The following is a 72089-nucleotide window of genomic DNA, read 5'->3' on the forward strand; positions in this document are numbered from 1 at the left end:
TTTTAGATATAGACATTAAGGTTCTTCATTATAGTCTGTGCAATTCATAATGTATAATCTATATATATATCGACCGATTGACAAACTGTACCTCGAATCAATGGGTGATTTTTCTACGATTTGGTCGTATGTACTAACCATGCCAACTCTAGACAGGGCCAATTTCATATACACAATCGGTGAGTACAGAAATCAAATAGAAAGATTATTTGCTATAACTTAATTGGAGTTGCTAATTGTTGAATATTCCCGAGGATATCATTTCGTCATGTAAATATTGCCTCGTTACTAGTTTGCTTGGACCATTGTGGTTGTTGTTTGCTAGTTTGTTATATTTTTCTTCTTCTAAAAAACGACATGAGTGTATCTTTATAAGGTTATTTTTGCAGAAAATATTGATGAGTTTTTGGACATTGGCATCTATTTATGATTTATAACTGATCTATCACGGCATATTAACTTACCATCTTTATAATATAACTAACCGCACATTAAATTTCTTATACATGCCATACTTATTACAGAAATGACATGTATAGTATTAAAACCTCTTTACCTGATGTCCTACAATTTTTTGGGATAAAAACAATATGAAAATTACTAGTAACACCACCTTTTGATATCAATTTCTTAAACCACACAAAATTAATGCTCAGTTTTGAAAGAATCAACCTCAACGACTGAGAAGTAAATTAATAGAACATTTAAGCAACAGGTTTAATTGCAGACTGAACAATATATATACACTTATCTTGTTTAGAAAAAAAAAGTGAATTATTATCTAAATTTCTACTCGCCCGCACTATATATATATATAAACAATCCTCTGTAGCTTGTCGTATCGTTTCTTAAGATGAACTTGATATTTTCCATTTATGTCCAATCATATGCGTTATTTTTGTTTGTTCCGGCAAAATATAAAAAAGAAGATGGGGTATGATTGCCAATGAGACAACTGTTCACAAGAGACCAAAATGACACAGAAATTAACAACTTTAGGTCACCGTATGGCATTCAACAATGAGCAAAGCTCATACCGTATAGTCAGCTATAAAAAGTGCTGCAAATATCTTTTCATCAGTAAAGTCAGATTCAGCAATGGGAACAGTATAAGAAAAACTCAAACCACAACATTCACCGCATCCTACCGACCATTTTGTCTACAGACACATCATTTGGTGTTGCAGTTTTGCTTACATTTGCATCTTACAATGTTAAAACTTTTATCAGTTGCAGGAGGAAGTTCAATCAAAATTGGACGAAGTTTTCCACGTGAAATTTACTAACCATTGTCTGCATGGTCTGTAGGATCCATGTCAACTTCTTCTTACATCCATTTTTGGCACCGATAATACATTCGAAGACTATGAAATTGCCCTGAATCAGATGCTTCTTCTCCTGCTTTGATGATATCTGCTTTAATAAAGCATTATTCATTAAAACTTGACCTGCGTTTTCAGATATCCTTGGTTAAGTGTTTTTAAAACATGTCTTTACTTACTTACTTAGTCCTTACTATACCTTACAGCACATAGGACAAGGACAAGTTTCCTCCACTCTTCTCGGTTGTTTGCTTTTCTTTCCACTGTGCCCCAGGTATATCCTCTTTCCTTTAGCTCATTTTCTATGGTGCGTCTTTATGTTGTTTGAGGTCGGGCTACCTTGGTCATGTCATCAGATGTTTTGCGTATAACATGACCAAGCCACCGCCAGCTTTTTTATATCAGCAAAGTCTCCATGTCCTGGGTGCTGGTCATCTCATGTAGGTCTTTGTTGGAGATTTTGTTTGGCCAGAATATTTTCATTATTTTCCTCAGACATTTGTTATAGTAGCTTCAGAACCTGTTGATATCTTTCTCAGTCATTCTCCGGTACTCTGACCCATATAGGAGTACATAAAGTACACAGCTGTTATAGAGCCTGAGCTTGGTCTTCTTTAAAAAGGCTGTTGTTTTCCAGATGTTGCCTAGTCTAATATATGCGGATCTAGCTTTTCCTATTCTGATCTTTATATCTCTTTCAGCACCACCTTCTGTGATTATACAACTGCCTAGATAATTAAATGAATCTACTGTTTCCAGCTGTTTTCCTTCTATAAATATGATAGGATGTCTTTCTGTATTGAGGTACATTAGCTTTGTCTTTTTGGCATTGATCTCAAGTCCAATCATTTTAGCTGTTTCTTCTAGCTTTTTGGTCTTCTCCTTCATATGATCTTTGGTATGGGAGAAAAGTGCTAAATCATCAGCATAGTCTGTGGTACAAAATGTCTATCTCAGTCCATTGTTACTTTCTGTTGGGGTTGTTCTCATTACCCAATCAATAGCAAATATGAACAGCACAGATGACATAACATATCCTTCTTGTCTTACTTGTCTTTTACAAGGAAACTAGTGTCAGCTTCAGAGTTGATGGTACTTGAGAAATTTGTATAGAACTACTTGATGAGATGCTCTATCTTACCTGGTATTCCATAGTTTCTAAGAACTACCCTAAAGACTTTCCAGGTGTAAGCTGTCAAATGCTTTCTCGAAGTGCACAAAATTTACTAGTAGATTCATCTGCCACTCATGACACTGTTCTAAGTTGTTACGTAGGACCAATATGTGGTCTATGCAGCCTCTACCTTTTCTAAAACCAGCTTGTTCTTGTCGTAGTTTCTTTTCAACAGCCTCTATAAGTCTTGATATTAAAATTATGCAGAAGACCTTACTTGGAATCGATAGTAAGGTGATTCCTCTCCAAATATTGCAGTAAGTTAAGTCTCCTTGTTTTGGTATTGTTATGATGTTGCCTTCAGACCAACTGTTAGGAATGACAGCTTGCTCTCATATTTTCAGGGAATACTGGGTGTACAGAATCCGCTGCTAGCACTGTATCTATCTTAAAAAGTTTTGTATTTAGTTGGTCTATGCCAGGTGACTTTTTGTTTTTCAAGCTTTTAATGGCTGCCTGTATTTTTTGTTTTGAAGGTGGATCTGTGTCTATTTCAAGGTCTAAGGGTGCCTAAGGAAAAATTGCTAGATGATCTGGTTCTTTTGTATTAAGATCCTCTTGAAAATGTTCCTTCCATCTCAAATATTGATCTCGTTCTGTTGTTAGCATATTGTCGTTTTTGTCTTTGATTGGCATATCAATTTTAGCTTTTTTATCACTTAGTTGTTTAGTTACTGTGAATTCATTTATTTTCGTGGATTGCCGAAAACTTGCATTTTCGTGGATATTTGATTTCATGGTTTTGCCGGTCTCTGTATACAAAGCCCATTGGCATTATGCTATTCGTTGAATATTTGAATTCGTGGTGCATATGTACCCACGAAACCCACGAAATTAGTTTTCAACGAATAATAATGAATCTACAGTACTTGATAAATCTGTCCAATTCTCTGATTCACCCATTCCTCTGCCCCTGGTTAGGCCTCCACAAGATTTGACACTTCTCATCAATATTTTTTCTATAGTCAAATCTGTTGAAAGACCACTCCAAAAAAGGTCTGTTGTATGTAGTATTGATGAAGAAAATAATCTATTATCCATTACTAAAAAGGAACTTTTCATGTCAAGCAGTCAAAACAAACAAGCTCGTTGGTTTTCCCGTTTGAATGGTTTAAAACTTAGTCTAGTAACTTTGGGGCCCTTTATAGCTTGTTGTTCGGTGTGAGCCAAGGCTCTGTGTTGAAGGCCGTACATTGACCTATAATGGTTTACGTTTATAAATTGTTATTTGGATGGAGAGTTGTCTCATTGGCACTCACACCAGTGACACCACATCTTCCTATATCTTATTAACGTGCTTTGTGACGATGTAAAAGATAATAACATTAGATGTAAGAATGCGACTGGTGATGCAGATTGTGCAAACAGCTTTGGATTGTGCTTTGTCTTTAGTAGTCATAGTAAATGGTGAAGATACGGATCTATTAGTGTTACTTATTCATCATGTTAATCAGCGGTGCAAACGGGTTATTTTTAAATCTGAATAAATGACAATCAACCAAAAAAATGAAAATATGGAACATAAAACAGTCTAAAGGATTTCCTGGGGATGATGTTTGTAATTTGTTGCTCTTTTTGCTTCTATGACAGGTTGTGACTCATCATCTAAGCTTTTTGGAATAAGCAAAGGATTTCCATTAAGATCAAGTTTTCATGAATAAGGCTTCATTAAAGCAGATATCATCAAAGCAGGAGAAGAAGTGCTCATATGTTTATATTGAGGACTTCCTCTAAAAGGACTTGACATTCTTCTCTGGAGAAAATTCAAATCTATAGTAATTACTGGAAACACATTGGTTCAGGTGAAAAGTTTTCCACCAACATCAGATTCAGGGCAATTTCATAGCCTTCAAGTGTATTATCAGAAGAAGTTGACATAGTTCCTACAGACCATGCAGACTATAGTTGGGAAATCAAACATGGAAAACTTTGTCCAATTTAATGGAACTTCCACCTGCTCCTGATAAGCTTCTTAACATTTAAATATTAGATGCAACTGTAAACAAACTGTGACACCAAATGATGTGTCTGTTGAAAAAATGGTTTCTGAAAAATATAAATAATTTTTTCCATATTTTTTCACCTAAAATCAGTTATTTTACTATTGTTTTACAATTAATTTTGTTTGATCTGATTATAATTATATTAAGATTTCCGTTTTTCTATTTTGGAGTGATTCAAAAACAGTTAAAACTCCAAATTGGTGTTTTTCCAGTTTTTAACGATTTTTGATTGATTTTACTATATTTTACCCAAAATCATCATTTACCCAATAAGGAATTGCTGTAAAGTTTATGAATGATTAAAATAAAGGTTTTTGTCGTTTTTAAAGAATAAAATGAACTTCTATTATCATTTTTTATATTTTCCTATCTGTTTTGGTGATCAATTCACACTATGTGAATCTCAAATTCCAACAAAAATTGGATGTTTTCACCTAAAATTTCATGTTTATAAAAAAAAATAACTATTTTGTTGTTATTTCATTTCATAAACACTGTATAAACTGTTGTAAAACTTTTGAATTGAAATAATTATCATCAAAAATGAATGTTTTACAAGCTTTTCCCAGTTTTTCGCTATTTTTGACAAATTTTGCTATTTTTCACCCAAAAAAATCCATGTTCCCACTCAGATATCTTGGTAGACTTTTGGTATGTTATAAAGAAAGTCATTTTGAATAGAAAAATACCAAAACAAATTCTGTTGCAATTTTTTTTTAGGTCAAATGCTATTTTGACTAGACTATTACATTATTTACAATGTGTATTGTTTGAAATTGATTGGGCTGTGCTATTCAAAATAGTCAATTATTGTAGCTTACAAGATGATCTTATTTGTACACTATATGATTTTAGATAACATGAAATATCAGCTTCATGATGTTAAGTTAACAATTATCAATCATTGAAACACTTGGTATACATATTTCATGTGGCTGGTGTTCCTATATATTGATATTAAAAGTAATGATTTCAAGGAAACAAAAAAGTAAGTTATGTCTTCATAGTTTTTTTTTATTAGAAAACCATCGAGTTATTGATATGTACAAACTCAATCAGAGGATCTAAGTACTCAATGTAACATAACAACATTAAACTGAATGGTTTTATTTGAACATTTTTACTCTCAATAACAAAATACAAAAGTTTATATTCCTATTGCAAAATAAATGAACCCAACCCTCATGTTTGTGACTTGTCAATTTTATCAAGAGCAAGTGATATTTTTATAATCCAAATTTGCTCAGCTGAAATATTAATTCATATATAGATATAAATATGTCTGAACAATTTTGTTTTCATGAACAATACATTATCTTTTTTAAAAATAAATTTTAGATGTCATTCGAGTTTTCACACAATAAGGATTAGGTTCAGACATTTTAACAGTACGTGTGTTGTCTTTATTTCTGTATAAAGGTCCCAAATGGTCAATGATAATGAATAATGAATTTTATAAAATGGGAAAACACATATTTGATTTATATTGACAAAGCAAGCACAGTTGTATATTAATAATATAACTTTAAAACAAATCATTATTAATCAAATCTGTCTTATATTTTTGTTAAGAGTTTCATGGTATGATTCGTTTGCCAAACAAATACTTTGTAGTGATCAATTTCATAGCAAGTAGTAACAAAATCTTTGAAAGATAATGAACATACTATTATTTATTAACCTTCTATATGCATATTCTTCGTTAGGTGCATATTTTTTTTCTAAATAAAAAATCAATTTCAGAGGTTTTTTTCTTACATACTTTGCAATTTTTTTAAAGCATGACTATGTGCTACATATTTACAATGTAAGCAATGACAAATGAAAGCTGGCATCTACATAAATTGTTAATATGTAAGCCTTTTAACATCCAAAATGACTAAAATTCTAGATCCTAAGTTCATGCTTCATTTAAAAAGGATTTGGCAAACCTGTTATTATTCTATTAATTGGGACTCTACAAGAGTCAAAAATAATCTAATCTGTAGAGAAGCAATGCACATTTGTTACTTATGGAAAAGCATTATGAAAATGAGTATGACATATAATGATTACCCGCCAGTATATGAAAACTCAAATTAAGTTCTACAAAAATAAACAAAATCCCTATAGTAAAACAGATTCTCTTGAAAAACTAAGACTGTTTTGTTTATTTGTTGTTTAATTTGCACCAAATTTAGAAAGTTCTTGTAAAAGCTACCGGTAAATTTTAAAGCAGAAAATTTTTATGATAACTTTGTTATTCTAAAATTACAAAAGTGAAAAAGAAATTTAATTTAGTTATTTGTTCAAACTACAGGAAATATAATTTCATATACTTGATGATGCATTAACCATATAAGCTTATTTATGAAAAATGTATAATCATAAAAGTTATAAACCTTCAACAAAAGGTATCTTGCACATTCCTAAAATGCCTTCACACTCGTATTATAAAAAGGAACTAAACTACATGTTTGGTGGATTTTACTTGTAATTATGAATGGGATGGTCATTTTAAAGTAATTTATTTTTGTGTGCGGTAGCTTGCAAATGATTTTTCTGAATTTTAAAAATTCTAAGCATTACTTTGTTCTATGCGCTAATTTATTTTTGAATTACCTACATTTTTCATTTTTCTAAAGAATTCAAGTATAACCTTGGATACAATTGCTTTTGTCTCTGCAATACAGCTTAAGTAAACTCACTTTTTTCTATAAAACTCATTGTAGAACAGAAAAATGGAAAACTAATGAATTTTACCCACAAAATAAACAATTCATGATGATCTTGCTTAGCAAGAAATTAAATTAATGAGCAAACAAAACATAATATAACACACATAAAAATCTAACACAATAACACAATAATTATTTTTGAAACTATATAAAATACTAATAAATTCATTTTTTCATATTTTATATAATGTATTTGATGGAAATAATGTCAACATTCATTCATTTGCACAACTCATACATATTTCAAATATCTATTACTCTATAAATCTGACCAGACTGGGTATGGCCTCAATAGCCTCCATTTATCAAAAGATAATTTTTTAAATCAACTATTCAATGTTTTTCTTGTTACAATACTGAGCATGCCAAGAAAGATATGTTTTTCTTTTAAATAGATAATTATAAATGCTGAGAAAAAAAATGTAAATCTGTTACCTTTTATTCTCGAAAAAAGTCCTGGTACAATTGGAAACACAATTGTATTTCAGTAACCATGTCCTAATTTCGGTGCCATACCCAATCAGATTAAATTCGTTAAGTAATAATCAATATCAGATACAGATTGTAATCAAGCACTAAGTATGTTTAGCCATATATATCAGTGCATTCACTAAAGTTCAGGATAACAAATTCATGGATTCAAATATCAAATCCTTTTAATTTATATATACAAGTTTATAGTGCTCTTCTTTCTCATATTTTGACAATAAAACTATTTTGAGTCGCTTACAATAGTAGTAGGGATGAAATAAAGTAATTTCATCCCAATGAATAAACAATACAAATAAACTCTACCATATCTTATGATCAGCCAAAACTGTTTTACCACTGCATTGAATGGGACAAAACCTGGATTTTAAACCACAGTGATTAAGCTACAGACTTTCCAGATCATCAGGAATTTGTTTTGAGGAAAATAACATAAATTTTCAAATGCCTTTTGGACAAAACTCTTCATAGAACCCAGATTCAAATTTTGTATGCCAGACCCGTTATCTCTTCTTAAGGACTTGTCCGTGATGATTGCATAATTTTGAAAATAAATAATAAGAGAAAGATGGCCAAATGTCCCTTTACCTGTTTGTTATCATGAATAAACAGAAATTAACAATTTTCCAGTAATTAGAAAAGATTGGGCCAAGTAGCCAAGGATTCGAAATGTTAGACTGGGTTACTTAAACTTAGCTGAAAATTCCGCAAGTTCTTTTTATTACTTTTTAATATTGTGACAGGTTTGGCCCTTTGATACTATAGCTAACTACTGTTGTTCAAACGAAGAGCCACTTATAAATAAGTCTTATGTAGGTAAAAAAACACTTTTTCAAAATTTCTTTATAGCTCAGTATCTATAATGAGTTCTAATAAATTGCGAAATTCTCTAATACAATGGCTAAATTAAGTAATTGCAAATTGTGTACCCAAAACTTTTCTCATCTTCAACAATCACCATTTCTAGGTTGTTTTATAAAATTATTTTGATATTATTTTTTACATAAGAAACTATAGCATGTCTGGTTTTAAGAAAAAAGTATAAACTATTAGACACTTGTAACTGAATATATAATATATGGAAAACACATAGTTACAACACATAATCACTTAGCGCTATCAAAATTACATATAAATACTTAATATTAAGATTCTTAATATCGTCCAAATACAAAATACTCTTTCAATAAATATTATGAATTAACAATTACACATTACCATTCATGCAATTCAACATGTTCTGACATTCATACACAAAAAGCACTTCACTTCCAAATAGACGATAGCACAGGGAACATTCATTGTAATAAACTAATATACAGTATAACACATAGTTCAATTTAACCGTGAATTTTGTTCAGCTTGATTGTGAAATGGCTTTCACATTTTTAAAATATCTTACATATTTATCATATTTAATGGTCAAACTATTCAATTTTACACAATATTTTTATCAAGAAAGTGACGCACTGATAACTGTTAATTCAGAATTATCTTAATATTTCAAAATGGTTAAAATGCGATAGTATTAGGCTTGCAATAATAAAAGCTTGCATTCATAACTTTGATAGAAATGTTCTTTCGTAAAAAAAAATCAATTCAACTAAGCAGATTTCAAATGTAAAAATGCATTGAAAAATGGAAAAATGTTGTATACGTATATCAGATATATAATTATAAATACATGTATGTTCTGACATGAAGTAATGTTTGCCTTATTTCAGTTTCTGTGAATGCCCATTGAATACAAGAATATATCATTTAATTTGTTTTTTAATTTTTAAGCAGGATTCCAGGGTTAAATTGACAGTTTAATACTGCTATGAAAGGCTATTTCTTGATTTCGTATCCTTTAAAAATAAAAGTTTTATGTTTAAATCAGTGTTCCAGCTAGGATTTGAAAATAGAGGGGCGCGTTTTTAAAAAGGGCACTTTAGCGCGTTCTCACTGAAAAAAAATCAAATACTTAATATTACCACATAGACATATTTCTTGATGCATGGTGGGTCTAAGATGAATTTGCAACGTGATGCGCTGCGTTGTTTTGTAGAATTATTTTTATTACACTTGTGAAATGAATTGTGCATGTCAGTTTAAAAACTTCACATAAATCTGCAATACAGTCAGGAACAATACTTAACATTTTCTCTGAAGGCCAGCCTGGATTCAAAAGTTTTTACAAGGGCCCTGTAGAATTTTTTTAGGCCTTACCAGGTTTGTTTTTACTGCAGGCACATACATACTAATAGTCTTGAATGTTCTTATATAAAAGCCAAAAATATATGTTTGAAATACCTTATACATGTAGCTTGTTTCTTATTATGATGGAAATAATAAAGGAATTAAATAAACATGAGTTTTTCAGAATTAAAATCCATTTAACCATGTATTTTCAGACTGGTGAACTTTATATATATTTGTAATATTATTGAAAAAAAAAACAAAAAAAAACAGCCCCCCTTTCCATACCCCTAGATGTAAATTATTTTAATAAAAAAAGTATTATCAGTTTCACCCCAAGAAATTATTATAATTTTTCATGAATAAATCTTAGAAGTTGTAATCAAAATGATTTCCAAAATGAAATTCCTACTGTCTATAAATAACAATGAAATGTAACTGTTTCCTGTTAATAAGGGGTTTCCCGAATTTTCCCGCCAAAAAGCACATGGCTTTGAACAATTGTAAACAAAGCATTCAATTTGTGATCATGGATTACAGTTTTAATTAATTTAATTTGGATATAGATATTCAACTTAAGGTACAGTCAAGCAATGTTTTTACTTTCTTCTGGATTAAAACTAGTTTGAAAGATCAGTTTCAACATTGTGAATATTCAGTGACCCATAAATTTTTTGAACTCTGCTACGGAGGTCAAAGTTACATCATGTTTCATGCATTTGCGTGTTGACCTATTGGAATGATTCTTTTTAAATGACATAATAAATAACAAATACAATAGAAATGAACACCGTTCACATTTATTTTATAAATTATATTTTGCATCGTCAGGTGTTAAAATAATCAATTTATTTAACTTCGATGTTTGGTGCTTCAGGGTAAAGGGATTAGACAGGGTCGTAAATTTCACCTGATTAAGTAATTGACTCTAATCAAATAGGTGATTATAATCAGGTAACAAGTGTCAACAATTTTAATCTGTTGTCTTAATGAAGTGTGTGTATAAAGAATTCAACAAAATGGCGACGATATGAGGAAAAAAGATCGTTTTTTAAACTTTTTTTCAAAAGGGCACAGAGGGGCGCTTAAAAAAGGCAGAGGGGCGCAAAATTTCGGGGGCGGGGCGCGGCGCCCCTCCATTTTATGCTAGCTGGAACACTGTAAATAATTGTTTGTTCAAAAACTTCCATAAAACTTGTTGCAAGCATGAATATTGAAATTTATTCTAACTCTTTTTAAACATTTTCCCCCCCTCCAAATGATGCTTAATAAAAATTCTGAAACTATTCAAAAGCATTATTCTTTTCTTTTTTTTTTAAAACATGAAATCAACAGTACAATAAAAAGTTTCAATACTTAATATTTATTATAAAATAATATCTACGAAAAATAAATTGAAACTAATTACCAATTATTTTGAATTTTTAACTTTTTTACGCTTGCTAGAAAAAGCACTAGATCTAACAAAATTTTACTTTGTAACAATCAAGGCTGATCATTAAACAACAAACGCTTCCAGTTGAACTGAATACATACACAGTACACACAAGGTGCTTTAGCCTAACATATTCTAGGTGATTTTTCACATTGAATGCTTGTGAAAGTCAGTGATTTACTCTAAAACATCTATTTGTACACTGTAAATCAAGTTATTGACACAGATATCTTTTTTTTTTGCATTTAGTCACTTCTAGGCCACTTTGCAGCAATTAAATTTCAAGATTATCAAATTCACTTGATGAATTTAGATAAGGAAGGATACAAGTTTTTTGTTTGCAACAAAATATTTCCGTGAAGTTTTTTTCTACTTGTGAAAACAACTAACTTAAGAATAGTAGTTGGCTCACAGTATTCTAGGTATAGGTGATATTAAAAGCCTGGTTTAGAATAAAAGTGGCAACATCTCAAATTGCCATCATTCACTTCGTTTCACAGTAATTCATTCCACACCACCTAACTTGATATTTAACTGACACACCTTGCATGTACTGTAGATGATCCCTGTGCTTAAGACAACATTTAACACATAGATATGGTAACATTTATGCCAAGATTTCCATGATCTGCAAATAAAATTGCAATGTTTGTATCAAATACTAAACAATCACTTGCAGCTATAGCTGACTGAACACCATCATGGATGCTACGAGGAGTTGCCTCCCATGAAAGCCTTCTTCTGTGGCCATTCAACTCTAATCTGTAGGAAAAGAAAGAATGTTATTAATCAATTATTTTTATATATCACCTCAATTGAAGATCATGTTTAAAAACAAATTTCTAGCATTTTCTCATTATACCAATTAATAAATGTTAATGATAAAATCTAATTACAACTGATCAAGTAACAAAATCTAATAACAACTGTTCAAATAACAAAATCTAATTACAACTGTTCAAGTAACAAAATCTAATAACAACTGTTCAAGTAACAAAATCTAATTACAACTGTTCAAGTAACAAAATCTAATTACAACTGTTCAAGTAACAAAATCTAATAACAACTGTTCAAGTAACAAAATCTAATTACAACTGTTCAAGTAACAAAATCTAATTACAACTGTTCAAGTAACAAAATGTAATAACAACTGTTCAAGTAACAAAATCCAATAATTTAATTTTGGATGTAACACGTCTTCTGATTGGCTGACGTTATTTTGATATGAGCCCATAGACATAATTTAGTCATGTGGCCGTGACGTCATCATTGTTTTTTCATGGTTTTCTACGGTTTAAAATGGAATTCAGAATTAAATTATAAAAAATGACTGTAATATTTTTTCTGTCTATTTGAAATAACATAAAAAATGTGGTGCACACTGTTAAATAACCCGCTACGCGGGTTATTCAGTGTGCACCAAATTTTTTTTGTTATTTCTTCATAGACAGAAAAAATATTGCAGTCATTTCTTAAATAACAACTGTTCAAGTAACAAAAACTAATAACAACTATTCAAGTAACAAAAATTAATTACAACTATTCAAGTAACAAAATCTAAATGTGACCGTTCAAGTAACAAAATTATAACTTTGCAATGACCTAGTTTTCGACTCAGAATAATAAATTTCTTTTCCTTTATACTATGTCATGATTTCATTTGGTTTCATTATGAATTCATAGATTTTCGTTACTCAGTACAATTCTCATGAACACTTTTCTGCTTTCATTTTTTCTGCAATTGTATTATTCTGTTTACTGTTTAACTCAAAAATTATTGTGTGCATTGATCATTGCGATTTTTCAAGAATGGACAAAAATGTGAGTTTATTTATTGGGATTTTGAAAAAATACCTCACACAGATCTATGTTTCAGATATCAAAATGCATGTTCTTATCATCCAATCGCATTACTTGCATTAATTATAATTTCTGAATTTACCCTATCATTCTGTAAGTGTTATCAGCATCTTATAAAATTCTTGTATTTTCCACATTTATTCTTAGGGCTATTCCAGAAAAAAATGTATGGGGGTGTTGAAAGGCAGTTTTTGTCAGCACCCGCCACCCAGACAATTGTATTTGAGAATTATAGTGCATTATAGTGTGAAAAGTTGCTCTGATATCCATCACCCATGTATTATTAATATAATGTGCCTTCCAACCCCCCCTCCCCATACATTTTTACCTGAATAGTTCTTAATTCTTTTGCACCCCATTATTCTCTATTCTGCATTTTTTATATTCTCTCTATCCTGTAAACCCCATCCAGACCCTTTTTATGATTTTTGCTAGCATCTTTTGATGTTGAAAATCAATTGTTCAATCCTTTGCATCCCCTTTTTAAAATCTTACCTGTATGCAAAGTTTTCTGCCTGTTTGCGAGTCCCTATTAATTGGACTATTGCATAAAACATTTGCTGGCCTTCCATTTTTTCTTGTTTTTCTAAAACTAACATAAAGTTGTGACCAAAACATGATTGCATCATCACCCAATCGACAGCTCCTGGTAAGTTTATGTCTGTTGCTAAAAATACTATATCTTCTCCTGTAACAGAAATTCAAAGAAGTAGAGGTCATTTACACCAATAATATCAATTGTTTGAGTCTATAGATCTAATGTGATCTAATGTGTCTGTTTTGCTTAATTTATTATTTTTACAGTATAACAAGAAAAATAATATATATTTTCTACATATTTCAAAAATAATTTAGACTGAAATAGGAATAGATTTCATTAAAATCCGTTTTTCTAGAATTTTTTCATATTCTAAACCTTTTTCCTTGATCATGTTGATTAACTATGCCAGCACATTTGTTATAGCATGAGCCATGTGTTAATTATAATTGACTTATATAGAAAGCATAAATTAGACCCAGATTTTTGGATATATGCTAAAAGAAGAGCTTTTTTCTGATCACAGAGATCTCGGGATATAAATATGTATGCTAAAAGAAGCTTTTTTTTTACGATCACACCAAATTACAAATTCTTTTATGTTTTTTATTCCTGAAAAAGTTGGTAGGGGGCCTTGGTACAATAGTCATTACTGTAAATTGGGAAATTTTGGCGTCAAGATATTTTGGCAGTTTTCTCTCGTATATCGTGGTTTAAAGCTTATAAAATCTGTCTCATCAATAAATGCCACACAGATTTCTTTTTTATTCATATATTTAACATTTTTTGTTACCTTGCAGAGTTGTTATACTTTTGTGTTGCTGCATCAAATGATTCATTACTGCTTCTAAAGATCCTTGCCATTTACAGGAGGCACCGGGACAGGGACAACAGTATGGTCTGAAAAGAGATATCAAACTTAATATTTATAATAACCACATTTATTATTGTGATTTTTAAAGAATAAACAAAAGTTTGACATTGTTTATTGAGTTTTAAGGAAAATCCTAATATATATGAATCAAAATATCTTATTATTGTGATATTCATCAATTTACAGTATTCAGTTTTTAAAAACCTCAAAATAATTTCTGAATTCAGTTTTCTATATTGACAAAATTAAATGAAGGGCATTTATGACCTTTTATACGCCACATGTACATGTACATGTACAATACTCACTGAAATTAATCTCATGAGGTCAGAGTAGAGCATAACTAAAATTAACTCTTTCCCCCATGTTTGAAAAGTAGAATTTAAAATTTTAATTTTCAGAAATTGACAACTTGTCCAATACTAAATTTTATACGGGAAAGAAAGTTGGGGAAATTTACAACAGTACACAGTGATCTTTACTCTGATAGTTAAGTAATGTTATTGTTAATGCAGAGGACAAGATCTGATCATAGATCAATCTTTCTTATTATTCCTAAATTCCTGTATATAGTAAAAAGAGTAATTATTCTATTAAATTCTTCTGCTTGTTGAGAATGAGTTCAAGGCCAAAGACAAAATAAACATTGTTTGATGTTCCTACCTTAGTAAGAAGCAGTCTACCTACTCAACCCTTCAAGGTATTGGAAAGTAATATTCACAGGGATGATTCCAGGTGTTTTCAAATGGGTCCCTTGAACATCAAATTTGGGAATTTTTATTCTAATTGGGAATTTTTTAAGCATAAAATCTCAGACGAAATAACATTATTTTCCTGTAAAAACAGAAAATGTATATTATTAAGTTTAACCTGTACACTGATGTTCATGTAAGTTGTAACATTTTGAATAATTCTGAGGGGGTGGACAGGGGGGTACCCTTCTCCCACCCCTCTTCTCCTTTCTCCTTTCTCCCATTAGAATAAAACATCTCCTTTTGCGATATTTTTTCTTGAAATATTAGAAAATTTTTTAAAAGGAGAGATATTTTATTTTTTCTCCTTTCTCAAACTTTTTCTCCTTTCTCCCAACCTTCCTCTCCTTTCTCCCACCCCCTTTCTCCTTTCTCCTACCCCTTTCTCCCTGTCTCCATTACCCCTGTCCTCCCCCTCAATTCTGGATGGGCTACTGTTATTACATGAATATCATTGAACATGATGCACTAGTCTGTCATCTTAGCTTTAGTTACCTAGGCCTATTACAAAAACATATATTTCAGCTAACATAAACCACTGAAAAAAATCATTCATCGGGTATTTTTTCAACAGCAGGTCATCTCTATATCTTGATTCAAATGGATTTCAAAATGAACTGGTCAATTGTCGAATTCAGAAAAGCAATTACAAAAGTTCATATACTTAATTGATAAGATATTTAAAGCATTGAACCAGTATTCTTTAAAATTATTTGGATCATCTTCAAAACTTTTGAAATAGTTCCATAATGATGGCATCGTATTTCATGAATGGTCTATCATCAACATTATTTTCAAAAAACGCTCAAACTTTTGTCTTTTGAGGAAATAATTTCTTTTACAAAACAAGTTTTCATCATATTATATAACCGGCTCTGCTGGGCGATCTGCTTTTACGAGATCGGCGCCCATTAAACTTTATCCATCAATGTTATATCAAAATTTGAATTTGTTCTCTGCCAAGGTCTGCTTTGACACCCATTTTTATCAACCTGCTGGGCGATCTGCTTTTACAAGATCAAATACTCCAATAACATATTAATCAATTGAATTCGGCTGCTAAAATTGTTTGCCACATGTTGACATAATTAAATCGTTGTTAATAAAATGCGATCATAAACAGCATTCTTATCCGGATTTTAAAACGTTTTGACAACAAACTATGAAAAATTATAGTTGCCTTAATCGGTGACAGAAACTTTTCCGGAAATATCGATTTTTATTTTATTTTCCTGAATTGGGAATTCATTTTCATATACTTTTTTTTGAGGCCGCTAAGCGGCCCTAAACTATATAGTGGACTCATCCCTGATTCAACACAGAATTTTTTAAGGGTGACCAAAATCTGATGGATCTCGAACAAACCTGTATAGGATATTAATTTATAAGATAGAGTTATCTCCCTTGGGCAGTCAATTTTTTAAAACTTGTATATTTAAAGCAAGAAAGCATATTTATTTTTCTTCAGCTAATCTTGACTTCAATGCTATAATGGCATCTTAATTGTCTGTCTTAACATAATAGATGTCCACTATTTATAAAAGTGTAATTTGATGGAAAATGAAAATCTCAAATGTCTGTTATTTTCATAATACTGCATGTTCCAATCCTCTAGGGAGAAACTATTGTTAGTCCTTGAACTGTAGTTTTCTTAGTTTAGTTCATGAGATGACAGGTTATATTGTTTTCAGAGTCAGCCAACAAGAAATAAACTCATCATAGATACCAGGACTAAATTTTATATATACACCAGACGCGCATTTCGTCTTGAAAAGACTCATCAGTGACGCTCGAATCCAAAAAAGTTAAAAAATAGTTAAATAAAGTACGAAGTTGAAGAGCATTGAGAACCAAAATTCCAAAAAGTGTTGCCAAATACAGCTAAGGTAATCTATGCCTGAGGTAGAAAAGCCTTAGTATTTCAAAAAGTTCAAAGTTATTTTTGAAGTAAAAGAATGTCGTTATCAAGTTTTGACACAAAACAACTATATAAAACACTTATCTAAGTACAACCCCTGATTATTATACACTTGCAACGAGGTATTTCACAACATCATCAAACCAGCTTAATGGGAAATGGGAGATGCATATGTTTTATCTGCCTTTTTATAGTACAGTCATTGGACAAAAGTGAGTTCCCAGTCTAAAAATGTTCTATCATTTCAACTAAAAGCAATACCAAGTAACCCCACATCTGATTTATATGAAATAAATACATAAAATGTAGAAATCTACGAAGTTTTATTGTTTATTCGGCCCTTATATAATTCATGCTCATTTTAATTTATTACTGAGATAAACACAAAGAAAAATATTTATTGAAAAGTTATCTATACATGTATATTCTAACCAAATTAAAATTGAAATATTTGGATTTGTGTTTAACCCATCAGATAATGAAAACCAAACTTGTGAAAATTATGGCCAAATAAACAATAAATCTTCAGACATTTCTACATCTTTTGGTATCTATTTTATAAAAATCGCTCATACAGTTACTTGGTAATAATTTTTTGAAAAAATATTGATTTTAGTTGAAATGATAGAACATTTTTTGAGTGAGAACTCACTTTTGTCCCATGAGTGTAGATAAATCTGTTACCTGTGTTCACATATATCCTCATGATCTGTTTTATCTGTGTGTAACAAGGTGACAGGACAACCACTGTTAGAATATTTACATGGAAACATCACAGTACTGGCTACTTTCTCCATAGCTAAATTTCTTATATTTCCTATAAAAAAAATATACATATAATTATGTTCCAAGTCACAACAGTCAATTCAAAAAGATACATTGTATTATCAAAACATTTTGGACATTTTTTCCATATGAGGGTCTAATTTAACTTTTAAGTCAAATCAAAATCAAGGCTTTTATTTTGGTATAATAGCTTTTCATCCTGTTAGTAGCTGCACTGTAGAGGGTTTTTACTGTGTGATTTTATTTTCTGATATATGGTATAGATAGGTAAGGGGGAAGGTTTTGGCTTGGGTAAAAGTCTTCGAACTTTACCATATTTTGTACCAAATAAAGCTAGCTTGACCGTTTCTGTTCGTTTATGTTTGTAGTTTTTTGATTGTTTGTTTTTTCCTCAGAGGAGTCATCCTTTGGTGATAGTTGTACTCTATTGAACAATCTAGTATCTTTGTTGTGTCAAATTTAACTTTTTATGCACTGTTTACATATCATTAAAATGGAAATACATGTGTTACCTAAAGGTTTTTGGTTTAATTTTTTCTGTTATGTTAATGCTAGCTTCTTCCATTCTTTTAAAAACAATAATTGTGAAAGCATTGTTGACAATGACTGAATTTGAATTTCAAAATAAAATTTGGTAATACTGTCATCTTATTTTTATTCATTGGTACCAATTTTCATTGTTGTGCATGGGCAACAAATTCAATTTGTATGAAATCTTACGAACACTGTGTCTAAATTAAAACATGTAATGTCAAGAAGATTTTAACTTACCGAGGGGACCTCTGCATGTTGGACAGAGGTTTAACTTCTGTCTACAGGACTGGCAGACAATATGTCCACTCTGGCACTGCATGATAGGTGGGAGTGCATAGTCAAAACACACTGGACACTCAAACAGGGAAGCAAGGTCCTGATTGTTACTACTTCCTGCTGCAGCTAAAATATACAATGTACAGGGTTATAAATAGTTTAAGGCAAATGCATCTTTTTATTTGATTAATAAACTGCAGACACAGAGATATAGATGTCTTGCCTTTGTGTAATGTTGATAGCGTAAGGCCAAAAGAAATATTTGTGTTTCCTTTTACATCTTTGAAAAAATATAGGGTAGGTAGGATTTTTTTTTACCATTTTTTTATATCGAGTGTATGGGAGGGACATTCTGACTTTAATAGTGCTAAATGAAAAATGACAAAAAACAACTTTAGCATAGTCTTTTTTTTTAGCTAAAAAAATAGGGAGGGTGAGGTAAGAGGAAACACGTTTTTTTTTATTTGGCCTCATGCAACACATGCAAATGTTGAAATTATCATAGTATATTTTTACATGACATGCATGCATGAGAACTACAATGTTGATGTATGCAAAAAAATGTCATTAACTACTGGAAACTGATTGTATGCAAAAAAATTAACTACTGGAAACTTGACTTATTTAAATTTTAAATATGAACAAACAACACAAATTTGGGTTTAATAATCAAAATATCAAAATGTAAAATGCAAAGCTTGTTTTTTCTTCTACTTTAGTAACACCTACATGACCTATATATTCACATTTTTAGTGATAATATAAAATTATACATCACCATAATTTGTGAATTAAATTTTTAAAACAGGGGAAAATCTTCATCTTATTATTTTATATTTTTATTATTTCTCCAACATACCAAGAGCTGCTGCAGTATTAGCTGGGGCAGCGGCTGCATGCTGCCTTTGCTTGCCTGACGATGATGTTTGCCTACTCAAACTCATGGTTATCACTTGTGAGCTGATGGATACATCAAAATATCAAATACATCTGAAAATGTAAAAAAAATAATGATAATTAATTTGGAAGGACATAAATGGATAAGTATTCAGTAAAGTGCTGTTTCAATGGGTGTCCCAGAAAAATGCTTTTTTTTCATATTTTAAATTATTTTGAGTTTTAATGCAGGTAGCTAATCAATTCACTGTATGATGAAGAGATAATATAAACAGTCTCATATGAAAAGTTTATTGTTGAATAAAGTATTTTACAAATGAAGTGTTGAATTCCCTATTTTTTGCATGCTTATTTTGTGACATGGTCGAATGACCCAAAATCAAAATTGTTTTATAAACCTTTTTTTATGAATGTCAACTAGGTAAAAAGGATTTTCAGGTAATACAATAGGTTTGTCAAGGTTTAGGGCATTAAAACATGAAAAATCTTCAATAATAAGGATTAAAAACAATTTTAAATGGTCACGTTGTCGGACTAACATTTTCTGTCTTCTTCCTAAGTGAAAATGAAATATAAGTTATGTAACAATAGAGGGCAATTAAATGCACAAAATATCTTGAGGCTTGAGCTTATTAACTAAAATGTGATAATTCATCAAGAAGTTACAGCAGAAAGTTTTATTTTTTTCAGGAATTGTCATTAAAGTTTACTCTTGAAAAATCTGTCCAACCGTTACGGGCGAAAATTTCAATTTTCATTTGCAAGTTGCCAACTCAGTTTAAGTTTTTTTTAATGTTTATGACAACAAATTTTACGACAATTGCAATGCACATACAGTATTGCTGTCAACTGTTCCTTTTTACTCGAGGTCAACCACATCGAAGGGGTGAACGCTCTTTCTGTCCAACCAAGAGATGGAAGTTACATCCGAATTAATGTTACGTCCAACATCCAAGATATTCTCTACAATGGCTATCACAAGTCACGGAATCAATTTGCTTCCACTTTGACAATAACTTAACCTTAAATACTACCATATATATGAAAAATAAAGAGGTTTTAAACTGTTGACAGTCTAAATTTGACATAATTTTGAAAATTACATGTAGGACGTAACAAGAGTCCGATAATGTTCTGTTGGACGAACCTTAGGACAAAATCTTCTAATGTCGGACGTAACAGCTTTTTAAAAGTAAAAAGAAACTTGTTAACAACTAACAAGTCCACATAAATTTAAAAATAGTTCTCAGACCCTTCCTCAACTCTTCTTAAGAGGTGCCCATTTTTAAATTGCCATTAGAATCAGTAAAATAATGAATTCTGTCCTATCTTTGTCCGACAGGGAATATAATCTGTCCTATGTTTGTCCTACAACAAATGAATTCTGTCACTGTTCATCCAACAGTTTTTTTATGGTTTTGTTTTATCCATTTATTTAATAGTGAACCATTTTACCTCTTGCTGAGGAACACCAGCTGTAGATATTAGTATAAACAGCATAGTTTTGATTTTGTTTTTGACTTTGAATGATGCAAATGGAACAAATTCTCATCCAAAAATGTCCCCGTTTGTCCGACATATTTTAAGATTTTTCAAACTTATAAGTTAGTTTTTGAAAAATTTAACAAAATGATATACTTGAATTGAAGATCTTATGAACTGTCAGAGAAAAATTAATATATTTATTAACAAAGCCTTCATATAAAAGGAAAATATTCAATTTTCAATGTCCTGTTACGTCCAACATGCTATTTATGTCTAATTTTATATTTTCTGACTAAAAAACTATCTTTTTATATGTAAAACCCTAAACAAGAATCATTCTCCTTTCAGAAAATCATGTTATTATGATTGAAACAGCTACTTTTAAAATCATACATGTTGTCACACACTAACAACACTATACTGAATACTTAGCCATATATATAGAAATTGACTCAGATTTTTTAATATCTGTAAATCAAAAGAATTATTGTTATATGTTAATCAATGCGTCTTTATACTGATTAACATGTCCACAATTTTAAAGTTTTTCTATTCTGGTACAAATGCTAGACTGTTTCATAGATAACACAAGAGTGCACACGCTGAAATGTCTCGCCTTCTATACTAATCATTGATATTATGTTGATAGTCCTAAGTAAAAAGCTAAGTTTTATAACAACTGTACCATAAACTTAACATTAACCAAGATAACTAAACAAAGACCAATGAACCTTGAAAATGAGGTCAAGGTCAGATGAACCATGCCAGGCAGACATGTACAGCTAACAATGCTTCTATACAACATATATAGTTGACCTATTACTTATAGTTTAAGAAAAATAGACCAAAACACAAAAACTTAACACTGTGCAATGAACCGTGAAAATGAGGTATCGGTCAAATAAAACCTGCGCGACTGACATAAAGATCATTAAATATTTCCATACACCAAATATAGTTGACCTATGGCATATAGTATTAGATAAAAAGACCAAAACTCAAAAACTTAACTTTGACCACTGAACCATGAAAATGAGGTCAAGGTCACATGACATCTGCCCGCTAGACATGTACACCTTACAATCATTCCATACAACAAATATAGTAGACCTATTGCATATAGTATGAGAACAACAGACCAAAACACAAAAACTTAACTATAACCACTGAACCATGAAAATGAGGTCAAGGTCAGATGACACCTGCCAGTTGGACATGTACACCTTACAGTCCTTCCATACACCGAATATACTAGCCCTATTGCTTATAGTATCTGAGATATGGACTTGACCACCAAAACTTAACCTTGTTCACTGATCCATGAAATGAGGTCGAGGTCAAGTGAAAACTGTCTGACAGACATTAGGACCTTGCAAGGTACGCACATATCAAATATAGTTATCCTATTACTTATAATAAGAGAGAATTCAACATTACAAAAAATTTGAACTTTTTTTTCAAGTGTTCACTGAACCATGAAAATGAGGTCAAGGATATTGGACATGTGACTGACCGAAACTTCGTAACATGAGGCATCTATATACAAAGTATGAAGCATCCAGGTCTTCCACCCTCTAAAATATAAAGCTTTTAAGAAGTTAGCTAACGCCGCCGCCGTAGCCGCCGCCGCCGCCGGATCACTATCCCTATGTCGAGCTTTCTGCAACAAAAGTTGCAGGCTCGACAAAAATCATGAAAAGGGGATGTTATCTATATTTTTGCACATCATGCACATTGAAATTTGGGAATCCAGTAACTAATATAAATAAAGACTACACATATACTACTTTAGTCTTCATCACATTTATTTAGTTAAGTGTTAAACCCAATTACTTTAATTTGAATACTGTGGATTCATTTATTTTCGTTGGATACCAATTTTCGTGGATTTCGTTGGTACAGGGGACAATAACATGCACATTGTGTCATAGGAAATGTATGGCAAATTTACAAATTTGAACAGCATGTTCTATTACCATGATTATTTCACCATGTCAACAACACTGTTGAACCCATCATTGCAGACTATACTACATGTACATGTACGTACTACAAATGTATGCTGGCCATGCGTAGTAAACAAAATACAAATGTAGGCTGGTTATAATTAGTTTTGTAATTATATATTTAACAGAATATCTTTAAAGGAAGTGCACTCATGTATTATATGGAAATAATTGATCTGACAATTGGTGGGTTTTTAAACCTAACGAAAAGAAACAACAAAACCAAGGTTGTAATTATTCCATTACACTTTGTATTAATCCGTAAACTGCAATTTGAAAATCTGTTTCGCTTGAACTTTTGTCATCATAGAACAATCCCTTTTCTATTGTGTCGTCAGATATTTTCTATTATGACATGTATGACATCAAAATTTTACAGAAACTTTAGAGGTGCCTAGACATGCTAGAAATGCACAAAATAGCGATTACCAAAAAATGATTAGGAAATAATTCATAGGGCTTGAATTTAGACTGATTTTACCATGGGTTTGCCGTAAAAGTGTGTATAATTACTTCATCTTAAATCATTAAATAAATATGTTTAAACTAATTACTTCATCTTTTCATGACGTTGGGTATCTCATTCATAAAAAAGCTTATGACGTGTGAGTACGATCCAAACAGCCCAAACAATATATTTATATTATATTAATGTTATCAGCTGTGTGTACTCACAGGGTTAGATTAAATTCATGTTAGAATTTAAGGTGTATTATGTACATGATGTATAAATGGCTGTGACTGCATGATATAAATTATGGAATCCGGGTCCGTTCGCGCCCATTCACGTTCGCACCCACTCATGTTCGCCCCCTTTCATTTTCGCACCCTACATGTTCGCACCCAAAGTCCGTTCGCACCCTACATGTTCGCGCCCAATTTTAATTGGTTTTGTGTTTAATAACTTTGTAATCAAGTTTTGGCAAGTAGTATTCTTATAAGTATAATTGTTTTCATGGTCTCAAAATAAAGTGAGACAGCATTTTTTTTTTGTGTTGAATAATTCTTAATCATGTTTTGGATAGTGTATTGTTAAAAAATAAAGTTGGATTCTGTCAACGTTTTATTCAGTTGTGTTGAATAATTGTTTATCATGTTTTGGTTAGTGTATTGCTATACACTTTTGTTTCATTGACTTGTTTCAAAATGAAGTGAGATTCTGACTACGTTTCTTTTTTTGTGTGTGTGTTGATTAAATTTTATCATGTATAGTGATATATAATAGTGTATTGTTTCATTATTTCAGATCAAAGGGACCAAGCTGTTAAAAACAATTATCTTTTGTGTTTTTCGTTTAAAATCTTCAATCTTTTACTCATACCAACAAGCTATAAATACATTCAGTATTTACACGAAAGCAATTAAAAACAACAATCATGATTTTCCAATTATTCAACTGGAATTTGAATTAAAATTGGGTGCGAACGTGTAGAGTGCGAACGGACCTTGGGTGCGAACGTGCGAGGTGCGAACGTGTAGGGTGCGAAAGTATATTGGGCGCGAACGGACCTGATACCTAAATTATGTTGTAAATAGACCAAATGTATGCCATCTCATTTGGAGTATGGTGGTAGTACAATGCATTGAGAATATTGCAGATGTTTATTTTCTTATCTGAAAAGGCATTGTTTTCGTGAAAGTAGAATCGTTAAAAAAGATGTCTGGTTTGTGAAAATGTTGTTAAAACCGTAAACAGAAATGGGCGATTTGTGCGTTTTATTGCGACTGGATTTTCATTATGACCATTAACACAGTACATTATGACATTTTTAACTATGTCTTCAGATTTTCTAAATATTAATTAGATATATCATAGTAAACACAGAACATTACATTCTATTTTCTTCTACGAGATAATTATTCTTCATTCTCCATTTATATGCGTTGTACGTCATCATTTCCGTTGTACATATCGTGGTTTTTATAAGTAGTTTTAGCGGGAAATTATGAATTGAAGTTTAAAATTAAATATGATATAATCTAAATTTATATATACTGTAGAAACACTAATTTTCGTGGGGTTAAAATTTCGCGTTTTTGTGTGTTAATAAGATTTCATTGGGATTTAATTTCGTGGATTCCAATAAATGGAATATATATTATTTAATTGTTAAATTTTCATGGACTCCATATATATATTCTTTCCACGAAATAAACGAAATTAAATCCGCCACGAAAATATCTGAATCTACAGTATATGTAGATGACGATTTCTCATTATACTTAGACTGACTTTAAAACTAAATGACTTGTCAGGGGCGTAGCTAGAAAGAAACGATGTGGAAGCAACTACCAAGAAAAATTTTTGGAACCCTATGCAGAAATTTTTTTTTTTTATGTTTTCGGTCATAGCTAGGACGGTTAAAAGAGGAGCTATATGTAGATAAAAATTTATGAATGTAAAACTATTAATAAATCTTCTGAATATAGTAATACATAAACAACACATATTTGTGATACAGAATTTACTCAAAATTGTCCAAAATCTGCTCTTCGGGTCTGGGCAGAAACAAACTTCTCTATTACTTTGTCAACATTCACACTGAAATCCCTATGAATATGCAGTAATGCTATGTAACTGTCGTTGTTCATTGTTGATCGTACATTTGTTTTTAATTACATACGTAGTACCGTGACTGATAGTTCTCAGGGCCATCATGGCACGGTAGCACTCGCGAGATGTTATAAACCAGCGTACGTGTTCGGCATCGAGCGACCTCCCAATTGAAAAGCGATTGTCTGATAACTTGACGCGACTCCACTCTCCAGTTGCCTTATCATATGGTCTATGAACGCAAAAAATAATGAGACTTTCCAATACTGTTTTGGCGTGGTTGCAGGGGGATTGGCTCCGGTAGTCTGTCAACCACATCGCCTCGGCATATTTTCAACGATATCGAAGGGATCTGATAATTCTAATGCCGATTGGTACATCTCATTCCAAACTGATGAACTGTACACTGTAAAATGTGCTCCAAAACTACATATCTAAGACTGAGTATTACAAATTCAAAAGTAAAAATCTTGTAAAAGATACAAGTAACCTTCCGATTTTGTCATATTCTCCAAAAAAAAATTATTTTGAAACCAAATGTCGTTACTTAATGATATTTCATCAATTAAAAAAAGTGACAACATAGGTGTTTCCTTTAACATTCCATTTATAAATTTTTATTTTGCCATTTCTTTTTTTTGCATGCCGAATCAATGTGCACGCAACTTCGGAGCTACGATCTTTTTCTGAATGAACAGCTTCATCAACACTTGTAACTAGGTTGTCAAACTCTTATCCGGGATAGACGGAAAAGACACCAACAGTCTCCGATTCCGATTGACCAACTACTCTCTCTCTCTTCTGCTTTTTTTTTTTTTTTTTTTTTTTTTTTTTTTTTTTTTTTTTTTTGTGAAAATGACGTGGATGCACGTGCTGTCGTGCCTCCGGGTAGCTACGCCCCTGCTTGTCTTAAAAGCTTATCTTATGCCCTGCTGGTTTGAACAGGGTCCCTTTTTCATATCCTGCTGGTTAGAAATGGATCGCTTTTTCATGCACTTTTTTGGGAGCAGGCCCAGCAGGCACACAACGTTGAATCAACGTTGAAAATATGTTGAAATATGGTTGTTGCGTTGATCAACGTAAAATCAACGTTGTAACAACGTCAATCCTATCAACGTTTAAAATACGTTGTTGAATCAACGTTGATTTGTGGTTAAAAATTTCAACGTTGAACTGTCAACGTTGATTCAACATTGAATTTGAGTTGATGCTTTCAATGCTTTAATTGGTTGAAAATATAACGTTGATAAAAGGTTAAATTAAGGTTGATGACTTTAAGTGTCGACCAAGATTTCAGTCAAGATGCGTTTGAACAAACTTTGTATAGTCCTTTTTGCAGAAATAATCACTTTTTATTTATACTGGTGAACTGATGGTTTTTAATTAATTCAATAATTACTGTTGCATATATAAATTAATCTTTAAAAATAAAAATATGAGAATTTCTCGAAACGGATATATCTTTTTTCTAAATTGCGCATGCGTATGAGGCAAACATTTCGAATTTATTTGCGCCAATTTTGATCACCACATCAAGTGAACAGTTGCTATATGCAGTGCAAAGTAAGTATATTTTTCTTTTATTGTTTGATTTAATAATAGTTATATGAAAATTTAATGTTAACAATACTGTAGCTGTAATTTTATGAGTAAAGTGATTAAGGCAGCTCAGATATAATGTATAATTATACACGTAGTTGTTATATTCCATTAGATAAAATACACACTGTTTTTAAATCTCGGAGGAACAACAAAGTTGACCTTAAGATATATTTGTACATTTATTGGTTGAGGCAAACTAGTATGTGAAGACTTGAAAACGGGGGAGTATGTGTGTTTTAATTAACAATGATTTGGTAATTTAAAGCGTTGAAAAGCTGTAATACTTTGGCAAAGAATTATTGCAGATATTGGGAGGGTGGAGTCATAAAATATCATGGAACTTTGGATAGAATTAAAGAATTTATTCGTCTGGCAAATAAAAGTAATCAATTGAAGTTCACAAATGTGATCGCATACTAGTTCTTTTGCATGCTTTATGTGTTGATATAATTAAAAGTCAAAGATTTACAACACATGGCATTCTTGACCTTGCTACACATTTAAAACAAACAAATTCTTTTCTCTGGGTCAGAATAGATGTCACTCACAGCCTCAACTCACAGCATGTATTCCTAGGATTTATTAATGAAGAAATACCGCAGATAAGAAACATGTGTGACCATAACAAATTAATACACAATAATCTAACCAATGTTTAAGTGGTTTATATGATAACGTCTAAAAAGATGCTTTATCAATTAACCATAGTGAATTATTACAGCACAAAAAATTCAAGGTAATAAAAATATTCCTATAGTATAATTCACTTTTAATATCTAAGCTTAATCCATGATGATATACATGTAAATGTAAGATTAAATATGACGTATCACGAAAGTTGGAAAGATCAGAATTTATTGCAATTTGAAGAAAAATGTAAACACAGGTTCAAAGTTAAACACTAGCTTCTTGCGTTTATCAAGTCCATGCCGAAATATCTTTTGATAAAGAATTTAGATGTAACGTATGACATATATCAATATAATTAATTTTATGTGAATAATATTCATTTGGAATTTTACACAAATTTTGTAAGTGTTTCGCACATATGAAACTTTTATTTTCATGTAAAAGAGGGATTTGACAGTTTGGAAATGCTGCAATTATAATATTTATAATATTTCTTTTTTGTAGATGTCTAACCAATGAGATGTCTAACCAATAAACTAGCTCTGTCGGAAATTACAAATACAAAACGGGTATGAGGAATAAACATGCCTTTGGTGATTCCAACTAGATTGAAATAATAAGAGGTGAGTATTAAAATATATTTCATTGTTTTTCCACATTAAAAGCGTGCGACATTTTGTCACAATTCCTTTTAAATGTGCTCTAGGATCTTTGTCTACTAAAATCTATAGGGTTTTCTTTTATATTAAAATTATAAATTATTTTCTATCTGAACTCATGTTTAAAAGTACATGGTACCTCTCAATGGATATTAAAAGAAAAAAATAATAGCATTGTTGCACAGTGATTATTTGTTCACATATGACACTAGTGTTCTTTACAAAATTAGCCAAGGTATGTTCATACAATATGTTTTTTTTTCTGTTGTAGATGCTGTAAACGAATGTTCAATGAAGACTACAATATGGAACAACAGTGCAAGATGCCTAGAATATGTCTCTGAAATATCTGGGAATGTACCTAGCATAAGGACTTATTTTTCAAAATAAAATTAAGTATTCAGATTGTGTTTGTTTGAAATTTTGAGATGCATAAGTGGGCAACTTGTTGTATAATTAGTGTTTTATGTAACAAATATTTTTTGAGTGTGAACAGAATAGATGAAGGTACAACATGTACAATTTCTATCAATAAAAATGAAGGCACAAAAATCAGGGTTGGCAAAGTATTACCCACCCGGGAATTCCCGGGCGGGAAAACCCGGGTTTTCCCGGGCTGGGCAATACTCCCAGAAATGGGTAAGAGTGGGCATTACTGGGCAATATGATTTTTTAAGCTTATTTTAACACAAAATAGTAAAGACTTGTTATAGTTTCATAGTATAACAGCTAAATATATACTTTTTATACAGATAACCATTGACAGTCATTTCTAGAAAATTCATTCTCTTCTCTATTAATTTTATATGTGGGCAGAATACAAGATTTGCACATTTAAAGATATTAATTACCAAGTATTGTTTCAATAATCCAAACTTTGAAAAATGCATTTTATTGCAGTGTTTAAGTGAATTACTAATTTTAATTGTTATACATTCATAATGCTAAATAAACACCCTACAGGGTCATGTCATTAACACTTATAAAATTGAAAGGACTGATAATTGTTACATAAACAAATCTGTGTTCTAATCTGAATAATTACTTATTAATTAGTGACAGTACATATACATTATTTAAATGTGATGTTTCTTTAATACATGTAATTGTTAATTCTTAATAGGAGCTATATTCATTTGAGAAAAAAAAATGATTTATTTGCCTTCTACATTTGTATTTACAGTTTGCCAATCTAGACAAATGCCTAACAAACAAAATAGGGTATAAATATCTTATTAAATGTATTGCATTTGTGTTTATCACTGAATCTTCTTTAAAATTCAGACAAATATTTTATATTACCCAGTATTGCCCAGTATTACCCACTAAAACCCAGTAAAACCCGGGTTTTCCCAGTATTTCCCACTGGGCTGGGCAATACTCATAAAACCCGGGTTTTTGCCAACCCTGACAAAAATGTATGCTAACTGAACAACATACTACATGTACACCAACCACCAACACATGACTATCCAACTTAATAGAACATATACTTTTGCGAAACTTTTACTACACATTAAATGGCATTTATGGATATAATAAAGGGTAACGATTTCAGCTGTTAACAAACCTCAATTCAACCAGTGTTCAACATCATATTCTCAACATTTACCGCATTAACAGTCTACCTGGCCACAATTCCCACCTATTTTCAACATACACTGACCACAGTTCAACCAACATTCGACATGTTATCAGCATACACTGACCACAGTTCAACCAACATTCGACCTTATTTAAACATACACTGACCACAGTTCAACCGAAATTCGACCGGATTTCAACATACACTGACCACAGTTCAACCAACATTCAACCTGATTTTAACACGCAACAACCACAAATCAACCAACATTCGACTTGTTTTCAACCTACATTGACCACATTTCAACCTGAAATCGACTTGTTTTCAACATACCTCCACCAAATTTAGACCAATATTCAACCTAATTTCAACGTTGGACGCTGACGTTGAATCAACGTTGTATTTTCAACGTCATATCAATTTTCAATCCAACACTACTTTTCAACATTGATTCAACGTTGAAATCTGACGTGTATTCAATGTTGATTCAACGTTGTTGTGCCTGCTGGGGGGTCTTTTTTAATCAAAGTATTTGTCTACAACAGGATCGCTAATTTAACTGTTTAATATGGTCTAGAACCCGGTCTCTGTCTATAACATATACATTTTCTGAGCGTATATCTAGAACAGGATATAAATTTTAAGAGGTTGTCTAGAACAGGGTATGTTTTTCAATATTTCTGTTTAGAACAGGGTATGTTTTCTGGTTAGAACAGGGTATGATTTGGCAAGTGCTGTCGGCACAGTTATAACCGAAATGAGTAGTCAGTACCCCGGCCCACCCCGGGCTTATCTTGCTTATTTTCTGCTATATACCACCATGCATGCTTTACGTGCTACATTTTGCAAATGTTTTGTGCTGTTTAATTTTGTGCATGTTTATATTATGTTGTATGAATGTTAGATATCCTTGCTTGTATACTATGCCGACTCTAAATAAAGCTTATTCATTTATTATTTATGATCCCGCTCGAGACAGGATATCTGGAACATAATATTATGACATAATAGCCGATCATAATAGTCCCAGATGATAAACATATGCTGCTGCAGATAACTGATCTCTGATTGTATGTGCAGGTAAACATTTTGTAATCAGTATGGAAAAGATCAGATCATATGGCAAGCCGTTCTCGTCAAAACTATGTTTAAACCCTTTTTTCGAAAAAAATACACACTGAGATTTAAAAACCTAAAATAAAACACTGAGAAATCGAAATTACACACTGAGATTTGAAAAAAAAAATAAACACACACTGAGAATTCAAAATTACACACTGAGATTTTAAAAAGACACACTGAGATGAAATAAATTGAAAAACACACACTGAGAATTGTTAATTACACACTGAGATTTCAAAAATACACACTGAGATTAATATGCAAATTACTAATGAATATTCATGAGATGAATAATTCAACAGATTAATATCTTGATCTCAAGAACTCTTGTCATTATAATGAAATGCGATTCCTTCAACCAACATTCGTAATAAATTTCAAGACTTAACATCGCTCATATTCATAAGTTTGTTGCCTATAATTCAGATCATTACTACCAGTGTATCGGGATGATTTTTTTAACTTAAAACCGTGGGTCCCTTTTCAAAAGTCTTCCAACTGTTTCCCTGATTTCGCTAGTTAATCTTTTATATTTTTGTTACCTTTATATGCTATAATAGACACTTGAGTAAAAATTTCACTGCATTCTTTTGCAGATTGTTCGAATGTTTTCTTATAATTTTAATAAAGTTTTTCACCATTTGGTTATATTTTGTAATAAGAGTAAGTGGGTATTTTTCTTTTTCTTGTATTTCTAAAGTTTTTTTTATTAATAATTTGGAACCAAATCGAAGCACTAACGAGTTCTGTCCCCTTGTTGTTTTAAGCTTGTAATAGATTCAGATTAAGTATGCTAATAAGATATGTGCGCATAAAAAGTGCGCACAAATCTCAGTGTGTAATTTTAAATTTCTCAGTGTGTAATTTTAAATTCTCAGTGTGTTATTTCAAATTCTCAGTGTGTGTTTTCAGTTTATTTATTCTCAGTGTGTCTTTTTGAAATCTCAGTGTGTAATTTTCAATTCTCAGTGTGTAATTTTCAATTCTCAGTGTGCGTTTTTCATTTTTGTAATCTCAGTGGGTCTTTATGAAATCTCAGTGTGTAATTTTCAATTCTCAGTGTGTAATTTTCAATTCTCAGTGTGTAATTTTCAATTCTCAGTGTGCGTTTTGAAGTTTTAAAATCTCAGTGTGCTTTGTTGTAATTCTCAGTGTGTAAATTTTTCGAAAAATGGTTTTGACGAGAACGGCTTGCTATAAGATCAGATCAGATACGATGATAAGAAAACACTATTTTGACTCGGCATTTATTTTTAAAATAAATATACATAGATTTTTACCGAATATGAAAAAGAGACATACATGTACAAAATCTCTCGTTTAAGCATAAATTTGGAACCAGCATGATAAACATAGGCGGATACCCGATCAAGGGGGCATGGGCCCCCTTTCGTGGAAAAAAATTGGTTGATTATATAGGGACTCACTGACGCATGACTGGATCCCCCCTACCCCTTAGGTCCAGAGGCGGATTTAGGGGGGTCCAGGGGGCCCGCCCCCCCCTTTTTGGGAAAAAAATTGGTTGCTTATATAGGGAATCACTGAAGCATGACTGGAGCGGGCCCCCCTTAGGTCAGTCAGTGGGCCCCCTCTTATGGAAATTTCTGGATCCGCCACTGAGGTCAGTCAGCGCCCCTTTATAAAAAGTTCTGAATCCGCCACTGATACAAGGGTCAAATGGTCCACTGGAATAAACACTATGAAAGCTTGATTTGAAAACAAGTAAAAATCGTGATTACACTTTTTTTTCTATATTAAAAATAAAAGAAGTTCATCAATTACATGCATGTATCAAAAAAATTATGAGCCACTTTAGACCTGAAAAAACCTACAGTTAAAGATCTGCAAGATGTCTGGGATATATCTTTGGTAGGCTTAACAACATCAGAAACGACATTTTTTTTAGTGTAGTTATAAAGAAATTGCTGAATTTAAAAAAAATAAACATATTTACATATATAGAACTCGAAAGTTCGATGGGGACACTGAAGTGCGATGGAATATAACACAGGCACTCGTCTCAGAATTGTCTTTCCTATATACCTTAATTTATATAACACTATAAAGGTATATAGGAATGGTTTTTTTTCTGAGACGAGTGCCTATGCTTTTATACACCACATTTAGACTTTTTCGTGGCGGCCAGTTTTTATTGGTGGAGGGAGCCGGAGTTATCGGGGAAAACCACCGACCTTCAATAGGAAAACTAAATAAATATAAAAAATACCAAAAACTATTTATATTAAATCATTTATAAACAATACGAATGAACATAAAAGCCGAGAGTGGCATTTTCTGCTAAGTAGCCACAGACAGAAAAAAAAAAGACGCCGCCGGGTGCGGGAGTTTCTCGCTACATTGAAGACCCATTGGTGGCCTTCGGCTGTTGTCTGCTCTATGGTCGGGTTGTTGTCGCTTTGACACATTCCCACTTCCTTTCTCAATTTTATTGTCATGGCATAATAATCAGCTCGTTGACTGTGGCCATTATCAGGCAGAAGCAGAAGAAAAAGAAGTATGTTGTTCGTGAACATTTTTTTTGGTTAAGAGTTGAAAACAAAACTTGTTTGGCCAATGAAAGAACTCGAGTGCATTCTGTGATTTCGTTATTTTCATTAAATCTGGTCTTACGAGGAATAAATATACTTTAGATTTTATGGAAGAATGCAAATTTCTGCAAAGGAGGTTGGTAAAACTTTTATACACTCCAATAGATTATATATTGTACCCTGATCTTCTACAAGATGATATATTATATGTCAAAAAGTTAGATATTATAAATAATGTATCAGACCACTATCCAATTCAGGCTGAAATCAACTTCAAGTTTTCAATTGGGTCAAATAAATTAAAATCATCAAAAAGAGACAAAATCTACTGTAAAGTTAATTGGGATAAACTGGATAAAGATAAATATCAAGAGTCCATAGAAAAAGGAATAGATGCATTAAAATTATATCGTAACACCACTGATGGTATTAGTGATGCATTTTCTAACATAAATAACATCATTGACTCTGCTACCAAATCAGTAGCTCCTGCGCACAAGGCATTTAGGAAACGACCGAAGCTGAAAGTGATGAATGAGAATATAGACCACGCTATTAAAGCAAAGAAACAAGCGCATGCATTATGGAAATTTCAAGGGAGGCCAGCTGACCCTTGCAATGAGCTAGTTATCAATAAAAAAACAAACAACATATGAATTAAGAAAGCAGTGCAGGAATGAAATTGCTCAAAGACGGATTAATGACAGAAAAGAAATAATTCAAGCTAGAAAAAAATCATATACGTCGAAATTTGATATACAATATCTAGATACTGTCGACAATGGATATGAGCACATAATTAAGATATGTACCGATGAGAGAGAGCATATTCCGGTTGCAATCAAAGAGCTAGATGAAGCTATACATAAGCTGAATAGAAATATATCGGCAGATATTTTTGGTGTTACTGTGGGAAGTATTTTATATGGTGGAATAAAATTAAATAGTTCCTTAGTTCAAATTATGAATGCAGCATTCAAAACCTGTATTATACCAGACATTCTTAAAGTTGGAACGCTATCCCCTATATTTAAAGAATGGAAATGTGAAGAGTCAAACATTAATTTTATGGTTCAATAAATTCAAAATAAATTATTGCCATTCATTATAAATAAATTTCTATCAAAAATAAGGCTCAAAGACCACAGGCACTTGTCTCTAAAAAATTTTTTTCTATATACCTTAATATAACACAGTCAAGGTACTTAACTAAATTTTTGGATAATGACACCCAGTCCTAAATTCCCGTTATTTTTTTATTTCTCGGTTGTCAAACCTACTTAAACTTAATATGCCGTATATCTAAATTGATTTATCTACACAATGGTATAAGACACGACTATCATTGTTGTCGGGATCATTAGTAGCAGGCCTCAGAAGTCGGTCAACGGGATGTTTTTTTGCCTTTATGGACGGCAATCAGTTTAGTTAAAACATATATCGTTCCAGTTATGCTATACGCCGTATAGGCAGGGCCGTAACTAGGGTTCGAATTCAGGGGAGGCAGGGGTTTGGGGGCCGCCAATTGAGGAAGGGGGGTTGGGGGCACAGCCCCCGCCGATTTTTTCTTCTCGCTAAAATGGCTAAAAGTAACCCGTATTCCTTCGATTTCCTTACTTTTAGTAACATCAGTATTGCTTGAACCTGGAAGCAATTTTTATGCAAAAACAAGCTGTCTGAGCCTGAGATTGCTGTCAGTGGCGTAGCTTGCATGTATGCTCAGATGCTCAAGCATCCACATCATTTTGATCAATAAAAAAAAGATTAAAAAAAAATGTGTTCGTAGGAGTTAAACTCGTATGTATCCAAATGTAACAAGAATGGAAATATGAGGATAACGTTCAATCATTTCTAAAGCAGTATGCGCGGTCTTTTATGTATCATCAATTAGTTTATGTAAACAAGATGTATCAATCGCAGAAAAATGTTCTGACTTTCTGACTTTTTTGGTGAAAAGTCTATGTCGTCAGCTACGGCAAGCCCAGACAGAGGATGACGACAGGCAGACCCGCGGAGATGTCTCATCTGAAATTGGGCCAAGCGGAAAGATGGCTTCTACATCTGACGTAGCAACGTTACTAACAACTAAACCACCATTTATATCCTGATATCGTTTCCTCTGACATGAAAGACGACGTAATAAAAACGTGAATTTGTAATAGAGTGTGATCATTCATGGGCTTATATATACCCCGCGTTTCCATCTAGATACAAATAATAATTTTTCAATAAAAGAAGAGCCAATGCTCGCCATATTGCATTTTTTTTATCTATCCAAGAAGCAAGGCCAATAACTAAAAATAATATCTAAAGAGAAATAAAAGCTTCAGAGCAAATGCAATGGGATTTCCATTATAATTTTTATTTCAAAGGGGCATAACCGTTTAAAAATATTTGACCAGGACTTATTTTTGATAGTGTCAAAGACATTGCTGATGATTTAAGTTTCATAAAAATCTGGCAAGAATTATACACATGCGAGTGCCAACAAGACCGAACAGACGGAGGGACGGACGCCCGATATTTCCATGTCCCCTGCAACGCGTTAATCGAAAGATTAATCACTATGTTCCGAAGTTCCGGCATATACAGATGTGCCGCTGTAATGGGTCCGTTTTTGAGATGTCAAATATAAGATTTGGTGGAAACTTTTACATCAAATATTTATCATGTTTATGAATTGAATGATGGTAGTTTTGAGAAAACAATAAAACTATGTTGGAAATATTCAGCCGGTAACGAATTTCTGATATCATAAAAGACTTACAATAGGAAGGAAACTTCCTCTGCTTAATTGAGCCCCTAAATGAATGTGAATAGTTCAGTTTTATTCAAAATTGTCGAAAGCAAAGTTTCATATGTGTTCTCGTACGAATATATACTGAATAACAGACAGACGGTCACACGAAAAAAGAATTAAATAAAACTATACTGAAACGGTTAACTTTCGATCAAAAATCCGGAAAATGACAGATATATCACACTGTTAAAACTGTAAACTTGTGTTGTTTATAATTTAAATTCAAGTTCTTCGTGTACATATTTCATTTTATTACTTTAAAAAAAAAATTGGTGTAGAAATTTCAGGGGAGGCAACTCCCTCCCCTGCCTCATAGGTAGTTACGGCCCTATACGGATTGGAGACATTACTTCCTAATGGGAAAAATCTAGGTCTAATCAATAAGCAATACAAAAAGATGCTGAAGCAAATACTATCGTTGACTACAAATGTAGCAGATCCTACTGTATATATCATCTCAGGTCAACTACCAGCAGAGGCTGAAATTCCATAAAAGGGGCATTCACTTTGTTTGGCAATATATGTAGTTCAGGGAAGATCAGTGGCGGATCAAGAAATTTTCATAAAATGGGGCCCGCTCCAGTCACGCTCCAGTGATTCCCTATATAAGCAACCAAATTTTTTTTCCAAAAAGGGGGGCCCGGCCCCCTCCCCCTGCCCCCCTAAATCCGCCTCTGAAGAATTCAATGAAATGGAGAATTGCAGAGAGACAGCTCAGTATTAAAAATATGAAAAGTAATAGTTGGTTCATTGAGATAAAAAAAAAAAGCTATGCCTGAAATATGACATTGATGATCCTTACAGTTTTCTTATTACTCTATTATCCAAATTCTTGTGGAAAAAAATAAATATCAACAAAGATTAATAGTGGAAAAAATTAATATCAACAAAGATTAATAGCTATTGGGAAAAACGTATTAACGATGAATCTAAATTATATCAAACACTATCATATCTGGAAATGAGTTATAAGATAGGACAATGTCATCCTATAGCAAGAACTGTAGATGTAAACATCAGAGATATTGCAAAGATACCAGTTCAATTAAAAATTGCAACTGGCACATATACATTCTCCAAACAAATAGAGCCGCCTTTAATCGAAACAAAATAGATGTTGTCTGTGTGCTATGCAACTGCAGTGAAGAGACACTTGCTCATTTTCTGCTAGGCTGTACCCGGCTTGAATATATACGTAGAGATATTCTTGAAAAGATCACCAACACATGTAGCTTGCTTTTTGCTAAATATAATTTGTCTGTAGAAATATATCTTCTCACTGTCGTAGCGAATCCTTTTGCCTATACTGTATCACCTCGGCACATATATATATAGAGCTTACTAATGACATTAGTATTCATTTAGAACCACTGTGCATGCTGTGTAGACATCTTATATATACAGATTGCACCATAAGCGATATGAATTACTGAACATTATGCCAAATAAGAAGAATAGAAAATGCGGCATTAAACATAAGTAATTTCAATAGTGTTGTCAGATCACCTCTATGCAATATATATAAATATTTAAAATTCAATTTTACAATATAAATTTTAGATTTTAAATCATACACAAGTATTTTATGTGTGGACGAAGAACTTTTATCAGTGTAAATATTTCTTACGGATCTACTGTAAATATTGGTGGAGGAGGGTACAAGTCAAATTGGCACCTGGTCAAATCGGCACCCATAGAAAAAGTCTATTTGTTTGAAGTTTATCATTCAACATTCTATGAATGATGTTTTGATTATTTTTTTTTTTCAGTGAATTAATTTTAAATAACTTATTACATAATTAACATATTTGTTGTTTTAAGTTTCAACTCTATATACATGTACAGGTAGTCAAAATCTGAATAAAAACAATGAAGCCATTACCCAAGCTGTTGTTTAATTATTGTTAATATTATACGTAGTGGTATATCTAATACTTTTAAAAACCTGCAACCCACAACCTGTATTTTAGACAATTTCTGAGGAAATTAGAAGCAATTAAAGGGAAAACTATGAGTCTTTTCCAGTACTAACACTAATCAAACTTGCATGGAAAATAATTAGCAAGAAAGAAGGTTTTCTTCAGTGAAAGTTTATACAGCATTAAACCAACAATCGTGCAAAATGCTCTACTGGTTAAAATATGCATAAAAAGTATCCAAAACCTTGAATACACGTTTTAAAAAATGAACAGGAAAAAACCTACAGAAACTCCAAATAATGTAAATAAGTCAATATTTTTTCTGAAAATACTTGATAAAAAATACGTATATTTATCATGGGTGCCGAAATTACTACATCGGGTACCGATTAAACCAGGTGCCAATTTGACTAGGTGCCGATTTGACTATACCGGGTGCCGATTTGATCAGATGCCGATTTGACTAGAATTCGATGGAGGATATTCAGTGTATATATCTTAACATTTCTTATATACCGTACTCAGGGTTCCAGGAGGTGTGCCTTAATTTGGCAGAAGATATGTACAGATAGATGGCGGGAAATAACGAGTGATGTCCCTTTGGACCGGATGTAAACAAATACACATGCTTTCCTTTTCCTTTCCCCTTACCTGATATTCCCTTTTGTTTTGAAAATGACAAGCAGATTAGTGTCAAGTTTTAAAAAAATAAACTGGACATACAGTGCAGTAACACACTTTCTGAGGCAAACTAAACAATTATCAGATCTGAGCATCTCAAAAAGATGCAAAATCAGCAATTTTCAGCGTAAATTTGATGTGAAGACCGCAGCCGGGGCAGGAACTGGGATATCCTTGTGCTTGTTAGGAGTTAAAAAAGCTTCATGCCAAACAACAGATAATATTACTGTAATTAAAACTTTCTCTATTCTCTTTTAGATGTTCAGAGTAGTGGATGTTGGTCTCTTCTTCAATGTTTAAAAAAAGGGGGGGGGGGTATCTTCATAAATGGTAGCTGTGGAACAGTACTTAGCTCAGCGCCAAAAAAAAAATTAATAACACATCAACGCTTATATCATGCTTTACATAAGAATCTCTGCTTATTTTATTATTATTTTTTCAGAGGTGGATTTAGAAAGGGGACAAGGGGGCTTGTGCCCCCCAATTCTAGGAAAACAATTGTTGATTTTATAGGGAACCACTGAAGCATGACCAGAGCAGGACCCCTTTTAGGCAGTCAGGGGGCCCTGACCTGTCAAATATTTCTAGATCCACCACTGTTATCCCTTGGTATCATCCCCTAAGAAGGATGAAGATGATGCTGGATGGCTTAATTAAGCATCCAACAACAAATGAAATGCATAATCAGGATGAGACTATGTTTGTGCTTCAAAAAGAATCAAGCTCTATGTCATTGTATGTGGGAGTCATAATTTCATGAATTTTATAAATTTGTTCCTCATGTTCCTGTGAAATAAGTTTCAGTGGAATTAATATCATGTAGGAAATATGTTCTGGGAGAATTTTTTTCACATTTAACATGTTTAATTGCTGTATAATTTGTTCCATCTCTCTAAATTAAGTTCCACACTTTACCTGGTGAAATAAGTTTTCCTTAGTTTGTGAAATTTGTTCCTTAATTGCTGAAATAAGTTCCGAGTTTGTGAGATTTGTAATGTTCCTTACCTGGTGAAATAATTTCTGTTTTTGTTCCTTACCAGTGGCCAGTCAGAGGACTTATTTAAATAAGTGATTTTCTAAATCACTGATTCAAGTAACATTATTTCCACAAAGGTTGGAAGTTAGAGCTATCTTTTTTTAATAATCACCAATTTAAGTAGTACAAATTAATCACTAGAAGAAGTGATTTAATTTTATTGTACATAGCTTTAAATATAGAATACTAATGATCCAGGGACTAATTATGTTTCTAAAATTATCAGAACCAACATCTGTGTTGATAGGATGACCAGGTCATTTCAGGTGATGACCTTGTACTGAATCTAGGATAATGACAGAAAATCACTTGTTTAAGTTAAAGTATCATACCTCACTTTCCTTCCCAAAAATCATGCACTTCTTTAAAAGTATCATTATTTTAATAATCCCCACTAACATGACTAATTTCAACACCCCAAAACTGAAATTTTTATCGCGAACAGTCGAATTTTATTACATAATCTGAAAGGTGAAACCTTGAACTTGACCATGTTGACAAGAAAAATACTCCCACTGCTGGGAAAAATCTGTTAAAAAAGTATCAGTTCATGATGTAAAGCCATTATTATAGCATTTTTTCAACTAAAATAGAATTTGCAGCTAAATGATAGCATTAAAGGCATAAACCTTGCTTGAAGCAAAAAGGTCATTTTTTTCAATTTTACTAATGAAAAGATATTATTTAAACCTATGTGTTTAAAATTTTGTTAAAACTACAAAATCACAATTTGTGACAAAACTTTGAATTTGCTACTTAAATAAGTGATTTAAAAATCACTTATTTAAGTAGCCCCCTGACTGGTGGCGGATCCTGAAATATTCATAAGTGGGGGCCCACTGACTGCCCAAGAGGGTGCCTGCTCCGATCATGTTTCAGTGATTCCTTATATAATCAACAAATTTTTTCCAAGAAAAGGGGAGGGGGCTCTGGCCCCCTGGGTCTCCCCCTAAATCCGCCTTTGCTTACCTGGTGAAATACATGTACGTTTTCTTGTTTGTGAAACATGTTTAACTGGTTAAACAAGTTATCTAATATATATGTTACAGAAAAAAATGTAGACCTACATTGTTTGTCCAGGTTGTCAACACCACAGTATTATTGTTAAAAATCTATGGAAAGTTTTTGGTCAAATGGTATACGTCAGAATTTGGCAACGTAGGAACATTCACTCATCTATCTATTAATGGGGGGGGGGGGGCGAGACCATTTTCGGGACGCCGGGATTGACCGATTTTAGCAACTGGAAATTGGGATTGCCTTTTTTAAAGATCGGGAATTCCGGATAGAAAAACATCGGGATACGGGAAACCCACGTTTTTAGCCATGGGAAATCGGGATTTTTATGTTGAAATATAACGGGATTGACAAAAAACTGTACCTTGGACAGATAAAAGTGCCATTTTCATAATACTTCAATCAGAATCGCATCTAGAAACAGAGTAGATCCAGATCTTATTGTTATTTTCTGCTCGTTTTTATGCCCCACCTACGATAGTAGAGGGGCATTATGTTTTCTGGTCTGTGCGTCCGTTCATCCATCCGTCCGTTCGTTCGTCCGTCTGTCCCGCTTCAGGTTAAGTTTTTGGTCAAGGTAGTTTTTGATGAAGCTGAAGTCCAATCAACTTAAAACTTAGTACACATGTTCCTTATGATATGATCTTTCTTATTTTAAAACGAAATTAGACTTTTGACCCCATTTTCATGGTCCACTGATCATAGAAAATGAAAGTGCGAGTTTCAGGTTAAAGTTTTTGGTCAAGGTAGTTTTTAATGAAGTTCAAGTCCAATCAACTTGAAACTTAGTACACATGTTCCCTATTGGTTGATCTTTTTACCTTTAACGTGTTCAAGGCCAAATTAGATTTTTTACCCAATTTCATGGTCAATTGAAAATGGTAAATGATAATGCAAGTGGGGCATCCGTGTACTTTGGACACATTCTTGTTTTAAAGTAACCGTAGCCAGTGCCATATATTTTATATCCACTGTACGTGAATGAAATGCTAACCAAAATTCATGATAAATGTCTAATCTCCTTGGTATTAGTGTCGCTCTGATTTAGAGGATCAGTATACCCAAAGAGGGTGGTAAAGGTTTTTTTTCGTGCAACGTGTTTTGCCATTTTTAATTTCAACCTTCTGTGAAAATAGTTCGCGGTTCACTGTGAAATTGGTAAAAATGGCAACATGCAAGCATTTTTTTTATTTTTTGTTCATCGTGAAATTTGAATTTTATTTCGCGTTTGTCCGTGAACATAACACCTCTTTACAACCCTTCCCAAAAGTTAGACTTGATTTGGATATTTTCAATAAGAGTAAGATTATGTAAGACCTAAAAGAAAACACATGTGTTTCCGGTACCCTTAAATATATCTACCCCAATTATAAGTACCTATAATCTAACTCTACAACTAAAGTTTTTTGTATGTTATGTGGACAAGCACTTATAAAGTCAGAATTTTTCTTCCATATGAACCAGTCAAAAACGTTTGAAAAAAAAATAATTTTGCTTTCCTACCTATCCTAATTTTTTAGGGGATGTTACCTGAAACACCTGTATTTTTTCTTGGCCTTACTACACAGATAATTTCACAGACACAGTCAGTTTCTCTATAATCGAATATCATATAAAAATACTTATGACATTCTACAATTTTGAAGAAAACAAATACCCCAACTTGACGTGTTTAAAATGTACGTACTGAATATATTGTCAAAATGCACAAATTCAGGAAAGCAAATAATTAAGAAAAACATTACTCAGAGGGTTTAATTTTCAAAGTTTACCAGGACGGCCTCCTTCAAAAGATGTGTCAGATGTGTCTATTCGTTACCTAAAATAGTGGAGGACCTCTTTAATAAATAAATGGTGATTTCTTGTTTATCGGGATCGGGATTTATAACAAAATATGTCCGGGATTTCGGGATTTTCTGATATTAAAACCGGGAAATCGGGATGAGACCCCCTCTAGCCCCCCCCCATTAATTGATTATAATAATTATTTCAATTTTACATTTTAGGCTCCAGATCCCAGCACACTTCTGTCAGAAACATTAGTAAGGAATGCATCGTTTGCTGTTGTGGAGTCGACGACAGCATTCTTGTCACAAGTCACAGTCAGTCTGGTGGAAAGTTGTGAACAATATACAAAGGTAATAATTACAGATGAGTAAAAGGCAGCTATATCATGTATATCATGGCTATGGTGTAAACATTGATGAAACAGCAACACCCCCTCCCTTCTCCCAATAAAAAAAAAAGAAATATTAAATGAGATTTACACAAAATTAATGTACCTGTTAAGATGTTTTGAAGAATAATTGTACATGAACACATCACTTATTTTAGTTCTTTGGCTAAGGATAGATTTCATATTAAAATGTGGTGAAAAAACATAATCACATTATACATGCACTTTCAAGAAATACATGTAGGTTTTGTATGTACCCCCATCACTTTCCCCATTACATTTGAAGTATGTCTTGAAGAGCAGTTTTAAATGTACATTTTTGTAGGCAATATTACTTATATTTGTACATGTCATTTTTTTTTATAGAAGATTCCTTATATTTGTACATAATAGAAAAACAAAGGATATGAGGTTTCTATCTATGACACAAAATCAGTACATGCACAAAAAAAAATACACAAAAAGCAAAGGAACAGCAAAGCCTTCAACACGGGGCAAAAAAACTTACCTTGCATGTTCTTTATACAATATTACTAATATTTGTAAAATGTAGTTATAATAGAAAATCAACATAAAAAAACTGAAACATTTATCTGCAGGCTCTGTATATTTTGATGAAATTAATGGATTACAGACTCAAGGTTCTCGGTAATGGAGAAAGTGAACAGAAAATAGCTGATTTAATTATAGAGGCCAGAGCATCAGTCAATAAATTAAAGTCAAGAAATCAGGTACAAAGTTTTAATATTTTCAAAAACAATTCTTTTGAACATAAGTCCCTGGTTTATGTATATAAGGAATCTTTAAATCTTTTACGCCCCACCTAGGAACATTACTTTTTTTGGCTGTGCATCCGTCCTTTTGTCTGTCTGTCCGGCTTCAGGTTAAAATTTTGGTCAAGGTAGTTTTTTTTATGAAGTTGAAGTAAAATCAGTTTAAACTTGGTACACATGTTCCCTATGATATGATCTTTCTTATTCTAATGCCAAATTAGAGTTTTGACCCCAATTTTTCATTTTTATGGTGTCTGTTTTTACCTTTCATGAGTTATGTCCCTTCACAAATGGAAAAATTGTTGAATTTTTTATTTCTGTTCTCTAACTAAGTTTGCCTCATTTAAATGTAATGAATCTTTTACACAATGCTTATAACCACAAAAACATATGAGATCAAGTTTGAATTTTTGTGGCATCGCTTTTACCATTCTATAATAATGCCCCTTTACAAATGGAAAAATTCCCAAATTTTTGTTTCTATTCTCTCAGGCCAGGTTTTTTTAATTTGTTGGTTTACGGATCCGCGGACCCTATTTTTCTGATTTGCAGAATAAAAAAATAAAATAAATTATCCTTGAAATATAAATAAAATATTCTCTTTTATGAAATGAAATGCATTAAACACTAACAGAATTGATAACACTGCGTTTCTGAAAAAATAAAACTTTAATACGTATCTAAAAATAAACAAATCAATCATAACTGATCTTGAAATGTCGTTTGCGCGAATAATTTTGTGGATTGAAACCCGTGATTAAAACCCTTTTCACAATTAGTTCTTTTCCCATATTTGTCATCATTCCATAAGATGCATAAGTTCATAGAAACATGGAAAATGGACTTATCCAAATGTCGAAGACATCAAGTTAAAGTACTAATTATAAACAAATCATTTGGCACTTTCTTGTTTTAATTTAAAAAAATCATCCAATTTGATATAAAGCCTGATATCCTCGTTTTTTTCCATATTGCGTTTTTGACGTGTTTTCATTTTTTTCTTTATCAGTTTTTCGTGCTTGAAGATGATTATTCACCAAGTTTCCTGAAATTAATAAAGAGCTACGCAGATCTGTTTTTAGCTCACCTGGCCTAAAAGGCCAAGTTAGCTTTTCTCATCACTTGGCGTCCGGCGTCGTCTGTCGTCCGTCGTCCGTCGTCGTCGTTAACTTTTACAAAAATCTTCTCCTCTGAAACTACTGGGCCAAATTAAACCAAACTTGGCCACAATCATCATTGGGGTATCTAGTTTAAAAAATGTGTCCGGTGACCCGGCCAACCATCCAAGATGGCCGCCATGGCTAAAAATAGAACATAGGGGTAAAATGCAGTTTTTGGCTTATAACTCAAAAACCAAAGCATTTAGAGCAAATCTGACATGGGGTAGAATTGTTAAACAGGTGAAGATCTATCTGCCCTGAAATTTTCAGATGAATCGGATAACCCGTTGTTGGGTTGCTGCCCCTGAATTAGTAATTTTAAGGAAATTTTGCTGTTTTTGGTTATTATCTTGAATATTATTATAGATAGAGATAAACAGTAAACAGCAATAATGTTCAGCAAAGTAAGATTTACAAATATGTCAACATGACTGAAATAGTCAAGTGACCCCTTTAGGAGTTATTGCCCTTTATAGTCAATTTTTAGCCATTTTTCGTAAATCTTAGTAATATTTTACAAAAATCTTCTCCTTTGAAACTTCTTGGCCAAATTAATCCAAACTTGGCCACAATCATCTTTTGGGTTAGTAGTTTAAAAAATGTGTCCGGTGACCCGGGCATCCAACCAAGATGGCCGCCATGGCTGAAAATAGAACATGGGGTAAAATGCAGTTTTTGGCTTATAACTCAAAACCCAAAGCATTTAGAGCAAATCTGACATGGGGTAAAATTGTTTATCAGGTCAACATTTATCTGCTGTGAAATTTTTAGATGAATCGGACAACCCGTTGTTGGGTTGCTGACCCTGAATTGTTAGTTTTAAGGAAATTTTGCAGTTTATGGTCATTATCTTGAATATTATTATTGATAGAGATAAACTGTAAACAGCAATAATGTTCAGCAAAGTAAGATTTACAAATAAGTCAACATGACCGAAATGGTCAATTGACCCCCTTAGGAGTTATTGTTCTTTATAGTCAATTTTTAACAATTTTCATAAAATTTGTAAATTTTTACTAACATTTTCCACTGAAACTAATGGGCCAAGTTCATTATAGATAGAGATAATTTTAAGCAGCAAGAATGTTCAGTAAAGTAAGATGTACAAACACATCACCATCACCAAAACACAATTTTGTCATGAATCCATCTGCTTCCTTTAATATTCACATAGACCAAGGTGAGCGACACAGGCTCTTTAGAGCCTCTAGTTTTCTTGTTAGTGAAATGACGATTTAATTTCATCTTTATCCATGTACACAACCCCCCTTTTTGGAAATTATTATGTCATTCAATGTTTATGACAGCTGAGCAATAATATTTCATCAAACAAAAATTTAACAAATGATTACAAAATAGCATACCAAACATATTGTAAGAAATGTGAAATTATTTTTTTGCATATTTTTCTGTGTTGAAAGATATTTTTTACTGTTTTTTTTCGATGGACCAGACTTTTTCATCATGGGAAAAATCAGTAAACCAACAAATTAAAAAAACCTTGCCTCACTAAAGTTATCCTCAACCAAATGTTATGAAACTTATACAGAATGATTATTACAACAAAACTCAGATCTACATGTCATGTAGTAATGTCCATTAATATTGTTATATGCATCTTCTGTATCCCATGGACACATTTTAATTTTTCATTGGAAATTCCATCTGTTAATATATATAATGAGACCATTTTGTGCATCTTTAAAACTATTTTGCAATGTTTAAAGACATTAATAATAATAAATGTTATAATTTAAATACAATTTATTTAGTCTTGAAATTAAAATTGTTGATTTTTACAAAATGGATGCAAATTGGGTACTTCATGCAATTTGGGTACTGTGATGTTACAATGCAAGCTGAGGTATCTAGGAATATGTACTAGTTGGGATGGGAAAAATAGGCCAGGGGTCACTAGACTGCATAAGTCATTGGCAGGCCCATTACAGAACCTTTATATGAGACCCAGAAGGACAAAGCCTCTTAAAAACTCATGAAATCTCTCAAGATTTACATGTTTTGTTCTGATTAAAAATATTATTATTTTTATTTTCTCTCTATCTATTTTGTACTTGCAATCCATGCTGTAGCATTTTTAGAGGCAAACCCCTTACATATTAAGAATTATTATCAACTGTTTATTGATATTTTTACAGGAATTGCAGCTTCTTTATATGTCAGCTTATAACTTGGTGAATGAGGCTTCGACAGCAGCTTATACTGCAGGTGAAATAACACTCTATATATATATATATAGCTACTTAAGGTGGTACCCAACACCTTGACTAAAACTAATTTGGCTCGTTTAATTTTCATAAAATTAATACAAAACTTTGAAAAAACTATAAAAATTTCTAAAAAATTGAACCAATCACTTTCTCGGAAAAATTTGGTTGGACAGACACTTATTTTGATCATTGAAAAGCTTAATGTTTCCTTAACAATAACAATGTGATTAAAATGTTTAACTGATTTTACAGAGTTATCTCCCTGTAGTGTTGGGTACCACCTTAAACAAGAGAAAAAATCAAAGTAGAACAAAACAGGAGGTACAAATAATTGTCCTAGTCTCCGTAATGCAAAATTTTTACTTTCCGTAGAATACACTGCCAATGAAACACAAAATATGATTTATAACAGTGAAGATTAAGCTGCTCCATCTAAACCTGCAGCAAAAATACTCCATTATACAGTGGCTCAAAATTTTAAACAACTCATATATAGATATAAGAAGATGTGGTATGAGTGCCAATGAGACAACTCTCAATCCAAGTCATAATTTGTAAAAAGTAAACCATATCAGGCCAAAGTACAGTCTTCATCACCGAGCCTTGGCTCACACCGAACAGCATGCATACTATAAATTCAGAAATTATTGGGAGGTTTTTATTCATGCAAATAATGCGACTCAATCAGTATCACAATAATAAGAACTCACATTCTTATATTTGTTACATACATTTTCCTGAAATTGCAATGATATATCTCTCATTTGAGTCCATGCAATCTATAAAATTTTGAAAAACTAATACACACAATTATTTCAGAATTTACAGTTTATATTTGGTATAGATGCTTTACCAAATCTCATGAAAGGATGAATTTTAAACATGGACTAATTAACACTAACTATTATTTACCCATCATTTAGGTCAGGCTTTTCCCACTAAATCATAAGTAACAGTTGTTCTCTTTCATAAAACAGTTTTCAATCAATGTTTAAGTACTGAATTAGATTTAAAACTATTTGTATTACTAGATTTCTATTGTTTATTTTTCTGATGTTGGGCGTTGCTGTTGCAAAAAAATGCACATCTTATCTCCTTAAACAGTTTTAAAAAGTATTGAAGATACTTTCTTTGATATAAATAAATAAAGATCCTATTTAAGTTAATTAATCAATTATTTGTAAAAATATGTCAATTATAAACTTTTTAGAAAACAATTATTGCAAGTAAAACAATTATAAGGTTGTCCCCGTAACCTTCTTACACTTTTCAAATTGACAGGCATGAGATTAAATTACTTAATATATACACAATATGAATACATCACTTTGACTTTGACTTCAAAATATAAACTATAGATATTTTAAAATTAGATCGTAATATTACCAGAAAAGAAAATTTATAAATTCTAATGGAGTCATCATATTCTTGCATTAATAAATACCACATGCTTGTTAAGTGCATGTGTTCATACCAAAAAATAAACATGTGTCTGTAATTAAGAACATTTAATTAGTCCCTAATATTATAACCTGGAACCAAGCTTGAACATACTTATCGATTATAAGCTATTGACAAGTGACAATAAATAGAAATAAAATTCAGTTAAAGGCATACGATACAGTTTTGATCCTGTATTTACAAGTTCATGAAAATTTGGATATAGGCTATTTTTTACCTGATTAAATCAAATATGTAATAAAAAATATACATTCATGTGCTACTTTTTGAGTAAAATGAGGTCGAAATTTTGTATATTTTCTCAAAATTCAGATTTGTGGCCGTAATTTCTTTTTCAAAAGAAAGACATAACTTTTTTGTCATAAAAGATAAACACAAATTGTTTTTTGTTAAATAATCGGTAATTTCTGTATTTTATAAGTATTCTAAAACATTGTGTATTTTGTATTCAGAAATAACTCATATTTATCAAATGTTCATGAATTGAAGAAAATACGTCATTTTTTGCTGCATGTTTATCAAAATTAAAAAAAATCCTCTATTTACAGTTTTATAAAATTTGGGTCATATAATCTCCCTGCAAAATGAAACAAATTGCTGTTTTGAAAAATAGGGGTCCATGAACTCGTTTTCAAATTAAATAAGTTTGAATGATAAAAATCAGTCGAAAAATGCATCTTTTCCCGATATGTCACAGTTTGACGTCGCGAAAATAACATTTTACGTTAGCAACGTCATTACCTCCCCTGTAACTGTATCGTATGCCCTTAAACACATTTGTCAATTTGAACCTTTAATTTGATTAAACCACTTCCATTCATAAATTTGTAGTTGTGTATTACAAAGTTACCACATGTGTTCATCTTGTCCATTGGTTGTATTTAAATAGATTTTTATTATTGACCAATGAAAAAAAAATTTGATATTTAATTCATCAGGAAAGCCATTCTTAAAAGCGTTTCGTATTTGTATGTCGATCTTTCCCCTTAGTTTGAGCTAAAGCTTTCAAGAAAAAAATATTTATAAGTTATAACCATCTAACTCAAAAGATCTATATTATCTGTTTCTGTCTTAATTTACAGGTAACTATATTTTCAAAAACATCGTTTAAATGATAAGAAATAAGATGGTTAGTTTTAACAGATTCTGAAAGCATTGTTTATGTATTCTTTTCCTTACAACAATGTTTTTATAGCCGTCGCTCACGCATCACTGGTTCTATTATTGACAACTCAATACACATCAGTTTTGTCAGACGAACATGTAATTCCCGTCAAACTAGATAAATCAAGTACATTAATTTAAATACTATAGCTAACGTTACTTAATACACACGTTATCGTTAACGCGAGTTATTAAAGGGACATAGTTATCTGAGAGTATGAGAGTGATTACAGTAAACATCTAAAACGCTGGACGAAAGTCTAAAAATAAAGAAGAACGGTTAAAAATAAAGAAGACGTCTAACTCACTGTCAAACATCCAATTTTCTGTCAAACATCTATAGTTAAAGATTACTGGTTATCTTTTAACCATAGTCCATATTTTTAGATGTTTTATGGGCTTCTAGATAATAATTGTTGTGTGAGATTATTGTGAATAAATGGTTTCTATTTATCTCACACAACAATCAAATCATATAAAAATTGATCAAGATTTTCACTAAAGTTGAACCCAAGAAAATTGACAAAATGTCTAGGTTGATATATTTTTTTTTATGAGATTGATTTACCTTGTATGCATCGTTTGTTTATGTGTTACATATAATTTTTTTCTTTCCATTTTTTTTTTACATAGATTAGTTTTCTCGTTTGAATTGTTTTACATTGTCATTTCATGGCCTTTGAATGTAGCTGACTATGCAGTATGGGCCTTTACTCTTTGTTGAAGGTTGTACGGTGACCTATAGTTGATAATTTCTATGTCATTTGGTCTCTCGCAGAGAGTTGTCTCATTGGCAATCATACCACATCTTCTTTTTTATATCTTACATTTTTCTTGAGCTTTTGGATTTAAAACTGGACAGTGCATTCATAAACTGTATAAAAGTTAAGTTTGTGAGTGTATCTGTTTACACATCAATAACATAACAAAACATTACAATCATATATGTTATGATATTTGTTTGAATATAAGCTTTCATGGAATCAACATTTTGTTTACATCTGTAAAAAAAAGTAGTTCATGTAGCATGGCCTATTAACATGTATTTAAAACCCAGAAAAGAAATTAAATATATGACCAATAACAGCCCAGTTCTTGTAGATGATTGCAAATCAATTGTAAGAAATACATCAAATAAATTAACCAAGGTAATTATCTGATTAGAAAAGTTAATTTGCCAATAATAATATTAAATCATAAGATAATACCAAATGATTAGTTTGGAAAATATTAATTGACATTATATGAAAGAGAACAAAAACTAATTTTTTCTGCCTTATTTTCTTATTAGGTTCTGAATTTCATAGCACTGTAGCCACAAGCATGATACAGAGTTCAGAAGTACATTTATCTAAATTTCAAAGGGATTTAAATGATGCAGAAGCAGAGATGAGGAAAATGGAAGCTAATGTGATACTCGTTGAGTCAGAATACATGGAGAAAAAAATAAAAGCACATGAAAATAGGGATGTAGAGAATGATGACTTATTGAATATAGAAACTCATAATGGTGAAACTAATTCTGAAGATAATTTTCAGCATGATGGTTCATTTGATTCAGAAAAAAATGAAAATGAGACCTAATTTTGTATTAAAGATAACCACAAGTCAATAAATTTTCAATATGTCATGCATACAGAAATAAATGTATTATAATGAAATGTAACCTTTCTTTTTTGTTTTGTAAATATATGTGTGAATATTGTTTCTGCTTAATACTAAATCATCACAACCAATGAATTTTGACTACAATTTCTTTTAAGCCACAATAGATTATTTTTTCTGTATATATCCTCATGTTTTCTTCAATCTTACTTTAAAAAAAAATTACTCCTTTTGTTTTTAGTGAAGAACATGGCATTACATACTTGTTAGCTTCCTGCATCTGCATATGACTGGGTGATAAATTTATTTGTTACTGCTTCAGAAGCCAATATTACATGTATACTAGTAATTATGAAGACACATTATGGATGTGATATAAAGATACCATGCGTGTGTGAGTTTAGCTCACAAGGTAAACAGTACACTGGAAGACATGCTATCTAATTTAAAATTAACTATTGTTCTGACTAAAATAGAACTTAAAAACACTGAACATATAAGTAAATTCGAATAGGGGGAAGTCCATGAAAAATTCAAACTTTACTTTACATACATGTAATGTTGAAGGCCGTATCTTGAAATATAATGGTTTACTTTTATAAATTGTTACTTGGATGGAGAGTTGTCTCATTGGCACTCATACCACATCTTCCTATATCTATTTGTCTATATCAACAAACAGAACAACAATGAAACAACTGTCATGTTTTCAAAATATATAGTGAAATCCTGCCAGATACCGCGAAAATGACGGTGAGACCCCCTGGTCTTTAAATGTTTATAAAATTCGATAAACTTTTAGACTATGTATATATACAGATGGTATCAAAAGCATAGATTTCCTATAATAAAAATGTCATCTTCAATATATCTAAGAAGGGCTTAAATTGTCACTTCTCAACTAAATCGTCGAAAATTCATGTCAAAAGGCACAGTGCAATGTGTAGACTCCACCTTCCTTATATTATGCAGATAGTTTATTAATATAAAGATCCAAACGAGACCAAAAAGCATTGGGTAGAATTCTTGTCTTCTATGTTTACAGAGGGCTCAAAGTACCAGTTTGATATTCAAAATATATAGTGAAAACCTACCGGAGACAGCTTAAATGACGATGAGACCCCCCTGGTATTTCAATGTCCATAAGATTCGATGAGTTTAGACTATATGTTACAGGCATTTTCTAAATTTAGGCATTTTGTAAAATGACTGAATTTTCAGGAAATTTATAAAATGCATCAACTTGACAGGCATTATATAAAATGACTAAAAATACCTAGTCATTTTGTAAAATGACTGAAATTTTTGAACAAAATTCAACAAATTGCCTGTTCAGTTTCAGGCAATTTGTAGAAAGGGGTATCATTGAGATGCATATGACAAAAAGTAGACAAAAACACAGCTTGCAAAGAAAATAACTTCTGATTCGGTAGAAATGATTTATTCTTCAAAAATGTTTGTAAATCATATATGTTCTTTTTTTACGTTAAGTATGTAATTTATGATTATTTTGTCAAAATGGCAGAAGGACAAATTGTTCTTTCAAAAGAAAAAATAACGAACCAAATTTTAAAAATTTAGATTCAGAACAGTGAAGTGAAACATATAAAGCAGAGAAAAAAAAAATTGTTTTCAATTGACTTATTGCTGTTTGTTTGCTTTCAAACATTTCCTGCATTTTTAAAACGAGAACAATATGGTGATAATTCATCTGGGTTATTTGTGCAGTGGATTGGCCTGGATAAAGTACAGGAATTTCGACTGCCGCTAGCACTTGAAATGCGGGTATTTTGGATGGGGACAAAACATTTCACCTGCAGAACGGTCATAGAGTTTTTAACGTGCAGATAGTGGTCTACTTTACTTACACGCGGCAATATATATATAATGTCCCAATTGAGAAAGAGTGAGAATTATACATCCACCTACAAATAAACTTCACTCTATATTATGGGTTTCGCCGTACAAGGTCGCGTTTGGTTTTGATTCAAAGATATGAATATCTTCATCTTCACTGCCTCGAGATAATGTTATGGTCTTAGCAATCTGATGAATTAATTAGACAGTAGTTAGCTGTGGTTGAAATCTCGAAAATCGACCTAAAAGACAAAAATAACGGTGCATAACAGGGTAAGCGTCTCCTGCTTGAAATGCATCACCCGTCATTGGCAGATGTGCATCAGTCCGTTAAAAGCTATAAGGTAAAAGACACAAGCCCAATTTATCATGAAAACGTACTTTGAATCTTTTGGAAACAATTGAAAAAGAAGATATTCAAATGTGACAAGTGTGCTTATTGCGAAACTCAATGTTGTAGAACGTCAAGTGTTATATCAGAAAAGGTAACGAAAGAGCTAAATGTGGCATGATCGAGGTTTCTCCAAACGTGGTCAAAGCGCTAAAACCAGATTTTACGCCAATCAATGTATTTGAAAACAATCAGAACAAATATTGTGAAACAATTCTGTGATCAAAACATTTTAAGAAATAACAAAATAATTGTCGAGTTCTGTGCTTGTGTGAATTTCGAATAATTCAGTGACATTTATTTTTGATTTTTAAAACTCTTTTAAAAAATGCATACTTTCAAATTCAGTAATTATCATAAATCTAAATGGCCTGTTGTTCAAACATTCAATCGTTTTTTTAACATTTCTTTCTATAGACTAATTTCAGCATTTTGTAAAATGCCTTTCAATTTTTCAAGGCATTTTGTAAAATGCCTAGAAAAATAATCATTATGTAAAATGCCTGGATCTGGAAGAATAAAGAACCGTTTTCAAACAGAAAACTAAAAATCGGTTTTCACATATTTACTTGTCATCATAACTAATTAATATATATCATCATGCTAAAAATTAAGATTCCGAAACAATCTGTTCATAGGTAAACTAAAAATTGAGTAACATTTACCTCACAACAGAATTGATGGGGTTGAAGGAGGGTAGCAAACTGAAGGTTAAAAGGGCCTGAGTATTAGCAATTTTACACATATTGCTTTGCTCTCAATTAAATGCTCAAACGATCAGGTTGATATTTCTTTTCCTCAGTTACCATATAACTGTATAAAAAGGGCAACAATTATAATATTTTGCATGTGGATAAGTTACAAGGCATATTTGTTCTTCTGACCTTGGTCCTGGTAAACATTAAGGATGATACAACTTTATTTTAAATTGTAAGTAAACAATATTTTGTTTTATGATTTAAAAAAAGTATTTCTTGTTGTATTTAAATATATTGTATTCATTGGAATACAGTGATGTAGCAAAAACGCAATGTAACCGTCACCAATAGTCCACACATTATGCTCCAATAATGTAACTGACAGTCATACTTGGTTGTTTGACCTGAATGGCAACCAAATATAAACCAACCTCTTAATAGAATATACACAAAACTATTTGTATACTAAAAAAACACATGCTGAAACATGTATGAAATCGTATATATACCCTTCTTGATTAACTATGACAATACATTACCATGAAATTAATGTCTTAAACAGATAAACGTTAAACATATCATTGAAAACAATAATCTAACATAAACGTCTAATCTACACTATTTCACTCAAAGAGAGGCGAAAAGATAACAAAGGGACATTCAGACTCATAATTTGAAAATAAACTGACAACGCCATGGCTAAAAAAGAAAGACAAACAGTAGTACACAAAACACACCATAGAAAACTAAAGACTGAGCAACACGAACACCGATAAACTGAGGGTGATCTCAGGTGCACTGGGAAGAAAAGCCGATCTGTATCAACATGTGACACCCGTCGTGTTGCTCATATTAGTACAAACCCGGTAAGAAGTCTGATTTGTTAATGCACATTCGGGAAAAGGGGACATGATTGTAGTTACAACATAGAGAAAATCCACTATCATCTGTGAAACGGATATTCCATAACGGTTAACCAACTCGTGATGGCTTTCAGAAAATTTTCGACCGTAATCAAATAGAAAAACACCGTAAGCAAACACACAAATTACAATATTAGATTAACAATGACAGACACACATAATATCAATTCAAAATAACTTTCAACGGGTCTGTTTCCATCATGTTAATTCATTTAATTAAATTTATATCTCGTCTACTAGTATGTTCCAGCTTTGATTAGTGTCTGGTATTACTATAAAATTTCACTTCTATGTACTATGAACAACAATATTATTTATTTTTTAAAACAATATTTCCATTCTCCATTTAATCTGTATACCTTACCACAAAATTATTTTTATTTACCTGTGTATATTATTGTAAATGGCGGCTTTTTGTTCAAGGTTATTGTTTTTTTTTAAATTGTTAAACATCTCACAGCTCAGTGAACTATTGTTGTCTTTATTTATACACCCCTTATTTTATTGATTTTGTATTTGCATTGTGTCGTAGATCAAATTTATTCGTTCAGTGTATGTTAACTAGTGTTGATATGTCTTTTGAGTTAAGACATTTCAATTAATATTTTATAGTGTGTCTTTCTGTGTTGTGATGTAACACAATGTTTTCAGATAAGAATGAAGGTTGGTACCTAAAAAAACGTCAAAACCCACTGCATTTATTTGCACCTGTCCTAAGTTAGGAATCTGATGTTCAGTAGTTGTCGTTTGTTGATGTGGTTCATAAGTGTTTCTCGTTTTTTATATAGGTTAGACCGTTGGTTTTCCCGTTTGAATGGTTTTACACTCGTCTAGTAATTTTTGTAGCCTTTTATAGGTTGTTGTTCGGTGCGAGCCAAGGCTTCGTGTTGAAGACCGTTCGTTGACCTATAATGGTTTACTTTTGCAAATTGTGACTTATATCTTATATCTATTCAGAACGATTGAAAAAAAGTCTAATACAAATATAAAATTGAGAATGGAAATGGAAAATATGTCAAAGAGACAACAACCCGATCAAAGAGCAGACAACAGTAGTTTATTTGTTATAGTTCAATCACTATAAATGTTTTGGTGAAATCATTTTTTTTATCAAAACCTTTGTAATTTAATATGTTTTTTTTTTATAAATATATCATATATATAAGTTTTGTCCTAAATGCAGAAAATTATTTCAAATATTTCCAGTATAGTTTTGTGCAGAAAAACTATAATATATGATCCTGTTTATTTTTTGAATGTGAATTTCAAGACAAGATTACAATAGGACATAATTGATTAAACATATATAGAATAGATACAATATGTCTATTTCGTGACTTTATAAAGGTAAGCATTGTCCTTCCAATTGATAACTAACAGCTGATCAGTTGTTCTGTCGTAGGTTATACACCATGGTAAGGCAATACCATCATCTTTAGACAATACTTGTCGATATTTCTGCCCATCAGGAGAAATAACTATAACTTTACCCAAACTGTTGTCGGCAACATACACGTTCCCTTCATTGTCTACAGCGATACCTAATGGTACCGGCAAGACACTTATTTCTTTAAATGTCCATCTTGGTTTGCCCAGAAGATCACAACATGTCACAGAGCTTTTGTTCATGTCGGTGTAGTAAATGTAGTCACCATAAGATGTTATATAAGCATTGGAACTAATGCTACTAGAAACCAAATTTGTCACCGATTCATTGCGAATATTCACCATTTGTATTCCCTTGCTTTCTGCACAGAAGATCAAATAACCATCTCTGTAAACCATCCCACCTATTAGATAACCCAATGCAATGGTTTTAGTAACTGTTCGTTTTGCCATGCAGACAATATGTATATTACCAGGGCGGCGACATGATACATCGATTGTATTATATGCAGTATCGAAAAGTTTGCTGTCCAACTTTATTTGAACCATCTTTGTTGATAATATGCAGTTCACAGTTTGAACTAGCTATTGCCAATCTACCATCTACAAGAAAGGTACAACCTTTATTGACAACACTATTTGCGTTCATAGTTTGCATTAAGTTTAAGTTGATATTATCAATGGATCTGGTGTACAATTTAGAGGACACTAGTCGTGCTTGTACGTTCTTTCTTTGAACAATGTCGATGGTCGTAGGTTTATAATATGCAAAAATGTCTCCGAATATTTTAAAATAAGACGAGAACCTCTCTAAACCTGTATGCAGATTAAGGGACATACACGGTTCTTTAAGATTATCACTGGAGAGTAGTTCTTGTATAGATTTAACATTTTCGGTAGCAATTTTATCGAAATGTTTTATAGCAAGGAATGACTGAAAGTCTGAAGCACTTTAATATCAGACTGGAGTTCTTTGATTTCCTGTTCCTTCTTTTCGAGTGATTTACGCAAATTACATATCTTATTAGATTCTCTTTCCTCAGTTTCATCTAGCTTCTTTATTAGACTGTCTTGTATTTGATCGAGGTGGGCGTTTATTTTCAATCTAACCTGTACTATTTCTTATTGTATTTGACCTTTTAGATCTTTCAGATCTTTCAGATTTTCATTCCTATTCTGTATGATCCGTTCATGGTTTTCAGCGACTGATATTAAGGTCTGTTCGATTTCCTGGAATGCGCTTGAGGTTTTAACATTATGTATGACATCCTCGAGTGGGCATATTTCTTTGCAGCTATTGTGATTTTCAGATATGCATCTTCTGCAACAAGGAGTGTCATGTTTTTTACAGTACATCTGGTATTGCTCATTATGTTCACTGCATATTAGTGTGATTTTTAAGATATCAAATGGCAACTTTTGGTAGTCCGACACGGCTATAACGCTGTGATTTCTCGATGATTTAGATAGTGTATGATGTTCTTTACAATCCTCACATAGGCCCTCGTCGCATTCCGGACACCAAACTACTGATGATTTAGAGATATGTCGAAGGTCACATATACCACACACAGGTGCTTTTAACAAATTAAGCCTACTGTTTGTGTCATTTATGGGCATATGTATGTAATCAACATGTCCCAAAGATTTGATTTCCAGTAGTTAAAATGGTTAAATAAAATTTCTTTTTGGTGTATTCATGCCAACAATCTGCATTTAATTGCAACACAATACAGTGTTAAAGATGTCACAAAAGTAGAAATTCAATTCCTTTGAGGGATACCTTTTCTGAAACTGTTTACATATATCTATCCAGAGGTCAATTAAATATCATGTTTTTCGTTTCATGTTTTTTGTGTGTAAAACTGCGTCATAAATTTCGTGCGGAAATAAAGTGTTTTTTCTTAACACTACAATAATGGCGATCTGGTAATGAAAATACGGAGTTACAAAAAAAAAAAAAAAAAAAAAAATGCAAAACACGTAAAAAATAATCTTGATTTTCTTATAAACCCACTTTGAAAGTTCAATTTGTCATCAGCTGTCTGAAAGTGAGTTTGATTGCACAATAACTTTTTCGTATTTGAAAAATCCATCATGGCCAAAATACGAAACTACACTCCTAACTGCGTATTGCTTCCTACATCTGTTTTTTTTAATCCATTTGTTAAAATTCAATGATATAATGAAATAAGTTTCAGTCCTATCAATATATAAGAGTACAACGATCATTTTGACGTGCGGCCTTCTTTATGATGGTCCAGCAACTTTGAAATAATTAGCAATGTTACAACCATTCAGAATATAAGTTTCTGAATTTTTCCGCCGACAGGTGAGACTTATCTCTGTGTCAAATATTTATTCGTTTTTGTTGCTTTTGCCTGGTAATCGTAGCCAGTACTTTACTTGTTTTTTCTTTACCTAATTATTAGCCTACAATTTTCCTCAGAAAATGCCTATACCAAAACAGGAATATGACAGATATTTACTATTCGTTACTTTTGTTTATATTGTTGAGCGTTCGATTTTGTCAGGTTTTCATATTGCTCAGTGTATAGTATTTTTTGGGGTGTTTTTTGTATTAGTTTTGCATTTGGTTGACATGGCACTGTCGGTTTGTTTTGACTTATGAGTTTGTGTGTCCCTTTGGTATCTTGATTCTATCTCTTTTGTATCATTTGATCCTTATATATACAAATAGTCACCAATAGTATACACACTGTGCTTAATTAATGTAGCCAACAGTAATACTTGGTCGTTTGAAATCAATGGACACCACATTGAAACCAACCTCTCAGTAGGTCTTTATAGAATATGCACAACACTGTATAAAAAATCCAACACAAGCTGAAAGTCTATAACATGTAAGGACTCGTATTTATTATACCCTACTTCAATTAACTATGACAAAACAATACCATGAAATAAATGTTTTAAACAGTTTAGCGTTACAATATGATTGAAAACAAAAATCTAACATAAACGTCGATCTATTTCAAACTCTTTCAGGCGAAAGATAACAAATGGACATTCAAACGCACAAGTCAAAAATAAACTGCCAACGCCTTGGTCATGTTGGCTAAAGACTGAGTAACATGAACCTGACAAAATTGAGGGTGGTAACAGGTGCTTCGGCAGGATATGCAGATTCTTTTCCACACGTTGCACCCATTGTGTTTCTCATGTTTGTACAACACCGGTAATACATCTTATTTGGTAGGTCAATATCATTAAACATGATAAAGAGGGGACAGGAATGTAGTAACGACATTATGAACATGTCTGACATCATCTATGGAACAAATATCCCATACAAAACAACTCGTGATGGCGTCCGGGAAATTTACGACCGTTATCAAATAGAAAACAACACATAAATGAAACAGATAAATAACAATAAATAACACCGACAGACACACTAAATGAGTCAAAATAGCTTTCGACGCGTCTATTTCCATCATGTCCATTCATCTAACAAACCTTAAAACGATTGAAAAAGTTTATTGGTTATAGATTGAGTGAAATCATTCTTTTTTATCAATTGTTTAACATGTTTTATATAAATATATTCATAGAATATCATTATCACTGAACTAGTATATATTTGTTTAGGGGCCAGCTGAAGGACGCCTCTGGGTGCGGGAATTTCTCGCTACATTGAAGACCTGTTGGTGACCTTCTGCTGTTGTTTTTTTATTTGGTCGGGTTGTTGTCTCTTTGACACATTCCCCATTTCCATTCTCAATTTTATCATAGAAGTTTATGTCCTAAATGCAGAAAATTTCTAGTATTTTTCTTTTTTGCCAAAAACTATAACAAATAATCCCGTTAATATTTTGAAAATCAAATTAAAATGTGATCATATCAAATATGAATTTCAAGACAAGATTACAACAGGACATGGAAGTTCGATGTGTTGTCATTTGAAAAGATACAACATGCTTATTTTGTAACTTTATAAAGGTAAGCATTCTTTTTCCCATTATCAACTAACAGCCGATCAGTTGATCTGTCGTAGGTTATACACCATGGATGTGTAAAACCATCCCCCTGACACAATAATTTTTGATATTTCTGCCCATCTGGAGATATAACAATAACGTTACTAAAACTATTGTCAACAACATACACGTTTCCTTCATTGTCTACAGTGATACCTAATGGTACAGGTAGTACACCTTCTTCTTTAAAGATCCATGTTGGTGTGCCCTGAAGATCACAACATATCACAGAGCTGTTCGCCATATCGGTGTAGTAAATGAAGTCAGCAAAAGAGGTAATATAAGCATCACAACTAATGCTACTAAACACCAAATTTGTCACCGATTCATCGCGAATATTCATCCTTTGTATTCCCTTGTTTTCTGCACAGAAGATGAAATAACCATCTCTGTAAACCATCCCACTTATAGAATATCCCAATGCAATTGTTTTAGTTACTGTTTGTTTTGCCATGCAGACGAAATATATATTACCAGAGGAACTTGAAACAGCGATTGTATTATCATCTAAATTATATGTAGCATCGGAAATGTTGCTGTGCAATTCGATTTGAAACTTTATTGAACCATCTTTGTTGATAATACTGAAATCACCTTTCGAAGTTACTATTGCCAACCTGCCATCCGCAAGAACAATGTCGATGCTAGATTGAAACAATCTTTGAACAATGTCGATGACCGTAGGCTTATAATCTGTACAAATGTCACCAAATGTTTTAAAATTAGACGAGAACCTCTCTAAACCTGTATTTAGATTAAGGGACAGACACAATTCTTTAAGATTATCACCGGATAGAAGTTCTTGTATAGATTTAACACTTTCGGTAGCAATTTTATCGATATGTTTCATAGCAAGGAATGACTGAAAGTCTGAAGCATACTGTTTGATATTGGAAACATCAGACTGGAATTCTTTAATTTCCTGTTCCTTCTTTTCGAGTGATTTAAGCAAATTGCCTATCTTCTTAGACTCTCTTTCCTCAGTTTCACCTAGCTTCTTTATCAAATTGTCCTGTATTTGATCGAGGTGGGAGTTTATTTTCAATCTAAACTGTTGTATTTCATTCCTAATTTTACCTTTTAAATCCTTGAGAGATTTCAGATTTGTTTTTCTATTCTGTATGATTCGTTCATGATTTTCAGCAGCTTCTTGTAAGGTCTGTTCGATTTCCTGGAATGCGCTTGAGGTTTTAACATTATGTATAACATCTTCGAGAGGGCATATTTCTTTGCAGCTATTGTGATTTTTAGATATGCATCTTCTGCAACAAGGAGACTCATGTTTTTTACAGTACATCTGGTAATGGTCATTATGTTCACTGCATATTAGTGTGATTTTTAAGATATCAGATGGCAACTTTTGGTAGTCCGACACGGCTATAACGCTGTGATTTCTCGATGATTTAGACAGTGTATGATGTTCTTTACAATCCTCACAAAGGCCCTCGTCGCATTCTGCACACCAAACTACTGATGGTTTAGAGATATGTCGAAGTTCACATATACCACACACAGGAGAGGAAGTCGCCATGTTACTACAAAATACATACAAATACACCATTACTAAACATAATGGATTTTGTAACACCTTTTCTAAGCTTTGTCGTGTTTATAAGTATCTTTGATTGTTTTGTAATGTTATTCGGGTGTAAAAAAGAAAATCAAAGCACTCTTTGTATGAAGTGCAGAACCATTAAATTATTTTAATAACATGAGTAAGCTACAACCAATCAATAACGTGCTGTAACATATTCAGCGTTTGTTTTCCTATGTATTGCTGTGATATTGTCACGGCAATCGCGTGCTGTCATGAATATTAAAATTAAAGTGAATTGAAATCTTAGTTTAGAATGCCTCACGATTTTCGTCAGCTAATCAAAAGTACGGATTCAAATGAAACATGTATTAAATATGATTATATATACAATACTTTCTAAGCTGTAGCAGGGACGGATCCAGCTTTTTTAAGAAAGAAAGGGGGATCAAAAAACGGTGTTCCAATCATATATCTACATTTACATGATTTATAAGCATTGATTGATCTTTAAAGAGAGGGATTCCAACCCCAGGAACCCCCTCCCGCCTAGATCGGACACTGCGTAGTTGCATATGCATATATATGGTGACAGTTACATTATTTTTGAACGAGTGTAGTTGCTTTCACTTTAACCGTATTCTTTATACTTTGTAGTTATTAAACTAGATATTTAAGAACATGTCAACGATTATTTATAAACATTATGCCAATATAATGAATTTGTGTTATACTTTTTCTTTGAATCTTGATTTTGATATTCGGTGTTATAACGCAACTTTTAAGCACTTTTTTTTATTGGGGAAAGAAGCCGGACTGTCTGGAGAAACCCACCGACCTTCGATAGGAAAACTGACAATCCTAGTCAATAAAGTCAATAAAGGTTGGTGTCGAGAGTAACCGCAAGTGCGGGGTCCTTGAATCTTCAGTCAGGATTCTTCTGCGTCAAAATTATCTCCCTATTACGCCAGTTCATTTTCACAATCATAGAAATGGAAGCCATTAGACGCGCTGTCAATTTTGCTCTTGGACCGATAAAGTTATCCACAAAGCACCATTACGATCCTTATATGTCAGTTGTATTTTAAATGACAAATGTTCCTACTAGCTGATGAGCATCAGTTAATGATCTTATCTGCTTTGATTCAACTTAAAACTTTTGTCTGATCGGTTGTCAGGTGGAATTTAAAAAAATTCTTAAACATTTAAAAAAATTCTTATTAAATATTTCGTGGAAAAGCAGACTAAAATTTTTCAGTGGTTGAAGATTATAAACCCTTGTTATCACACACCAAAAAACACATTTTTTCGAAGATATGCATTGTCATTAGCCAACTTAAAAGACTGTCGTTAAGGTTCATCATAACAAATGGACAAATATGGCCGTAATTTCACCTCAAAAACACTCTGTGTACAGACTTACCTGTGCTGTTTGGAAAGTTTTAAAGCCTAGCATCCACTAGATATATAAAAGTTAAATGCATTTTGTGTTTAAGAAAGATAAAATCTATCTTGGTTTTTGATGGGCATTTTTTTTCCTTTCTGCAGAAGGAGCAAAAATAAACAAACACCTGAATTACTTTGATACTGTCCACTCACTGACTCAGATAAACTCTTTAACTCACCTATAGTTGTGAAAATACCTGGTGTCTCTGTAAAAACAATACAAACCGTTTTTTTTTTACCTGAGGGAGCATCTTAGTCATTTTTCACACCTTTTGCATGAAGAAGAAAAAATGGAGAGATTTTATTTTTCTAAAACACAAAATGCATTTAACTTTATTATATCTAGTGGATGCTAGGCATTAAAACTTTCCAACTTTACAGATAAGTCTGTACTCAGAGTAATTTTTGGCAAGTAAATACAGCCATATTTGTCCGTTTGTTATGATCGAGCACACCTACTCTGTTTTTGTGATTCATTAGATAGGTAGTTCTCTTCAATCATATATTTCATCTTTTCTTTTTTTATGTTATTAAGTCAACCTCTAGCTTTGGTATATATAAAATAATATAATTTGAAGCGAGATGAGATATCAAATACTCTTGCTTTGTACGTTTTAAAGACAAAATATACACCTCAAACACGCCCTAACATAAAAAGGTGCATTCGATTTTCTCTTTCCGAGACAATTGTTATCCATTTTGTGGAATATTTTCATGAGTTACATAATGGAATGGCAGACACAAACATAACTGAACTAATAGATTGACATGTTTTCTTTCCGTAGTAAAAAAAAAAATAAAAGTTATACATTTTCTACAGACAACTTGATAGATACCCATGTCTTCGACTTGATATCTAATTGTTCGCATTACTATGTAATAGATCAATTGAAAACTTATGCAAATGATGTTTTTAAAATAAATCATTTCATAATTGAGAAGAAAGTTTTCGTTTTATTTGTTTTTATTAACTTTTTTTTGTTACTGTAGTAAACATAACAGTAATTATTTATCGCCTTCTCTATCAAAAAGCTTCGATTCTTTTGTTCTATTTCAACGGGTTTCCGCCTGTCTTGCTTTGTTAGATTTAAGATTTTCATGAAAGGGACCTAATTATTTCATAAATAAAAGGATATTGTTTGGACGTAGATAGCATATAAATAAAACATATATAGGACACGAATTTGCAAGCAACAAAATCAATGATAAGCATACGTTGTCCCCGCTTCAAACTTTAAATAACATTCTACACCGCAATATCTTGGAGATAAAAAAAACCAACATAACACAGTCATTGTCTTTTTTGAAAATAAACATTAAAGTTAAACTGTCTATAAATTGATAAATTCTTATCACGGCTGAAAATAAATGCATTATTGTCTGAGAAATATTTTCTTGCTTCCAATCACACGCATATCAAATACAAGTTCCTAAACAAATTGACTTAATTTATCGCGAAACTGCTGAATTAGACTTATAACCGAGTTTGTACTTTCAAGAGCAACACGAAATGAGCCACATATGGAGCAGGATCTGCTTACCCTTCGGGGCATCTGATACCACCCAATTTTTGATCGGGATCGTATTGCCTTGTATATTATTTCTATGATGAATTTTGTGTACTTTATCGGTTTATTTTTGACTTACGAGTTTGACTGACCCTCTGGTATCTATTTCTTCTTTTTATTCTGGTACACAATTCGAACACATTGAATTGTCACACTATATGTACATTCTTAAATAAGATATCATGTCAGTATCAACACAATGTACTGATTTCAGTGTGAACCAGAGAAATGGTTCACCAGACTGACCATGTATCCCTAAGGTTCATGTGGACCCTATGGCTAAAATGGCCTGTATTTTCACCTCAAAATTTTCTCTGAGTACAGGCAAACCTGTGCATCTGGAAAAGTTTTAAGGCATAGCAAGCCCTAGATAAATAAAATTCAAATGCATTGTATGATTTAGAAAATTCATTGACATTAGATGGACAATAGATACCTGACAATAATTGGTTAATTAAACTGTGTACCTGAGTGGACCATATCAAGGTAAACTCAACTGTTTGTTAATTTTATCATCTTCTGCAGGGACGAAAAAAGTGTACGGCAAAATCCAGTTAAGTTATGAATTTTCTAAATCATACATTGCATTTGAATTCTATTTATCTAGGGCATGCTATGCCTTAAAACTTTTCCAGATGCACAGGTTTGCCAGTACTCAGAGTAAATTTTGAGGTGAAAATACGGACATTTTAGCCATAGGGTCCACATGAACCTTAACTACTTGTACAGTTGTTTATTATCAAAATAAAGATTTATTATATTGAGAAAAAAGCTGAATAGTATATTTCAACTGTGAAATGATAACATGCATTCAATAACAATGATAAACTCTGATTATATCATACAAATACCTCCTAAAGTCGTACAATCAGCAACAGCATAAACAGGAAGTTAATTATCACGTGAGTAGCTATCATAAAGAACCATAACATTCAATTACCTGTCCTTGACAATTTTATCGATAACTTCTTTTGGCGGGTAAATTTAAAATGTCAAAAGTTGTATGCAAAGTTGAAAATGTATTTTAACATAATAAATTTACGTTCTAACAGTACCTTATATTTTATTCAAGTTATAAGAAATCGTAGGAAATAAAATCCTCATACCAGGATTTAAATTTTGTATTTGCGCCAGACAAACATTTTGTCTAAAATAGACTCATCAGTGACGCTCAAATAACAAAAGAGTTATAAAGGCCAAATAAAGTACGAAGATGAAAAGCATTGACGACCAAAAGTTCTTGACAATTTTACCAAATACAGCTAAGGTTATCTATTCCTGAGGTAGAAACACCTAATAAGTAATTAAAAAAAAGTTTTGTAAACAGTTAAAACATAGATTAGATTGAGACAGTTTTGATTATATTCTGATAAAACTATTGATTTGTGTTGTTTCACTTTAAGATGTTTGCCCAAACCAAGCACATATTTTTCAGTCTACTCTAACGCCATTGAAAAAGATAAAGCGGAAGCCGCACAACAGAAAAAAAAATGTAAATCTCACTTGATACTGCATTATTGAGTTTAAAATAACACATCCTTTTGAAAGAAATTGAAAAAAGCTTGTTTAATTAGTTTCTTTTCAAATTGAGGGTGTATACACGTCAATTTGTTGCTTACATGTTACATTGATTTACATATATCACTATGATAATGGAAAATATCTCATAAAAGAGGGGCGAACGATACTGGAGGGACAGTCAAACTCGTGACATGTAGATGTACTTTATCATTAGGTGAGTCTTTACATATCTATATACAAGAAAGTCGTTTGATCACTCATTTATCAGTCGTTGTTATTTTTACCAATGTATTGTAGGCGGATTAAATGTCCGTCTGTGCTATTCTGTATGGCCTTGAATTATACTACTCTTAATGCTTTGACCAGTCTACTTATATAATTATTAGGATGATAATAGTACCTATTATGCAGGTAATAACAGGTACGCAATTTTTAACACTATTGGAATGATAATTGGCTGCAAAAGTATGTTTTTTGAGTCACTGAAATCTATATAATATATAGCATACGTTTCAATTTCAAAGACCAGCTATCATGTTGATTTTCAGAATTTTCATTCAGTTACTTAATGACTGTACGTTACAATAAATAAATAGCAGTTTGTGTGTGGTTTGGTTGTGACATATGGTATATTGCCTCCTGACGTATAAATAAAGGCAACAGTAGTATACCGCTGTTCGAAACTCATTAATCGATTGAGAAATAACAAATCCTGCTTTTATGGCAATGTTAAATAAAAAAGTTCGAAAGTCAAAACAAGTACAAAGTGGAAGAGCACTGAGGACCAAAAGTTCCAAAAAGTTATGCCCAATACGACTAGGGTTTTCTGCCTGGGATAAGAACATCCTTATTATTTAGAATAAATCATACTTATGCAAACAGTAAGTATAAAACAAAATAACTATATAATATTTATACATGATAAAAGCGAAGTGGTAACTAACTTCAGAATAAAAACGGATACATTACATAAAACAACATAATCCAGCACATAAAAATACACAGCCAGGTTAGCCAAACAAACATCATGTATTTGTTTCGGTCAAAAATGTCTTACTATGGTGAGCATACTAAGTTTTTGGATGAAAATTGTGACTCACTTGCTATCAAAAAATGACAAAAAGATAACATGTGGTTTAGAGCAGTTAATGTCCGCCTACAATACTTCGACCTTATTCGCTGTATTAAATTTAGATTTTGATTGAGTTGATAGCTGATAAATTGATCTTGTTAGGCATATAAACATGTTAAATTGTTTACATTTATTCTATCCTCTACATATTTTATGTGTCATGATGTTTTCGAGTACGAGTGAGAATGATCTTATCCCTTGCTACTTTATAATGGATAATTGGTCTCTTTGCATATAAAGGTTAAGGCAATGAGGTGACGTTAGCTCATATTTAAAGATTTTTGTTCGGATGTTATGACAGGATTTTCTATATCTATGTTACTCGCGTATTTGCTCCTGACGAAATAAGAGGTATAGAATTGTTGCTCCCAAAAGATTAAATATCAAAGCATGGTTTATAAATAACTCCCTTCGGATGAACGTCTGGAGGATCAAGTATACGTTAACACTTAATCAAACATCAGCCAGCAATCATATTATGAAGATGTGATCCAATTTGAATGATAAATGAAATTGAAAGTCCAACTTACAGTAGTGTCTACGCAACCGTTATCCATTAGATAAAACTAATAAATACAGAATTATAACCAGAAAAAAAAAAAAAAACCACTCAAACGAAAGCAAAATAAAATCCTGAAATCATTTAATTATTCTACTTATTTTTTTCCCACCTCGATTATCTTAAATATTGGCTGGGAAGATTTTAATAGTTACATGATATTTTGTTTAGTCATTGGAGAGTTTATTTTGTACAAAAAGGAAGCACATTGTTTCATTTTTTTTTAATTTTATACTGTATTTATTTTGAATGTAAAATTCATAAGAAGTACATTATACTCCAGAAACAAATATGATAAACCGAAAATACCAATGTCCATTGCATAATAGATCAAAATGATTTTTTTTAATTACGAGTATTCATAATGGATTAAAGAAAGCATGTTAACATTACCAAATATATAATAAGATGATATATAACAAAGTAAACAAAGTAAGGATCTCTAAAACGTTAAAATAAATGTGTTTCTAGTTAACAAGACTTAATTTCCTAACACTATATAGATATGCATTGTCTATCCAATTTACAATTAGCAGTCGATCAGTTGATCTACAATAACTTAAAGCCCATAGATTTATTATACCATCGTTCGTGAACAATAATTGTCGATATCTTTTTCCATCTGGAGAAATAACAACACAATTTCTGACCTTATTGTCAACCACATATAGTTGTCCTTCGTTGTCAAAAGTGATACGAACGGTTCAGGTAAGACACCTTTTCCCTTAAATGTCCATTATGTTTTGCCCTGAAGATCACACCAGGCGACATACCTGTTTTCAAAATCTGTGTAGTAAATGTAAATGCAAACGATTTTATATAAGCATTGGGACTTATGCTACTAGTGAATGCAGTTGTCTTGGTTGCATTGCAAATATTTATGATTTGTATTCCCTGTTCCCTGCGCAGATGAAGAAATAACCATCTCTGTACACTATCCCACCTACTTGATAATCAAATGTTTATGTGTTAGTGACTTTCCGTTTTGCCATGCAAATGATATTTATATGCCCACGGATACGCCATTGGCTTGAAACAGCAATTGTATTGTCATCTGGATTATATCTGGCATCGAAAAGTTTGCCTAGTTTTATAGAAAAGTTGCACTCAAACAAACCGATTTTGTTTGATATACTGCCTATATCAGTTGACCAACGGGTTATTGCTATTTTGCCTATCGAAAGTATCACATATCCTTTAACGCCGCCATTTGTTCTGATAATCTGTTTTAAAATACGCTTTATGCCATCGATCAATCTGGTGAATACTTAAGGAGTTTGTAGTTGTGCTTGAATACACTTCCTGTGAACGATATCGATGAAAGATGGTTTATTTGTTATAAGAATACGTACAGCAATTATACCAAATATACCTAAACGACAAAAAACATTGTTTCCTTTTGGCAAATTTAAAAAAAAGAAATAAAAATCAAATACCCAAACACTAATTACGTTAACATCCCACTAAGTAAAATATTATTGAAATATGTATTTCATACGTACTATCAAAAATTAATCAAAACATTTTTAAAGCTAATATTTTGCAGTATTAAGTTGACTTCAGAAATGATTTTGAAATTATTCATCACCCATACAAAGATAGTTCAATGAAGTGCAATGTTATATTTAATTGAAACTGACGTATGCATATTTAATCATTGTAAACAGTATTTGGACAAGACTGTAAAGTGCATATACTTCTTGATTATTGAACGTAACGAAACAGTATTTGGACAAGTTTGGAAAATGCAGATATTTTGAGATTATTGAACGTAACGGAACAGTATTTGGACAAGGCTGCAAAATTGCGAATAGAGTAAATAAATGCATTGTTCACACGCACAATCACAAGCATACATAATCTTAACAGATAATGTATCATCTGTTTAAAAGTGTAAGAGTTTAAAAAACAGAAAGGCGTATGGATTTCCTAGTGACATGAAGTTTCATTACAGATGTTGATATTTTATTGAGGCAGTATAGAAAAGGTGTCAAGTAGCACATATTAATTATGCGTTAATTTGCAATGTAGGTAAGATTTAATCACAAGTTTACAATAACGGAAAACAGTAATTATGTTAACAATGGGAAAAACAAATTAAAAACCGAAAAAGAATATGTTCGTATGTAGGTTTCCAAACAGATACAAAAAATCCGAACATATATAATTTGTATAACATTATAATCCTAGTAGCTTTATTGAATGTATTCATATGCAAATAAGTATTTTCTCTCAACATATAAATAATGTCCGAATCCATCTCGTTTATTTTCATTCTTTTAAAATAGTAAATATACAGGTCTCTCATTTTGTGTTATTTTCACATTTCTTGATCGGTGTGAGAAAAATATTTTTCCTCATTAGTCAAAAATCTGTTCATGGTAAATGACAGGTCGAAATTTGATTAGGACGTCAAATTTTCATGGTTTCTTCTGAATTTTCTATTTTGGCATCATGATAAAAGGCGACCATACCTGATGACGACACATATAAAAACTTTCTAGAAATATTTGAAAAGAAAGAAAAAAAATTATTATAGAAACAGATTTCACCACTATAACTCGTGTATTACGATATTTCTACACTCATAAGTTAGATTTTACTTATTTAAAAGACTCGAAAAACCGCCCGCTTTTAATATAAAATTTTCACTGTCTCGACTCAAGAAATAAAGAAACATACTTGCTGCAGTGGTAGAATATATATTTTCTAGAACTATTGTTTAAACTTGCATTTATTGTTTTATTTGTTAATACATCTTTAATATATATATATATATATATATATATATATATTTATTTATTCAACTTAGTTATGATTTTCAATAAAAACGTACCATTGAGGTGTATTTTCCGGAATTTGCCAACCGCGTCGAAATGACATGCAATACTAACCGGATACAGTTAAAAACACTCGGAAGCAGCTGATAACAAAAATCATATCGCACGGCTACGGCAATTCTTCAAATTCTGGAATAAAAATATATACCAATTAGTTTTATCATCGAATACAATAATTTCATGCTCCTTTTTGTTTTAAGTATATAAAAACTATGTATTTCATATAAAAATTATAGATGTATATATGCATATAATCTACAAATGT

At 32.0% G+C, this 72089-nt stretch overlaps 2 protein-coding genes and 2 long non-coding RNA genes across 4 annotated transcripts; 2 read left to right on the top strand and 2 right to left on the bottom strand.

The window, feature by feature from the left end:
* Positions 1-11702: 11702 nt before the first annotated feature.
* LOC143083429 (E3 ubiquitin-protein ligase Siah1-like) lies at positions 11703-25151 on the bottom strand. The gene is made up of 7 exons (XM_076259680.1): positions 25081-25151; positions 19719-19849; positions 18821-18985; positions 17948-18080; positions 14513-14619; positions 13677-13869; positions 11703-12083 (listed from the first exon to the last, which is right to left on the bottom strand). The coding sequence occupies exons 2-7, from the start codon at positions 19801-19803 to the stop codon at positions 11906-11908; spliced, it is 861 nt and encodes a 286-aa protein (XP_076115795.1). The 5' UTR covers positions 19804-19849; positions 25081-25151; the 3' UTR covers positions 11703-11905.
* Positions 25152-26819: 1668 nt separating this feature from the next.
* LOC143083430 (uncharacterized) lies at positions 26820-29095 on the top strand. The gene is made up of 3 exons (XR_012980701.1): positions 26820-27364; positions 28538-28656; positions 28964-29095. It is a non-coding gene; the product is annotated as an uncharacterized LOC143083430 (long non-coding RNA).
* A 10189-nt stretch (positions 29096-39284) lies between these two features.
* LOC143081851 (diablo IAP-binding mitochondrial protein-like) lies at positions 39285-52024 on the top strand. The gene is made up of 5 exons (XM_076257526.1): positions 39285-39576; positions 43408-43539; positions 44177-44308; positions 47667-47736; positions 51655-52024. Exons 1-5 carry the CDS (start codon positions 39343-39345, stop codon positions 51945-51947), a joined length of 861 nt encoding a protein of 286 aa, XP_076113641.1. The 5' UTR covers positions 39285-39342; the 3' UTR covers positions 51948-52024.
* Positions 52025-60709: 8685 nt separating this feature from the next.
* Positions 60710-66683, bottom strand: LOC143083431 (uncharacterized). The gene is made up of 2 exons (XR_012980703.1): positions 66624-66683; positions 60710-62759 (listed from the first exon to the last, which is right to left on the bottom strand). It is a non-coding gene; the product is annotated as an uncharacterized LOC143083431 (long non-coding RNA).
* Between the last annotated feature and the right edge of the window lie 5406 nt (positions 66684-72089).

Source organism: Mytilus galloprovincialis, chromosome 7 (assembly GCF_965363235.1).
Source record: "Mytilus galloprovincialis chromosome 7, xbMytGall1.hap1.1, whole genome shotgun sequence".
NCBI classification, from domain to species: domain Eukaryota; kingdom Metazoa; phylum Mollusca; class Bivalvia; order Mytilida; family Mytilidae; genus Mytilus; species Mytilus galloprovincialis.

Coding starts and splice junctions, on each gene's coding strand:
- LOC143081851 (XM_076257526.1), top strand. CDS start 39,343: ATGACAAGCAGATTAGTGTCAAGTTTTAAAAAAATAAACTGGACATAC. Junction 39,577..43,407: donor AAACAACAGATAATATTACT/GTAATTAAAACT, acceptor TTTACATTTTAG/GCTCCAGATCCCAGCACACT. Junction 44,309..47,666: donor AATTAAAGTCAAGAAATCAG/GTACAAAGTTTT, acceptor ATATTTTTACAG/GAATTGCAGCTTCTTTATAT.
- LOC143083429 (XM_076259680.1), bottom strand. CDS start 19,803: ATGAGTTTGAGTAGGCAAACATCATCGTCAGGCAAGCAAAGGCAGCAT. Junction 18,986..19,718: donor TAATACTGCAGCAGCTCTTG/GTATGTTGGAGA, acceptor TGTATATTTTAG/CTGCAGCAGGAAGTAGTAAC. Junction 14,620..17,947: donor GAGGATATATGTGAACACAG/GTAACAGATTTA, acceptor ATCTCTTTTCAG/ACCATACTGTTGTCCCTGTC.